This window comes from Natrix helvetica, assembly GCF_964273705.1.
Source record: "Natrix helvetica genome assembly, chromosome: 3".
Lineage (NCBI taxonomy): Eukaryota > Metazoa > Chordata > Lepidosauria > Squamata > Natricidae > Natrix > Natrix helvetica.
The window spans coordinates 133,640,796-133,702,208 of record NC_138549.1 but is presented as its reverse complement, the minus strand read 5'-3'; the positions used below and the strand labels follow the sequence as shown (position 1 = coordinate 133,702,208).

Here is a 61,413-nt window from a genome sequence, read left to right as displayed (position 1 = left end):
AATGTAAAGTTGGTTAGAATAGATATATTGTTATATCTGGTAACCTTTATGTAGACCAGGACTGCATGGCAAGATTTTAAGAATCTGTTTATAAATAAGAGATGAAATACAGAGAGAAGAGTTCATGTGTTTTTTTTAAAGAAAGGGTGGTATGTTACTAAAATTGTTTGAGCTTGTGATTAAAGGGAAAGTCATTTCATATATATATATATATATATATATATATATATATATATATATATATATATATATATATATATATATATATATATATATATATACATTTTTCTTTACTATATTGTTATTTTTCTTTCTTTTATGCACTTTGTTTTTTCTTTTTTGTTTGTATTAATTTTTATCTTTTTAATTGCAATGTTTAATTATAAAATATAGCAATTTTAAAATTGCAATTGCAGTTTAATAATATATTTTCATACAGCACATCATATTGTTATCTTAGCATCAGATACATATACATTTTTGCTAAGTAGCAGTTACATATAACTGAATCAAACCTATTTTGCATTCCAAATATAATTGGCATTCTGCTAAATATTTGATTTGGAACTTCTTGTTTTGAAAATCATTTGTATATTAAAATGTTTTCATAGCTGCTTTTTTTCTACAATAAATGGAATAGTTGCAATATTGTCTATTGTTTTACTAAATAGCCTTGTAAATAGGCCTACGTTACATAAGACCATTATGATAGCATACGTGAAAATGTGCACTTTTAAAATATCTACTTCCAACTTTTTCATGAAGCCAGTTTGTGAATGGCTTCAAATAAAAAACCAAATATAGATCAATTGAACTACCATCATGAACTTACCACTCTTTCGCCTCTCCTGTTTACTAAATTGTGTAGATATTAGAGCTACAAGCTGCCAAGAAACATAACCATTAGATGGTGGACAAGAGTTAAACAGTTTAAACGCTTTATAGCTAGTAAGTGTCTGGATTTTGCCAGCCCAGATCTAGTAGCTATAGTAGTTGTGAAGTCAAATGTTCAGAAATGCTCAAATTCATTAGTTCTCCAGCCTCTTCCAAGTTACAACATGGTTCAGACAACCATTTGTGTCTGAAATGGTATAGGGCCGGGATGGCGAACCTATGGCACGCCTGCCACAGGTGGCACATGGAACCATTTGTCAGGGCATGCGAGGCATTGCCCTGTCAGTTGGCCAGCTGAGTTAAGACTTTTTAAAAGCCATTTTCCACCCTCCCCAGGCTCCAGAGGCTTTATAGGAGCCTGGGGAGGGTGAAAATAGCCCCCTGCCCCCCCCAGAGACCCTCTGGAGGCTTCAGGAGCTTCCCTGAAGCCTCTGGAGTGCAAAAAACGGGCCCTATGGGCAAACCGGAAGTTTGGGAGCGGAGTTCCGGTTTGCTTGTAGGGCCATTTTTAGTCTTCCAGAGCTTTCAGGGACCTTCAGGCGGCTTCCCTGAAGTCTCCGGAGGACAAAAAATGACCCAACGAACAAACTGGAACTCAGGGGAGGGGCAGGGGAGGGCATCGGGAGGGGGGATAGGGGAGGCTGTTTTCACCCTCCCCAGATTCCTATAAAGCCTCTGGAGCCTGGGGAGGGCAAAAAAAGCATTCAAAAAATGGGGGGGGGGAGCAGCTGTCATGCACGCTGGGGAGGGGGTTAGCGCATTGCATTATGGGTGCAGCATGCCTAGACACGACCCCCCTGCACTCTCCCCGCTTATGGACGTGAGCCAAAAAAAGTTCGCCATCGCTGGTATAGCGGCTTCTGCATGAGCAGGAGGTTGGACTAGGAGACTTCCAAGTCCTTTCCACCTCTTGTTATTCTCTCCTCATATTAGAATTAGAATAAGATATAAGTCATAAGATAACCCCTTTTTAATGAGCAAAGAGAAACCACCATTTCAAGACTTTTCAAGCATCAGCCCTAGAGGGTAGAAGCGAATCACCAAAAGGCAAAAAGATGACTTATAGAATGGCATGAAACTGAGATACAAATGCAGTATGTACGGACAGGATTAGAAGCACGATTGCGCCACATTGCTGTGGATACCTTTACTACATCTGTTTCTGTAGAGCCTGCTGCTGTTATTCCAGGGTACTTGTACAAGTCAGGGCAAAATCAGCCCTTGGCACAACACTTGTCACTGGCAATACAGACGATACCTTTACTGGGGGACAAAATCTGCTGCTCCCTTCTTCCCCTGGTTTTTACATCAAGGGCAGGTGATAGAGAGATATGGAATAAATGTAAGATAACTTCGGTCTTGTGGCACTTATTTAAAGATTCAGGGCTGGCTTCTGCTGTTAGATATTTATGGATCAGAGCCTGCCTCAATGAAGGGCCAGCACTGGAAACATAAAATGGGACCAGAGGCTAAGAAATGCAGCGGGAAGTCACCACCTCGTCATACAAAAGACTCAGTTGGAATGAATGTGATTGAACAACTGATTCTTTGCAAATTGTGAGATGTTCAATTAATAAACAAAGTGGATCTTTTGCTATTTAAACATATTTTATTACTGGTTTTGCTTGGATTTTCTGATTCTATTTTGTAGCAACAGTATCTCCACCACTGCCTCTCTTATTTCTGTATTGTGTGGTATGTAACATGGAACGAGTTAGAACCAATGGTCCTCTCAGTATTTCTGAACTACATCTTTTCATTTAGCCCATGATAACAAGCTGGGACTGTGAGTGAAAGTGTGGCTGGCTGCCACGCGGCGACCTCGTCTGCATTGAGTGTGGACCCTTGCAAAGGTGAGCCAGAGCTAGGCATCAAAACCCCTGCAGAGGTGAGCCTGACTGAGCTCGGCTATGGGACCCCCGCTGGGGTGCGCCTAGGCTAGGCGGGTCTGATACTGCCAAGGAAGAACGGACTCCATGGTGTGTTGCAACGCACCAACCAGCTCAGCGAGATCAAAAGACCCCGGCTGGCCGATTGGGACGGTATTTATTGAAAACATACAAAAGGTTTCTATCTTACAGCATGTTATTGCATGATTGGTTAAAATACTTGTTACTGGGCAAGCTTTGTTCACTTGTTACGTATACTTGTTACTGGGCAAGCTTGTTCACTTGTTACAAAAAGATGTTACAGAAAAATGTTGCAGAGAAATGTTACAAAGCAGAACCTTGAGCAGGCTTTGTGCAGGCTCAGCAAGAATGTAATGCAGCTAGCAACTTTAAACATAATCACTACATGGGACTTATTACTCTGTAGTATCTGAATGGGCACAGATCCTTTATTCACGATTTACTCTTTCCAACAAGGGGGAAAGATTGGGTTTTTCATAGTCTTCATTTTAACAAAATTGGTGATGTGCACAATGGGGATATATAATTAATAGATATTAACTGCATGAATTATTATGCATCAGGTTTATGTGGTACCATTTAGCAATATAGGAATATATGACAGAATTAACTAAACAGTTTAAACAAAGACCAACAGACTAATATTTGTCTCAATGTAAGTTGAGAGGAAGAGCCAGTTTGATGTTAGAAGCTGTAAGTGTTAATCCTACCAGGAGGCTGTAAATACTACTCCCACCTTAGGTAGAAACATACCGTATTTTTCGGAGTATAAGACGTACCTTTCTCCCCCTAAAAGAGCGCGGAAATGTTGGTGCGTCTTATACACCAAATACAGCCATTTTTAGCCTCCCGAAGATCTGCCCCCGCATCCCATATTTGCAAAAAACCAGCCATTTATTTTGCAAAAACAGAGGTGTTTTTGCCTCCCCCAAGCCCCCAGAAGCATTCTGCAGGCTTCAGCAGGACTGGGGGAAGGCAAAAACACATCTGTTTTTGCAAAAAATGGCCCATTTTCTGCCGTTTTTCACAAAAACGAGAGCATTTTTGCCTTCCCCCAGCCCTGCTGAAGCCTGCAGAGTGCTCCTGTGGGCCGGGGAGGACAAAAACTTTTTTTCTTACTTACATCTTTGAAATCCTGGTGTGTCTTATACACCGGTGAATGTTATAGTCTAAAAAATATGGTAGCTGAGTGACCTTGAGCCACTCATAGCCTCTCAACCTTAACAAGAAAGCAATAGCAAACAACATATTGCCAAGAAATCTACAGGGGCTTCTCCAAGTAATTGTTAGGACTCAACAATTACCTGAAGGCATAAAGAAAAAATAGAGGAGAAAGCTGATTAAACAATCAGCTATTTGCCTCTCCAGTCCTTGAACATAGAAGCAACTTCATTAATTCTTACATGCTTTATATTTGCAGTCTAGTTTAAACCAGTCTAGTTTATGATTTTTGCTGTTGCAAGGCTAAACATTGGTTACTGTGAAAAAAATTCCACCTGATTACTTTGATTTGAATGAGGTATCACTTGTAGATGCAATATGAAGCTCATCTAGACTGCAGTAAAGGCTGAGCATCCATTTTCTTTTCTGAGAACCTTTTGGAACTTTTCTGTTTTCTTTGCTGAACTTGGTATGTATAATTCTGTATGACAGTCTTGTTTCAGGATGAATTACATGTATGTGAAACTTTCCATTGCTCCTTCCCCTCACATATCTTCCTCTTATTATTTCTTTCAGTTTAATTTATTGACTCATTTATAAAAATGAAACTGTATTGGTTATTTTTGTTACATCACCATGAACTGATGTTTTACTATTTCCTAAGGCCTGGCTGAAGAAGCACTGTCTAAAGCCAGTGGACAATTAAGTGTTCTTTTGGGAGTTCTTTAATAGAGTTGTCTGTCTAATGAATGACCTATGAATGGTGGAGCAATTGGCACAATTGCTCATTAAGGCAGCTCAACATCATCTTAGAACGGGAAAGAAGAAAATATGATCATCTTCAGCCTTCTTGAATGTAGCTGGGGAGCTACTGGCAGTAAAAGCTGGTTTGAAACCAGCTTTTTTGTATGATTACAATTCTGCTGGGACTTCTCAGATCCTGAACTATGTTCAGTATCTTACCCTTCAACTTACCTGTCAGCTGCATATTCTTAATTTAGCTGAAAATGTTCTAATAATAAACTTTGAGTTGATGTCTTTGTGTCTGGAGTCAGTCCTACTTAGCAATAATGTCTTCTTCATTGATGTTTCTGCTTTTAGACCCCACCCTACCTTTTCTAACCAAGAAAATGTGAACCTTATAAAAAAACCATCTGTCAGAGATATTGAATCATATTAAAGCATTAACAGAAGATACGTCCCAAACAATATCTTCAAGTGAACTCTTTCCGACTGAATGGAATCTCTGTACTCTATTTGGTGCATTGCTAGGGTATCCAGTGTCCTATAATTTTCCTAGTCAGAAGAGTTCTGATAATTGTCTTACACTAATTCCACTGAAAGTATTTACTGTTTGAGCCACATTTTGTATGGTAAACAGTGATTTCAGAGTTCAGTTTTATTCTTTCAGCATTACAGAACTCTTGAATCCAGACATGAACATGAACCTCAGCGCATGGTGTGAAAAACTCACGGATGCTTTTAAAGCTCAAAAAGAATTTGCTGATCTCTGCATTGCAAGTGAGGTGGTTGCTCTATCAGCAGTGGCCTTATAAATATGAATCCCGGTTTAGACACAGTTAACACGGCTTGTCCACAGTATTCTACTGATTTGTTTAAAAGCTTCAGAACAGGGGCAGTTTGGAAGCATAGTTCAAGCAATTATGTCAGTGTTCTAAACAAATACACAGTTTTCCTTTTAGCAGCATTCAGGATATCCTTCATACTTAAATTTCCAAGAATGTATTTCAAGTTAGCATACTTTTCCAGAAGATATTATTAGCTTATCTATTCTACATTCCAGACAAAAAGAATTCAGTGCTTTTCTTCAGCTAGAATAGGCAATGATTTTAATTCCAGCATGGTCCAGTAACACTTAAGTGAATTGAGGAACTTAAGATATTTGAAACTGTAAGAATGGCTATTGTGTCAGTGGTTATAGATATCAATGTCATATATGGATAGGCATACAAACAATACAGTATGGAGGGGCATACAAACAATATATGGATAGACACACAAACAATATTGTTTTGATTTTAATAATAATACAAAAACTAATTTAAGTAATATACAAAGCCAAACAGACAAACTCCTTCAGTACAATACACAATTTTTAATTTAACAAGACATTTTAAAATTGAAATACTCACCATTTGGAATAATTTAGATTGCTATCGTGCAATCAATAATAGGCAAATAAGACAAGTTACATTCAAGGTGTAAAGTTGCTTAAATAAGATATCAGAGCTGTTGCCATGATTACCATTAAGATAGGAATCCAATGATCATGATTTCTCTGAAAAAAGGAAAATGTTTTGAGCTAATAAATTGATTATAAATAAAGTACATAGTCAGAAAAAAAATACTCCTGGTCATGTAGTGACACTTCTATTCTGCTTTCAGATTGTTATTTTATTTCACAGAAGCTTCTACTTTTATTTGATTAAAATATATGTATCAGAAATAAAAGAGTTTTTGTTCCTCTACAATGGCAAAAACAAAAATAAAAAATATAGAGTTGATGCTGAAGATAGATGAATTAAGATTATAATCAATGTTATTCAGTGTGTTTTGGTAAAAAGATTGTCTTAAAAGCTACATTTCATAAAGATACTGCAGAGACACAAGGTTAATCTTTTGTGCATGGTTCTTAAGAAAATTACAAGTGTATAAAGGGACTTTATTTATTAATCTCATTTCTACACTACGCTCTCACCTAAGTGACTCTGGACAGGTTATAATAAACAAAAATATTTATGTCTAATTTAAAAATACCCAGTTTGTATATCCCAGGCTTTCTATGAAGGCCTACCATCCAGTCTCCTTAATAGTAATGTAACATCACCATATCTTTTTGTTGTTGTTGCATATATACGCATTTTTATTTTTGAAACATCCAAGTTCAAATCTATGAGCAGGGCATCAAAACAAGGAAGGTGGGCTACAACAATTTTGCCAACCAAGAACTGTTTGCATTGGTTAGGATTTCAACTTCTAAATATGCTAGCCACTGAGGGAAATTGTTGGATTTATGTAAATTCTGGGCATTTGACTCCCAATTTCGGTAGAATGCCAAGTTGATTGGAGAAAACTGTACTATATCTTTGATGATTAAGGTTGCAATAGGTGGCACAAATGGAAGTTCTTACCTGGGCTGGTTTGCTTTGAGAGTGCTTGAATTCATCATGACAATGCTGTAAATTCACAAGGCAACTGCTATATTCATTGTTCAGGATCTCTAGTTTATGACAGAGATCAGTGCACTGGACAAGAAAACAAAACCATGTTTAAAATGACTGTCCTATATTGCTTTAATTTAAAAAAGGTTTACGGAAGGGGTGGATCTCATGAATCCAAGAAGCTATCTGCCATTCCTCATTCCTATTTTTTGCAGACCCCAAAGTTTTCTAAGATCAAGCTGTTAAAATTCTGCAGTATGTGCAATTCCAGCTGATTTTACTGTAAACAAATAAATAAAAGCTTCTGCTAAGTTATTTTACTTTAAGCCTCCCAGTGTTTCTGAATTACTGTGAAGTTATGAACATAAACATCTGTTATTTAATATTTTATGTTCTAGTTTTGCTTCTTGGTTCTGCTTTATTTTCAGAAATTATAATTAAAAAATTTAAATTGTGTCTGTGCACCATCCTCTCACACTGGGAATTATACCTTACATCTGCCCCTGAATGAACCCTATCAATTTCTGTCTGCAAAGCAGTCTTGGCATTTTGTATACGGCCTGGTGAAAAAACTGGTTCCTGCTGATTATGGGGGAAAGATACTTTTTTTCTTCTTTGCGTCAAAGTTAGCTGCCATGCATTATATTAGAAAAGTCTTAAGTTTATGGCATTTTCTTTGAGGGCTTTAATGACACAGTCTCTACTGTGAGGCTTGCATTTCCCTGGGAAACCATATATATATGGACAATTCTGTAATATATATATATATATATATATATATATATATATATATATATATATATATATATATATATATATATATATATATATATATATATATATATATATATATATATATATATATATATATAAAAGAGGATTTAGAAGAGGCAACAAGCAGTGAAATTAAGAAATTGGGAACGATTTGAAAAATAAAATGGATACTATTGTGGAAGACCTTAAACAAGATGGTGTCACAGATCTATGTAAGTGTCTGCCCCTAATAGCAAAAGGAACAAAGGGATCAGGGATGTTAAATCTTGTCTTAATTTTAGTTTAAATTTAGGAAACTAGCTTAATTGGAAAACAGCACTTGAGAGGAATGTGACAACAGCAAAAGGTCTTATCAATATTGTTTAAAAGCATTCTATGTCGTTGTATGGCAATGCTTCCTGAGCTACTTTGAAGAGTTGACTCATTATATAAATTGCTTAGGTTTTAACTGAATCATGGAAAGCTACAAAGTCTACAAGCTGCTTGACAGATAATGAAAGACAGGATATTTACATACCCTCCTTGTCTACTTTGTATGTAACTAATTACGTATTGAAACACCACATGGATGAAATACGGTATTGAGTGAAATTTTCTTTTAGGAGAACGATTCATTTTATCAGCTCATCTAAGAATGGATGAAAAGATCTGGAACACATTTTTGGCAGTTATTTTTATGACATTCATGCTAATTTTCTTGCCCTTGATCCTAATTGATGGGATAGTACCAAGTCCAAATTTTAGTTTGCCAAATTACTGAAATAATATGGACTTGATTCACACATTTGATTTGTGATCAGGGAAAACATTAGCAGTTGTGTTAACATGTACTAAAACTGAGTTGATCTATTAGTGACTGGATGTGAGAAATCCAGTATGGGATCTGGATCAATTCCTCTGTTCCACGTCTTTGTATATGATGGGATTAAGGGTACATTATCATAGTCCAGTAATGATCAGCCTTGTCATACACAATAGGCATATATTATGAACTGAAAGAGAATCTGAATTTACTATCAGTGATAAGAAGTTGGGCATATATTTAGTGTAAAATAAATTTGAAATAATGTGTGTAAGAGATCAAATACAAGACACTAAGCTTGATGAGATACGAACTGATAATACACAATATTCATAGTTCCATTGTAAGATATTTACAAATTACAATCTCCTAATGAGATCCTTAAATCTTATTAGCTGCTTGAATCACCTCTTCACCTCTTTATTCTTAGCTGCAAGCTGGGATGTTCTTTTTTGCAGTTCTTCTCTCAGGCTGCTCTCTTTCTCTCCTTTTTGATCCTCTGGTTGGACATTCTGCTTAGTTGTTACCCAACTGAGGACTTCATTGGGCACTGGGACAATCTGGTCTATAAAAACAATGATATTAGAAAAACATTCTTGGATTCCTATAATACTGCAGGATGTTTGCCTTGCCCAATAAATGCATGAATTAAAACCTGTCCTTTATGGGTTATGTCATAAATATGTTAAAATGAGCTACACTTTTTTTGAAAGTTGTGATGTAATTATGAAAATATCATGTTGTTAAATCCGCAGGAAAGCATATAAGTTGATCAGCTGAGAAAGTTGGGTAGAAATGAAGGACCAAGGTTGTTTAAATTATAAATGAGCATAAAGGTAAAACAATAGAATAATCTTCACTGTGTTAGTCTCATCCGTACTGGATAACAGTTCCCATATATCCAACTGTATGAAACAATTAATACAGCTTACTAAAATCTCAGGTACTTCAAGACAGTTGATTTCAAAAAAATTAGAGCTTGTGAAGGATTCCTGGATAAGAATCCACAAGGGGAAAACAACCCAAGAAGCTTGGGCAACTTTGAAAAGGAGATTATAAAAACCCAGTCTAGCTCAATTCCAACGAAGAATAAAAATAAGAGATCTCAAAAGAAACCTGCATGGCTTCACAAAGAACTCTCTGATAAATTAAAAGATGAAAAAGATCTAGTATAAAAAGTGAAAAGAAGGACACATAACTAAGGCAGAACGTTAGGAAATAGCTTGAATCTGCAAAGATGAAGTCAGGAAAGCTAAGGCTTAAAATAAACTAAGGTTTGCGATAAAAGTAAAAAAGCTTCTTTTAACATGTAAAAGACAAAAAAACAAATGATTTTCCATTAATGGGAGAAAATGGTAAGAAAGTGATAAGCAGCAGGGAGAAAGCAGAACTGCTTAACTAAATTTTTGCATCTGTCTTTACACAAAAGGAAAAAACAGTGCACTCTATAAAATACTGTAAATTAAGAATGCAAGTCAAAATAAACAAGAAAATCTATCCACTTTAGATGAGTTCAAATCACCATGACCAGGTGGTTTATACCCCAAGGTTCTTAAAGAATTGGCAGATGTGATTTCAGAACCACTGAACCATACATTTCAAAGATCCTGGAGCACTGAGGAACTTTCAGATCATTGGAAAAGGGCTGATATAGTTCCCATCTTTTTTTTAAAGGGTGAATTCAGGAAACTACAACCTATCAGTCTGGGATACCTGGGAAGATTCTGGAAAAGATAATCGAGTAATGAATCTGTAAACATGTAAAGGCCAACAAAGCCATAATCAGAAGCCAAAAATAGATCATGCCAGACAAATTTTACTACATTCCTTGACAAAATGATAATATTAGTGGACCAGCGAAATGCTGTGGATATAATTTACTTGGACTTCAATAAGGCATTTGATGAGTGCCTTATTGACCACAACCAACTACTAGATAAGATAAAAAAATGTGGATTAATAAGAAACATCACCAGATGGATTCATAGCTGGCTGACCAACTGCACTCAACAGGTAGTGCTTAATGGAACTGAAAAAAAAAATAGCAATAGAACTAGAACTATAAATAGAATAGAATAGAACACAATAGAATATGAGTTGAAAGGGACCTTGGAGGTCTTATAGCCCAACCCCCTCCTCAGGCAGGAAACCTTATACCATTTCAGACAAATCCAATCTCTTCTTAAAAACTTCCAGTGTTGGAGAATTCATAAGTTCTGGAGGCAAGTTGTTCCATTGGTTAATTTTTCTAACTATCAGGAAATGGCTTCTTAGTTCTAAGTTCCTTCTCTCCTTGATTAGTTCCATTCATTGCTTCTTGTCCTGCCTTCAGGTACTTTGGAGAATAGCTTGACTCCCTCTTCTTTGTGGCAACTCCTGAGATATTGGAACACTGCTATCATGTCATCCCTAGTTCTTCTTTTCATTAAAGTAGATATACCCAATTCCAGCAACCATTCTTTATATGTTTTATCCTCCAGTTCTTTGTTGCTCTTCTCTTCACTCTTTCTAGAGTATCAACATTTTTTTTGCATCATGGCTACCAAAACTCTACATGGAGGGAAGTTTGCAGTGAGGTATACCAAGGTTCCGTCTTAGGGCCAGATAGGCAGTTTGTGTTTATAAGGAAACTATTTTTTAAAAGGCAATCTACTATATGTTTATTTAATTTATTATAGTTTTAATCACCAACAACAACAGTAATGTAGATTATGAAATGAATATCACAAAGATAGAATAATAGAATAACAGACTTGGAAGGGACCTTGGATGACTTCAAATCCAACCTCCTATTCAAGTAGGAAACCCTACACCATTTCAGACAAATGGTTGCCCAATCTCTTCTTAAAAGCTTCCAGTCTTAGAACACTAAATATTCCAGGATAGAGTATCAATCTTGTATTGATATGGTTAGTGTTGTGTTACTGCAACTACTATTATGAAGTACGATAATTATTAATGTAAAATTAACAAGAATATTATTGTTATTACTCCTATGACAAACACACTCATCTTGCTCTGGTCATATTTATGCTAACCAGATTAGTTCATTTTAGATCTCACTTATGCCCTGCTTGAAAGTTATTCCACATTCAAATGTTTTCAATGACAGAGAACATTTTTATCACACTTAAGAAATTACTACTACATTCAGTGATATAGCTCTACTATTACCACTCTGAATGCCCTAGTGTAAAATGCCCTAGTGTAAAAATTGGAATTTGCAGGATATTCCCAAGTGTTGATATTTGAGAAGAAACAAAAATAACAGCTTGAGGCTTTTAATTCACAATATTCTTATACCTATCTTATGTTGGTAGACCTCCAAGCTAATTATTCACCACTTTTCTCAAACAGTTTTACTTACTTTGAAGATGTTCAATTGTTGCCTCCAATATGAATTTTTGCTTTTCTTCAGTTCGCAGCTTGCCTGAAAACGGTAAGGAATGATGCATAATTTTCTGCTATTTTTCTTTTCTTTTGCCTGAGCAGAAGTGTTTGTATTGTAAGTGATAGATAGATTTAGGTCTAGCCTACAGAAATCCACACTGTATGATGTTTAAACACTGCATCCTTGACACTCTTTTTTTTCTAAAACCAAATGAAGCAGCATTGTTTATCACACTAAGCAGAACAGCACACTTGTCACTTGCTTAGTAATTTTTGAATACTGTGGTAGCTCAATAAGAAGTAAGCTGTACCTTTCGTTAAAAAAATAATAAGTTTAACTGATTATTGCAACTGTATTGTTTTTGTTTATCTGAGAAAGTCAGACTTCAGGACTATCTGGTAAATCTTTCATAAGACCAAGCTATTGCACAATGCATGAGGGAATTGTTTGCCTGAAAACATTTACATTTCTGTTTGTCCACAGCTAGCACTTCACAGCAATTTGCTATAAAGCGATTTTGATTTGTAGGGAAGAGAGGATCTTTCAAATAATCTTTCTTCAATATTCATTCTAAGCTTATTCAGTTATAAATTTATTCCCTTGTAAATGTATTCATTCTAAGGTTATTCAGTTATTATTCAATGTCTTAGTAGTCTTTGAAATCAATAGGGTACAATCCCAAAAACTGATAGTTAGTTTTAAAATGCTATACATAAAATACATGTGAGGGGGAAAACAATCTTAAACTTTACCCGACTCTCTCTTGCCCAAGATCCTGATAAACTGTGCAATTCTGTTTCAGTTCTGTTTCAGTTCAGTTCAATTTGTATAAATTGCATCACCTGGTTTTAATTATTAATGGTAATTTAAATTCATGAGATTTCTACATAAATTAAGTTTACCACGATCCAGCTTGTTCATGCTATTATTTCTTTACCTTCAACTTCACCAAGATACTCCATGAGGAGTATATTTTCTTCTTGCAGATTATCAATTCTTGAATAAAGATTTGCACACTCATTCTCCATGTCTTTTAGGGCTTGTTGAAGTTGAGAGTTCTGAGTGTCTGACCACTGCAAGCATGAAAAAGCACAATAAGAACAACCCAAAGAAAGAAAACTTGAGTTGCTTTTATAAATCATATGAAAGAGCATTCAAGTGTTGAACAGAAATAACAGGACAGCTGTTACACTGATTTATAGTGTAACATATAAATGAGATGCCTTGAAAGTTAACAACTAGGATTCTACCTCTGAAAACAAGTTTTTGGATGATAGTACTTTATATCTGTTGTGTTTGGGGAAATCTAGTGCTTAATTACATGAGATCCTTTCAGTAACTTTGCTTATTTGACTAATAAGTTTCTTTAAGGCATGATTCCCCCACTGTCAATTTTGACAGTTTCTTGGTTATTACCAATTTTATTTTAATGATGGTTGCATATGTTCTTGGCCATATGACCTTTTTAATATGTATAGTTGTTTCATTTAGTTTATATTAGTTCTTGATGTTTATTTACATCAAGTTTATTTGCATCATGTTTATTTACTGGTTTGGCTGCTAAGTTGTAAGCTAATTGTATTGGATAGAATTTTATAATTACTAATGACATTTGTCAAGGTGCATAAAACAATAACAGCAGCAGCTTTGTTTCTATGTGTTACAATGATATGCTACTGTCCTTAGCATAACAATTCACCATAAATGGATGTTTGAGCCATGCTTTCTTTCCAAGTTCTTTCACTAAAAACTGCTAATTTGACAAATGCTATTGTGAAATGAAAACATGGAATATACCTCACAAGGAGGTTACCTGCAGTTTATTCTCCAAGGCATGCAGCTTGCTTTTGACTTCAGAGTGATGGTCAGTTAATTGACTCCAATCTTTTTTTAAGTTGTCAAGTTGATCTTTCCAGAGGCTACAGTCATCCTCAGCAACAGTTAGAGCTCTCTAAGAGGAACAGGATCATTTATCCTTAGTAAAGTTGACAGACATATTTTCTGGACAGTATTGTTAAAAAGCAGAATAATGATAAGCTGTTCATTGCAAATGTGGCAATTTTATTGCAAGACTAATTTGATGTGATAGGACAGTGATGGCGAACCTATGGCACGCATGCCACAAGTGGCACGCGGAGCCATTTGTCAGGGCACGCGAGCCTTCGGAGCGCTAAAAACCACCCTCCGAGCAAGCCGGAAGTGACTTCCGGGTTGCTCGGAGGGTTGTTTTAACGTTCCGAAGGCTTCAGGGACCGTCTGCGGCTTCCCTGATGCCTTCGGAGCGCTTAAAACCACCCTCAGAGCAACCCGGAAGTGACTTCTGGTTTGCTTGGAGGGTGGTTTTAAGCACTCCGAAGGCTTCAGGGACGGTCCCTAAAGCCTCCGGGGGTTGGGGGAGGCTCTTTTCGCCCTCCCCAGGCTCCTATAAAGCCCCTGGAAAAAAGTATGTAAAAATGGGGGGGGCACGCGTTGTGCGTGCATGCGCACTGGGGGGGTCGCACATTGCATTATGGGTGCGGCACACCCGCACTCAACCCCCCTGTGCTCCCCCCACTTGTGGCACGCGAGCCAAAAAAGGTTCGTCATCACTGTGATAGGAGATCCGATTGAAGAAAATACCATACGTCAGAACGTGATAGGCATGCTTATGGTCTCCTGTTCTTGCAAAGTTGAAAATACTGTCAAAATGAACCAATATTTCTATTGATTAATGACATCCATTTTTAAATAGCCTTCTTCTTGTGAAGGGCTGTTCCCTGGGATCTGTGGCTGAAGAAGAGTAGCTGGCCCAAGATCTGAGCTAGAGTCTTTCTAATTTGCAATCATTTATATGCTTTATGTTGGTACATTATTCCTAACTCACATGCATTTCTAGATGTTCTATAGCACGGGTGTCAAACTTGATTGCGTTACATGACATCATGTGATGTATCACAATGTTTTTTGCCTTTGCGAAGCCGGGGTGGGCATAGCCTGTGCATGATGCATCCAGCTCGCAAGTTCTGTAGAATAGTTGCATTTCTCTGAGTTAATCAAAATGATCTTTCTACACATCAGGTAGAAAACAACATGCTTAAGACGAAAGAGCATTGTTCTACAAGTAATAGATGAAAATCCTTTCAATTTTTTGAGAAGAATTTTTCCCACAAGCAGAATGGTCCTCAATGAATCAAAGAGTTCCCTGACATCCTTGATGATCTAAAAACATCTCAGGATATTTAGAGTTTCAGTAATATATATATATGAATTTTCCTATAGGCCTCAGGCTAAAATCCTTGCCTACCTGGGCATTTTGAAATTGCTTTTGTGCCTGCGTTTTCTCCTCAAGCAGTTTCTGAAGAGATTCTTTTACTTTCTGCTCATAATTCTGCTTTTGATCTTCCATCTCAAGGAGAATCCTTTTTAAGCCTCGCTTTGAATAATTCTAAGAAAAAAGAAAAAGAAAAAGAAAAAAAAAAAAAAGAGAGAGAGAGAGAGAGAGAGAGAGAGAGAGAGAGAGAGAGAGAGAGAGAGAGAGAGAGAGATCAAAATTCTTTGTCTTAAAATTTGTGTCTGACTACTGTTTATCTATTTTTTTTATCTGATAAACTTTATCTCACTGGGATATATCAGTCATGACTAACATTGACTAAGACAGGATTTAATGTGGATCTAACCTTTTGAAACCCAAGAGATCCATAACTTGTCAAACTAAACTTGCTGTACTAGATAATTTTTTTGCAAGCAATAATATTCTAAAGAATGATATTTCTTAGAAAATGGTTTCTTTAGAAAGAAACTGTAAAAGACACTAGCATGTTAAACATTCTTGATTTAAGATTCCAGGCACAGCAAACAGACCAAAACTTTGAAATGTTAAGCAGCCTACATTGCATCCATTAAAATGTGAATCAAATTATTGTCACTTTTTTTTTAAAAAAACTGTATTTTAAAAAGTTAAAATACTCTCCAGGCATCTGCCGAAAATTCTTAGTAGTATTATACTTTCTTAGCAGTGTTACACTTTTATTATATATAAGGGAAAGAAGAAACATGTTGATCTCATGTAAATGTTTCTGTACTGCAATTTTATATGCACTCTATGTTGACAAATCTTTTAGCAATAACCAATAAATCTGAATATATATGAGACACAATCATAAAAAATAGTGGCAGGATAGTTTAACAGCAAAGTGCAAAAAAATCATGATGTTCAAGAAACAAATTATTGTTCAAAGAACAACAAAAACATTGTTTAGGTTTTGACGAAGGGTTATAATGAGTGTATTCTTTCAAATATATCAAATATTTGTATAATGTTAATATTATTAATGAATTAATATCTGGAGAACAAAACATATCCCCAAACTACAGAAAGTGACATTCTCCATGTACATAGTTTTAGTTTTAAAAATTTAGTCTCATTTTTTACATTTTAAATTTAAAAATTTTAAACTTTTCTTTTTTGAGCCAAATATATTACCTGTGTACATATTTGCAGTTGATTCTCCAGCACGTTCAGTCTGCATTTAAGTTTGTCTTCATTAAACTGACCCTAATGGAATTAAAAAGTTAAAAATTGTGAATACTTTTGCAAATAAGAATTTTTTAACTCTCTAATACCATGTACCTTGCTTTATTCATATTATTTATACGTTTCATTTAACATTAAGCATCAGATCCTTCACAAAAAAAGCATATTGGAATCTATGGCTTTCAGGAACAGAACAGAAAATATAACCATTCATATAACTTATTCTTATAACTATCCTAATTACCAAAATGTCAATGCTAATTGTTTATTTTAAAATTCTAGATAGTTTGCAATTATAAGTGATCCATCAGTAGAGCTTTCCAAGAAAAGATTGGGCAACCATTTGTCTGGGATGGTGTAAGGACTCCTGCCTTGGGCAGAGTGTTGGACTAGAACAGCGGTTCTCAAATAGTGGGGCGCGCCCCCCCAGGGGGGCGCGAGGCTCCGTAAAGGGGGGCGCGAAGGCTCCCTTTCCATCTGGGTGCAACGGCGGCGAAGGCGTGGGCGAGGCATAATATATGCCGCCTGGAAGTGGCAGCACTTCGGACTGTGGATTTTCATTGGAGCCGCGGGCTGGAGCTGTGCAAGAAGCCTGCTCGGGCGGGGGTGGGAGGGAGGGAAGCATGGGACCGCCCGTCTTCGCCACCGCGTAGCTCGCCTCCCCGCCAGCATTCCGTCTGGAAGCTCCACCGCAACAGCCGCTGTTGGGGAAGGGACAAAGGGGCGGCGGTCGCCCGATCTTGCCACCGCCACCCCTTCGCCCCTGGTAACGGCAACTGTTGTGCTGCTGCTTCCAGCTGGGATGCTGGAGGAGCTGCTGGCAGGGAGGGAGGGAAGAAGGGCAGAAGGGAGGTGGAAGGAAGGAAAGAAAATAATAATAATAATAATAATAATAATAAATTTAGATTTATTAGCCGCTCCCTTTCCAAGTAGGACTCGGGGCGGCGTACAATGGAGCATATAACATGAAACATATATAACAACACCAAACGTACATACACACACAACACACATACATACACGGAGGAGGAAGCAAATTACATCAATAGACAGTTAAAAATCTGCTTTAAAATACCCCAATTGTAAAAACCCAATAAAATTAATATTTAAGAACAATTTAAAAAAAAAAAAAACAGTTTGGAGGAATGGGAAAATTACGATTGCGATTGAGCCAGGCCGGATAATTGAAAGAGGTGGGTCTTCAGCTGTACACGGAAGGAGCAGAGATCGGAAATCATCCTGATGTCACGGGGGAGGTCATTCCATAGGGCTGGGCCCATCACAGAGAAGGCTCTGCTCCTGGGTGTCGCCCCCCGGCACTGTTTGGCGGACGGCACCCGGAGAAGTCCCTCTCTGTGTGAGCGAATTGGTCGTAGGGATGTGTGGGGCAGGATGCGATCCTGCATATAACTAGGCCCTGTGCCATGGAGCGCTTTAAAGATCATAATCAAAACCTTGAAACGCACTCGGTAGACCACAGGCAGCCAGTGCAGCTCGCGCAGGAGAGGTGTTACAGGGGAGTATCTAGTCCTCCCCATAATCACCCGCGCGGCCGCGTTCTGGACCAATTGTAGTCTCCGAGTGCATCTCAAGGGAAGCCCCATGTAGAGAGCATTGCAGTAATCCAGGCGAGACGTCACTAGCGCATGGGTGACTGTGCGTAGGGCATCCCGGTCCAATAAGGGGCGCAATTGGCGCATCAGGCGAACCTGATGGAACGCCCCCCTTGTCACGGCTGTTACATGGTTATCCATGGACAGCCGGGTATCCAGGAGGACGCCCAAATTGCGCACCTGTTCCATGGGGGCTAGTTGGACGCCCCCGATGGCCAGAGATGGAAGCACCTGGTTGAACCGGGAGGCCGGAAGCCACAGCCACTCCGTCTTGGAAGGGTTGAGTTTTAGTCGGTTGCCATCCATCCAGACCCGTACGGCCTCCAGACACCGGGACATCATTTCGACGGCCTCATTGGGGTGGTTCGGAGTGGAAATGTATAGCTGAGTATCATCAGCATACAGATGATATCCCACTCCAAAACCACGGATGATCTCGCCCAGCGGTTTCATATATGTGTTGAACAGGAGAGGCGAGAGCACCGATCCCTGTGGCACTCCACATGTGAGTGGCCTCCGGGTCGAACTCTGCTCCCCTGTCAACACACGTTGCGTCCGACCAGAGAGGTAGGAGCCAAACCACCGTAAAACGGTGCCTCTGACTCCTAGCCCCTCTAGCCGGTGCAACAGGATACCATGGTCGATGGTATCGAACGCCGCCGAGAGATCTAATAGGACCAGGATAGAGGAACAACCCCTATCTCTGGCCCTCCAGAGATCATCAACCAATGCGACCAAGGCCGTCTCCGTGCTGTGCCCGGGTCGGAAGCCGGACTGGCGCGGGTCTAGATAATCATTTTCCTCCAGGTGACGTGGGAACTGCTGTGCTACCACACTCTCTACAACCTTCGCTAAAAAAGGAAGGTTGGAGACTGGACGATAATTGACTAGGTCCGTTGGGTCCAGGGAAGGCTTCTTGAGCAGGGGCCTCACCACCGCCTCTTTCAAGGCGGCCGGTAGAGACCCCTCACCCAGCGAGGCGTTCACCAGGCCCAGGAGCCAGTCACGCGTGACCTCCCAGGATGCCAGTACAAGCCAGGAGGGACACGGGTCCAATAAACATGTGGTGGGTCGCAGACGTCCACGCAACCTGTCCAAATCCTCGATGGCAACCGAGTCAAACTCCTCCCAAAGCGGTCCCTCAAGACTCGCAACGGGCGTCTCTACTGAACCACTGAAAGGGGTCCATCCCATCCGGATTTGAGCGACTTTGTCCTGTAGATAATTCCCAAACTCCTCTGCTCTACCCTGTAAAGGGGCTTCCCGTGGTCTCTCAAACAAGAGGGAACGGGTCACCCGAAACAGGGCGGCAGGGCGGTTATCTGCAGACGCAATAAGAGCAGCGCAATGTTGACGTTTGGCCGCTCTTAGTGCCACAAGGTACGTCTTCAAATATGCTCGTGCCTGTGCTCGGTCAAATTCGGAACGGGAGGATCTCCAACGACTCTCTAGGCGTCTCTTGTGGCGTTTCATCACCCTTAGCTCCTCGGTAAACCAAGGTGCCAGGGTGGTTCTTCGCCGCAGGAGAGGCCGCAAAGGCGCCACCCGGTCTAGGGCCCCGGCAGCCGCACTATTCCATGCGACTACCAGGTCCTCTACTCGGGGGCGGGTCAGGTCCACAGGAGGTGGCCCAAGTTCCGTCTGGAACCTATCCGGTTCCATCAGGCGCTTGGGGCGGAACCATCTAATACCTTCCAGTTCCGCCTCCTCGCGGCGGGGGGTAGCACCAGGGAAGTCCAGCCGGAGAAGTGAGTGATCCGACCATGACAGGGGAATAGTGTCTAGATCCCCTATTCCCAGATCACTCGTCCACTGGCCAGAGACAAAAACAAGGTCCAGGGTGTGGCCTCCCTCGTGAGTAGGGCCCTGAATTAACTGGGTCAGGTCCATGGCTGTCATGGAAGCCATGAACTCCCGAACCCCCTCAGACGCTTCTCCCATCGACGGCAGATTAAAATCCCCCATCACTAAAAGTTTGGGGGTCTCAACCGCCACCGATGAGATCAGCTCAAGGAGTTCGGGCAGGGCCGCTGAAGTATAGCGAGGAGCCAGGTATACTATCAGCAGGCCCAACTGCCTCCCTGGGCCCCATCTCACGACGAGGGACTCACACCCGGATGTCTGCGGCACAGTGAACTCTCTCGGCTCTAAGTCTTCCCGGATAATCACTGCTACCCCACCGCCCCTTCCCTGGGCCCGAGGCTGGTGAAATGCTCGATAACCTGGAGGGCACATTTCCACAAGGGGTAGACCTCCCTCGTGGCCCAACCAGGTCTCGGTTATTCCGGCGAGGTCCGGGTCCCCCTCCAAAATTAGATCGTGGATGAGGGGGGCCTTATTAACAACGGACCTCGCATTGCATAACAGCAGTCTCAGGCCTTGGGTCTGTAGATCCTGACCACCTAGTATGCAGGGATTGGTACAAACGACCGGGAATGACCAAAAACCCCGGTCTCCCAACCGACTACGTGCTCTTAAACTGTCCTCGCACCTGCCCCTCCCTACGACCGTTGGTATTAAGGTGCCCTGCATAGGAATGCATAGGAATGCAGCATAGGAATGCAGACACGCCGGAGGGAAAGAGGAAAGAAGGCAAGGAGGCAGGAAGGAGGCAGAAGGAAGGAGGGAAGAATGGAACTGGAAGGGAGGCAGGGAAGGAGGGAGGGAGAAAGGAAGGATAGGAGGATAAGGAAAGAGGAAAGAAGGCAGGCAGGCAGAAGGGAGGGAGGTGCAAGGAAGGAAGGAAGCATAGATAAGCAGGAGGGAAAGAAGGCAGGCAGGCAGGAGGAAAGAGGAAGGAGGGAACTGGAAGGGAGGCAGGGAAGGAGGGAGGGAGAAAGGAAGGATAGGAGGATAGGGAAAGAGGAAAGAAGGCAGGCAGGCAGAAGGGAGGGAGGTGCAAGGAAGGAAGGAAGCATAGATAAGCAGGAGGGAAAGAAGGCAGGCAGGCAGGAGGAAAGAGGAAGGAGGGAGCTGGAAGGGAGGCAGGGAAGGAGGGAGGGAGAAAGGAAGGATAGGAGGATAGGGAAAGAGGAAAGAAGGCAGGCAGGCAGAAGGGAGGGAGGTGCAAGGAAGGAAGGAAGCATAGATAAGCAGGAGGGAAAGAAGGCAGGCAGGCAGGAGGAAAGAGGAAGGAGGGAACTGGAAGGGAGGCAGGGAAGGAGGAAGGGAGGGTGGAAGGAAGGATAGACAAGTAAGAGGGAAAGAGGAAAGAAAACATGTGACTACGGTGGGAGACGAGGAAAGACCGGTGTGCTATGTTATGCAGAGGTGTACTTATAACAATTTTATAGACAAATGATACTATTTACAGTCGCGCGGGGGGGGGGAAATGTTTTCTTCTTCCTAGGGGGGGCATGACAGAAAATAATTGAGAAGCACTGGACTAGAAGATCTCTAAGGTCCCTTCCAGTCCTATGATTCTATGACTTAATTCTCATCCTTAAACTCCAAAGTCATTGCACTGAAATCAGCCAAAGTTAATGTAATGAGCTCAGGTTGTTTTTGTTTTCTTAATTCATAAGCTTCAACTGGAGGTTGATTTGGAAGGTTTGGCAAGGCCTTTGCTTCCAAATAACTTGTTCTATTTATTGAAATGCAACACTGGTTCTACTATGCTTTGTTTTTAAAAAGATATTATCATTTAAAAGCAAAACCTTGCAAAGCAAAACAGGAGATCGTCAATGGATAAGGACAAAACTTTGTAGATTTCTGCTACTTTTGTTGGGAACTGTAAGCTTTAAAGCACTTTAAAGAGGCCTTTATATTTCAGCTAAAATTTGCATCTCTTACTCCATTTATCATTGGCAAATCTGAAAATTTCAGCTCTGTATTCATTTGGAAATCCCAGAAGTGGTCTGTTGCTTTTATGAATAGCAAATGGAAACATGGGCTACTCTGGAAACTTATACAGAAAACAAATGAAACAGTACACACCCACCTGTTGCTAAGCTGAGGTTCAGAGGTTTAATTACCACTTCCTGTCAGTAAAAATGTTAAACTATTCCCATTCTGCTATTCTGGATGTTAACAGCAGTGTTTCAGAGAGGAAGTACAAACCACAATGGTATCAAGCAGTAAATGTCGACACTTCTTTTCTAAGAGATCTTGCAGTGAGCTTAGATTGAAAATTTGACTGAACTGCAATTTTTCTGGACCAAGCAATTTGGGGTACTTCTTTGGCATCAGTTCTACTTAGCTGAAGCACAATTCCATGGAAAGCAGATATGTGTTCTCCCCCACCCTCCCCAACAGGGTCAAATATAATATATTATCAAATGTAAATCTGAGTTTGATTGTATAATTTTATTTATCTAAAGCTTTGTCCTTCCAGATGTGCCACTCAAAGATGTAACCTTCATTCACTATTAATAGATGCCTGGAAAGGACATCTTGACAGCAAACACACTTGTCATTACAGAATAATATTGTGGGGAGAAAAACTGTCTCTGCTTGAAATTCTGTTGGATGAATAAGCTAACTATCAATAATACAGGATCTATCTTAGTTTTCTGGTTCATCATTATTTTGAATGATATGTAGACAATATATAGAGCAGTGGTGGGATTCATTTTTTTTTACTACTGGTTCTGTGGGCGTGGCTTGGTGAGTGTGGCATGGCTTGGTGGGCGTGGCAAGGGAAGGATACTATAAAATCTCCATTCCTTCCCCACTTCAGGGGAAGGTTACTGCAAAAAAACCATTTCCTCCAGATCAGCTGGGACTTTGGAAGCCGAGAATAGATGGGACGGGGCCAGACAGAGGTGGTATTTACTACTTCTCTGAACTATTCAAAATTTCCACTACCGGTTCTCCAGAACTAGTCAGAATCTGCTGAATACCACCTCTGATATAGAGTAACACATAAGTATGATAGTAATGATCTTAGTATGACCATTTGATACCTTCCAAGATTTTTCTGCTGCTTCTAACAACATGGCTAGAAGCTCTTGTAAAACCACCATTTTCTGCTTCAATACTAGTTCTCGATGTAGTGCCTCCTAAAAAGAAGAAATCAAAGTCACAACATGTTCAAATGATATCCCAAGCATGCTCTGAATTTGTTGTCCTAGTTCTACGATTAGTGAGGATTCTCTTTCTCAAACTTATTTTTCAAAGGAAGCATGGAGAAATTTGACTATAGCAACTGGACTTTTTCAAAGAGAATACAGGCCCTTTCATCTACTCAGTTTGTCTGATCTGACTATAAAGTCCAACTTACCTAAGTCTCATACCAATTTGCATTTGTCAGTCATATCTCATATCCTTTTAAAACTTAAATTATACTTTTAAAACTCTAAAATCATAAGTCTTGTATCCTTTTTCAGTCTTTCAGTTTCTGCACACTAGTACTGGAAATTAATGCCAATTAATATGTTCTACAGTTTCCATTCTTGTTAGTGCAGATTGACATTCCTGTATGAGGATTTAATCAATACATCTAACTGGTAACTTCTTCTGATCATAAGTCATTGTCCATATTTATTTATGTCACATTAAACATGTACTCTGGGCAGATTTCTCTGAATAAAAGCAAGATTAAAATATCATAGGAAAAACAGTAAATAAATACAGGAACTGAGATTAAAAGTGACAGTCAACATAACCAAGATATGGGCGTAGCCACACAACCTGGTAAGAAAATCCAGTTTTGTTATGGAAAATCATTATGGGGGCATTTCTAATCTTTGGGAGATAATGTTCCAGAGGGCAGATGCCAAAGAGAAAAGGCTCTCTTTGGGACATCTACCAAATGGCACTCTTTAACAAGTGGAACCTGGAGCACTTCTACTGCTGGATCTCACAGGATGGGTAGATACAACTGAGAGACAGACCCACAACAGTGCGTTCAAGGAAACAGTTTTGTATAGGTACAAAATTGTACTGTAAATATTACTCTAAAAAATTAGTTTATGTCCCTTTTTCTTAGGTAATTACTTAGCTATAGAACTGGCTTGTCTGTTATGTAGTGAAAAAAAAGTATTTATTTTTAAATGAATGTAAACAATATATAAAACTTGATACCTGATTATTAGTGTTCTTTAAAAAATTGTCTGGAAGATTTTAAATTGTTTCCTAGAAAGTAAGGCTTTGAGTATAAAAAAAATCTAAAAAGTATATCTTATGAAGCAGTGGTGGGTTTCAAATTTTTTTAGAACCTCTTCTGTAGGTGTGGCCTGCTTTGTGGGAGTGGCTTGCTGGCCATGTGACTGGGTGGGAGTGGCTTGTCAATCATGTGACTGGGTGGGCGTGGCCAACTTGTAAAATGTGGTGAAACTCACTTAACAACTTTCTTGCTTAGCAACTAAAATGTTGGCTCAGAAACTCTAGCATTTGAAGCACACAAGTCTTAAAGCTGTCAAGTTACAAGATCCTTGCACCCCTAACCCTTTAGAAAAAAAAACCCAGGGGTATTCAAACTTGACAGCTTTAAGGCTTGTGGACTTCAACTCCCAGAATTCCTCCTCTCGCTCTTCATCTTGATGATGTGTGGAGGGGTGAGGGGAGGAAGCTGGAACCGGTTCTAAACGGCACTGTAGATTTGTGGAACCTCTTTTATAGAAGAGGTTAGAACTGGCAGAAACTCATCCCTGTTATGAAGGGATCTTTCCTCAAATGATCTGAAGTTAATATTGATTACTCACGTTGAGGTAGTTGGAAAGTTGAGTAATTTCCTGAAATACAAATAAATGTATTTATAATCCAATTGACTTGGCAAAGAAATATAACCTGCACTATTTGTCAGCCTTTGAATCACAAAATTCACAAAACTTCTAGTATACTTGAAGAAGGGCAGTTTTTACTACTGTTAATAATAATTAATTATTTAGTTACTGTCAAAATATATTTAGTCAGAAAAGAAATGGATACACGGTTACATATAGAGTTGTACAGAAATAACAGTGTTCTGTCCCCCCCCCCCCTTTCTGATACTCAGCAACTTTATGATCAAAATCCGATTATTTAAAATCTGGTGAAACTTTACTAATTCAGACATGATTTTCTTATCTAAAACATCACAACTATAACAACTTGCCTGATTAAGGCTATTATGTACAGGAAGGCTAGGCTTGCATACACAAACGAGAAAAATGCCAAATACTAAATACCATTTGCTCCACATTTGCATTTCTTTATTTCTTAAAGAAAGAGGAATCTCATTACTCCCTGTTTTCCTTAAAAAAATTCCCTCTGGATTTTACTCCACTAGTTATTGTCAACTATAGAGGTGTGCTCATCTCCATTTCAAGGCTGTTGAGCCGCCCATCTGAAAACATTTCCATGGTCATGTGGCCAGCATGACAACAGGAGCGCTGTTACCTTCCCATTGAAGTGTTACTTATTTATTTACTCATGTTCACATTTTCCATACCTTATCTAAAACTGCTGTTCCACAACTAAAAACAAAAGAGAAAAGAATTATCAAGGAGACAGTTGCAGTGTGATACAAGAGGAAGAAGGTAAAACATTATCCATATAGAATTGCCCATATGAAAATGTAAGACCTGAACAAAAACTCCTGAAAAAGTCACTGAATCAATTTTTTTAAAAAAAATTCTAGAATAATCAAGCAGTGCTAGGTAGTCTAATGGAGTTTTCCACTTGACACCATGAGTCTTTTTCTGCCAGCTGAACTGTCACTATGATGTGGTACCCAAGAACCTTCATACTATCTATTCATTCATTACTGTACATATGAAGATTTGCAAATGATCTTTGCATTTATGCAAGCAATCATTTGCACTATGAAATGGTATATCTGTACTCGTGGTTACCACTCGGCTTTTAATGAAGAGGAACTTGTATATATATATATTTCCTGACACTGCATGGCCAAGATAACTGAGGCAGCTTATAAACAGAGTGGTGAAAAATTCCAATAATAACTTCACTGGTGATGCATAACTGACCATTGATAGCATGGGGGGGGGGGGGGGAACAATTGAAGGCTGCAACAAGGGCCTGGAAGATTTCTGGTAATCATAGGTCAGGCTCTGAATTGTTGAAGACAGAGTGACATGATAACATTTTTATATGCTCAAAAATGCTTTCCCAGAGGTAGATCTGCTGCCTGTGCATAGAAGACCCTGTGTCAGTGGGACTTTTTATAATCACTGTTATATGTTATATAACTTCAAGAGGATTTTATATGTGGTTTATGAAGTTATGGAACACTATTCCTTAATGTTCTGCAAACAAGAATATTCTGGATTTTTGATAATTTTGGGTGACTAACCAAGGAATCTTGAATCTAAAAAAAATAAAATCTAAAACTAAGACTCAAACTTTAATTATTTTATGGATTGAAAACATCTGATTATCTTTACAAAAACAATACCCCATATTCAGTGTAAAATGCCTAGTATCCAATTTTAAAGATACTAGTTCAAAAGGAGGAAAAAAGCTTGAATAATCTTTCTACTTACTCTGTTTGCTGAAAGGAGTTTTTCTTTTCATAGCTTAGTTCTTTTGTGGTTTGTGTACCTATATAAATAAATATAAAACGGAAAATATAAATTTCATTTCAATACTTTTAACAATTGACAGTGAAACACTACTGTTTTTATCTGTAAAGAGATGCATTCATAAGGCAACACATGTTTCTAAAATTATGTAAAATTACATAGTTACATTTAATTTTTTTGCATTTCAGACTCTCTCTCTCTCTCTCTCTCTCTCTCTCTATCTATCTATCTATCTATCTATCTATCTATATATATATGTTTTCGTAGATTTTCACGGGTGTAGGTATGCTGGTTTTGTTGTATTCGGGCCTTTTCCAGTGTAAGGTTGAGATTGTCTTTGCAACGTTTCGGCAGGATCTCACCTGCCATCTTCAAGTGTGGGCTTAAAATGGGAACGAAGTTGCCGTCTTTCTGTAAGTCTTGGTGGGAGGGGATGGGGTGCTGGCTTTGTTTCAGTAAGTGGAATGATTGGTTGTGTGGTTGTATCATGATTGGTAGATTGGTGCTGATTGGTGCAGGCTGTGTGTGCATTGTTGTTTTGTATTGTAACGGCTTGGGTGGTGGGTGGTGTTCGTTTGTTGGCTAGGGCTGGTTTCCAGATGTTTGGTAGGTGGGAGGTATCATCATGTTTGTTCATGCTGTGGGGGTGTTTCTCTATTTCAATGGCTTCCATGATTATTCTCTTGTGGAGGTGTTCTGTTTTGGAGATTAACCTGGCTCCTTCAAAGTTGATTTCATGTCCTGTAGCTTTAAGGTGCTGGAAAAGGGAAGAAGTTTTTTCTTTTTTTCTTACTGCATTCTTGTGTTCTGTGATGCGTGCATTTATCCTCCTGTTTGTTTGTCCTATGTATATTGCTGGGCAGATTTTGCATGGTATTTTGTAGACTCCTTGGTTTTCAAGCTGGATTTTATCTTTGGGGTTTCTTAAGATGTTGGCTATTTTTTGATCAGTGGTGAAGGCTGTCCTGATATTGTGCTTGTGGAGAATTTTGCTGATTTTATCTGTGGTGCCTTTGATGTAAGGGAGGAGGGCAATGCCATTGTCCTGTTCTGTGTCTTGGTTTTTTGGGGGAGTCTCCTTTTGGATTAGGTTGGTGATTGTTTTTCTTTGGAATCCATTGGAGATTAATACATTCGTGAGTTTGTGTAATTCAGTTTTCAGGTGGTCTTTGTCCGCTAGGCGTTTGGTTCTGGAGATGAGGGTCTTGGCTACAGAGTTGATCTGTGCAGGGTGGTGATGGGATTGTGCATTTAAGTAGCGGTTGGTGTGTGTTTTTTTCTGGTAGATGGTGTGTCCTAGAGAGCCATTGAGTTTTTTGTAGATTAGGACATCCAGAAAGGGAAGTTGGTTGTTTGCTTCTATTTCCATGGTGAATTGTATTTTGGGGTGTAGGCTGTTGAGATGTGCGAGGAAGTTGTCCAGTTTTTCTTTTCCGTGTGGCCAAATCACGAAAGTGTCATCAACATATCTAAGCCAGAGTTTGGGTTTGTGTTCAGATTTGTCTAAGGTATTGGTTTCAAAATGTTCCATGAATAAGTTTGCAATGACAGGTGAGAGGGGTGATCCCATGGATGCTCCTTCTATCTCTTTGTATCTTTGTCCATTATGGATGAAGTAAGTGTTGGTTAGGCAGTGGTTGGTCAGGTCCAGGATGTGTTCAGGGGGGTTGTGTTTTTTCTGGATGGCTGTCAAGGCTTCTTTTATGGGCACTTGGGTGAAGAGGGATATGACATCAAAACTCACAAGTAGGTCGCTGGGTTGTAAGTTTTGTTTCTTTATTGTTTCTATGAAGTGGAAGTTTCCCGCCTACCAAACATCTGGAAACCAGCCCTAGCCAACAAATGAACACCACCCACCACCCAAGCCGTTACAATACAAAACAACAATGCACACACAGCCTGCACCAATCAGCACCAATCTACCAATCATGATACAACCACACAACCAATCATTCCACTTACTGAAACAAAGCCAGCACCCCATTCCCTCCCACCAAGACTTACAGAAAGACGGCAACTCCGTTCCCATTTTAAGCCCACGCTTGAAGATGGCAGGTGAGATCCTGCCAAAACGTTGCAGAGACAATCTCAATCTTACATGGGAAAAGACCCGAATACAACAAAACACATACAATGTGTGTGTGTGTGTGTGTACATACATACAAACATACATACATACATACACACACACAGTATACACATACATACATATGTACATGCATATCTATCTATCTATCTATCTATCTATCTATCTATCTATCTATCTATCATCTATCTATCTATCATCTATCTATCTATCTATCTATCTATCTATCTATCTATCTATCTATCTATCTGAAAAACAACAAAATAATTAAAATTAGTCATGGATAGCAAAAAAAAGAGTCAAGTTTATACTATTTATGCATTCTTCTGCTGGAAACGTCAAGGTTGATTTTATAGATTGTCACTTACCTTTACAGTTTTTGGGAACATTCACAACGACTGTGGCTTCAGATGATTTGCTAAGAAGGAAAATATTACTGAAGTTATGCTGTATGGATTTGGTATGAGGCTGAAAGATAAAAACAACAATATTTCATATTTCCTTTTTCCAGAGAAAATAAGACAGTACACCAATATCCAACACTTCCCAAAATTGTTGGGATTACTACCGTATCTTTTTGGAACAGATACTCTAAATTGTTCTGATACATTTTTTTCTTACTTTTAGTAAGTAGCATTGTTTAGTTACTTGGTTGCTAAATAGTAAATTCTTAGCAATCAGTAAAGAAAGAAGAAAAACGTTTTTTGAAGTTTTTCCTCTACCTGACATTAATATTTTAGAAACATTATTCAACCAGTTCATAAACAATAAAACAAAATTTCTAAAAATCTTGTGAGATTTTGGCAACTTCAAGCAAGATTTGGTTAATTGCAAGCAATATATGACAACAAACACATACACACACACATTAAAACTTTATGGTGTTCATGACTGATCTAACCCAGTTCAACAGAAGATGTGGAAATCTAAATTCAACAGATAGATTTCCCAACTAATCATTTTGGGATAATCATTAAATATTACCTGGATATTTGACAAATAGTTCAAATAGGTCTGAGGTGGTATTCCCCCTAGATTGCCAGAACAGTTTACAGGAAATAAAGACCTCTTGCCAGGAGGCAACATCATTTTTCTCCCTCCAAGCTCTTCAGTTGTTAAATTCCTTCTTCGGAAGAATTCTTTTTGTCGAGGGCTTTGAGCTGGTTCCTTGGCTTCTTTGCTTTGCCATTTGCCTGTGAGACGACATGTGGTCCTGTTGTTTCTTCTGAGCAGACGTTCGTGCTTTTCACACCGGCGCTCATATTTTTCTTCATAGCTCTCATGCTGGGGGCCTTGCTGGCCAGGAGATTTGGAAAATCCAGTGATCATCCTAGCAACAACACTTTCCTAATATAGTGGAGACTCAGCTCCCTAGAAAAATCAAGAGAAAACAGTCAGGACCATGGAGTTTTTTATACAAAACTATGCAATTTTTTTTCTATATTTCTTTGAGATATGTGCTGCTATTGTGAGATATCAAAGCCCAGTGTAAAGTACTGCTGTTAAAGTCCTTTGAAAACATTTCCCTCTCTAAAAAACTGCCCACATATTAAAATGTTCAGGGAAAAATTTTTTCAGGCTTCCTTTTCCAGGGTAAACTTGTTGAGGACAATCCAGGCATATGGCCTTTTCTCTTATGAAGCTCCATCTCTAGAATGTTCATGTAATTTGGATTAGCATCCATTCTGCTACTATGTTGGTATAAGATTAAAATTTATTTGCCTAAGTGTGTTTCAAAACACAGATTTGTTTTAAAGCATACTCTATACTCTGCTTTTTGTAATATGGATCTGTTTATATTATTATACCACATTTATATCACTGTTTGATTCCTGCATTTTTGCTTATTTATTTACTACTCTGATATTTTAGAATATAAGGTGGCTTGAAAACTTATAATAAATAGATAATATAATATAGCCAACTTCAAAGGTACTGCTATAACATTATGTTATGAACTGCTAGAAGACAAAGTATTCCAAACAGCAGTTGTACGGAAGCTTTACTCTATCAATTAGCAGGGCCAGTTTAAAAAGACAAATGTTACCATTCTCCTATTCAGATTTTTATTACAGTGGATATTGGATATTCCGATCACCATCAACTTAACTCTCTAATTTCTTTTCTTTTCTTTTTTGGCAGATGTTTAGCCATGCTTGTTAAATTATTTCTGCATTTAAATTTTACGTCTAAAAACAGAGCATAATAATCAACTTCTGAATAATCTTTTTTTAAAAAATCCTTTTCACTTTTTACCTACCCTTTAGCACTACAGTCAACAGACATTGCATACTTATGGCTGAGATCAGAAAATGAACAAACAAGTGATTTTTGCTATCTCTTCAAAAATTTAGTGTGTAGTAATTTCTGATGACAAAATTTTCAGAAACAAATTGTTAAGTAATTAAGCTCCCCGTTAGAAGAGCGAGTATGAAGAGAAGCTTAATGAGAGTGATATGGAATAACACACACAAACCAGCATACAGAGACACTGAATAGTATAAAAATATAGTAGTTTACTATGTAGAAATATAGAGGTATTCAGAGTCTAGTACAGTCCAAGTCATACACGGTTCAGTAATTCAGTTATCAATATTCTCAGTACACACAAAGTATAGCTAAACAGTAGCAAACCACAATACCTCAGTATACACCAACCAGCTTCTAACAAAACAGAGAGAGATCTAACAACCATTCTGGCTCCCTCTTATGGCTGCTTATGGCTGCTTGAGGTTACAAGCCAATTACATTTCTCTAATATTTAAAGTAACAGTAACATTTGTAACAGTCATAGCTTATATACATTGTCAAGCCAAGCCTAGGGTTACATCCCTAACACAAATGCTACAATGAAAAGATAAAACACAGTTTTCAACTGACCATTACTTCACACTATAGATTTATTTTTTTGTATCCCCCACTTTTTAAAATCTACTTGATTAAACATGGTAGAATCATTCCAAAGTGTTCTACATTTATATACAGTATACCAGTGGTGGGATTCAAATAATTTCACAAATAGTTCTCTGCCCTAATGATTTCTTCCAACAACCAGTTCACTAAACTGCACAGAAAGTTAACAACCGGATCTCCCAAAGTGATGCAAACTGGCTGAATCTCACCACTGCAGTATGCTTATGCTTTGAAGAAAGCATAGCATACATATCTGAACTCTAAAAGCTGTTGCTAAAGTTATAAAATCTGAACTCTAAAAACTGCCACTAATCTGAAAGCGCATTTATTTTTTTACTTACTATTTTACTCTATGTTTACAGTACAGTTGAGTGTCATAGATAGATTGCAACACAATTAATTCAAAAGAAAAAGTGCCTTTGTTGTGGCATTACCTCACTGGTCTGTGTGTTCAAATGAAAAGTAGTTTTTTTTTTAAGTTCCTCTTTTTTCATTAAAATTCAACACCATTTGAAAAACATCCTCTCTGCCGTACTATTTCTATTCACCTCCAACTATTCACCTATAAGATATTCCTGGCCTTGGACTAAGCAGGCAGTCTTTGTGGAAATTCTAAGAATGGCGATTGGAAAAACAGAATGTGAACAGCCTGTACATTCACAAAATTTTAATGGGCCTTTTTTGTATTTTAATGAATAACAGCATTTAACGTAGAATAAGCATTTAGAGTAAGCATAAGTAAATATATTTATTTACCATATTTGCCATAACCTTATTTATGATATAGGGTTTTCTGCTTGAAAAGAGGGTTGGACTACAACAGCTAGAAGGATTTAAATTATTTAAAAGAAATAGACCAAATAAAAGAGGAGGTGGAGTTGCACTATATATAAGAAATAACTTACATATCTACAGAAATAGAGCACAACAATGATGAGAACTATCTTGAATGCATTTGGGTCAATATTAAAGGTTGGGGAGGAAATGACATTGCCATAGGTCTATACTACAGGCCACCCAACCAAGCAGAGGAAGTAGATGAACTTTTTGCTAGTCAGCTAACTAAGGTATGTAGGAAGCACACCACAATAGTAATGGGTGATTTTAACAACCCTGACATCAACTGGGAAACAAACTCTGCACCAAGTGGAAGATCCAACAGGTTCCTAACGAACCTAGCAGACAACTTTGTTTCCCAAAAACAAGGAAGATACACATGAATAGTAATTGAAATATCAACAATTTAAACATCTAATTAATTTATTTTAAAAAATCAAGATTGTATTGATTCTTAGCACCTATATAGATGGATTTTCTCCATGACAAACTGTCCCTAGCATGGTCTTATGGATCTTCTAATGGTGCTCTCATCAGCACTGCAATTGATTTCATCACCTTGCTTCTAGTCACATTCTCTTTCCTTTCCTTTCCTTTCACCTTTTCAAGACTTACAGCCTTCTCTAGGAAGCTATGTCTTTTCATAGTATGTCCAAAGAGCATGTCATTAAGATGCTTACATTTAAACATCATTTTTAAAAAATGCATCTTTGGAAATACTTATTTTTTTCAATCTTGCTTCATCATTTGAATTATTGCTCACATTGATGAAAGATAGATATAGATAGATAGATAGATAGATAGATAGATAGATAGATAGATAGATATGTTGTTTTGGATTTTAAACAATATTGTTTAAAAAATGGATTTGAAATGGTATTGAAAGCTACTTTTTGGAAAATATTTTGAAAAAGAAGGCCATTAATGCTATAAATAAACATACTGTATACAGGGCAGAACTGGTATGACACAGAAAGGCAGCAGTGAAATTAAGAGTAAATATGTGCCATTTTTTCTGCACACCGAAATTTATGCAACAAAGGAACAGAGGGATCTCATCTGGTACAAGCTATACACATGTTTAGCTACAGCTCTCATCATCTGCATAATAGAGACAGCTAAAGGAACAATGGCACAAAGGAAGAAAATGGAAGAGAAGAAGATGAAACATAACAACAAATGTACTTATGTGACATATCACAATGAAAAAGAAGGAATAGTCAGAAAAGGGAGTAAAGAACAATCAGTATTTGATTCAGAGCCATCTACAGAATTCAAAAATTAGATCCAGTGGGTTCTATATGATACAGACAAGTTTTGCCTTCCAGAAAACATTTTTTTTAAAAAAAATGAAGCTTCACATCTACGTAGATTTGACAGTGTGCAAGATAATTTCTTTGTCTTGAAGAGGCTTTGCCTATTGGGAATTAAGCAAATCACTACAAAATGCATGTGGAGGACAATGATTGATGATTGAAACATTCATATTATCTAATCATAATTCAATGCAGATGCAAAAATACATAATATATACTTGAAAGCAAAGGATTAAATTTTCCATGTGAGCACTAAACATATTTTCTCCCCCACAATGCTTTTAAAAATTGAACAGCATTTTAAAAGCAGCTGGTGATTTACAGAAGAAAATCCTCTCTTCACTGAAAAGTAAAATATTCCATGGAACCGGTGAAATAACTGTTGCATGAACTTCATTTGCTGTTTGGCTTTTAAATTAAGGTGCCCCCCCCCCCCAAAGCACCATGCAGTCAGAAGTTTAATGGGCCTGATTTGGCTTACCCTCTCTTTTACTTTCGATCGATTCGGACTCACTAACCCCCAAACCGTCTATTTGTTAAAAAGAAATAAGACACAGGATGCAGAACTATTGTAAATAATATGAATAACATTGCATGCAGTTTGACTTTCATATTGAATAGATTACATTAAACATTACAGAAGACCACAGGCATTTTAAATATAGGTTTTAGCAGGTTTCATTCTGTTAATTTCAGATTTCACTTTATGGCAAACCTTCCCTCCTCTCCCTCTCCTTCCTTCTCCTTTTGGATTCATTCATTTGCACAACACTGTAGTGTAGGTGTTTGGTATTATAAAATCTGAATTCAGAAAAACATAATCTGATTTGCTCCATTTTTAGTATATGCCCATTAGTATTTTTGCATACTACCGCAAAAATATGCACAACTTTGTACCTTGAAAAGGCTTAAAAAGCAGGAGGGTGGTGATGGAAGACAATGCATGGTTATTTCAAGCACAGCCTATGTCCAGCTAGACATTGTCCTGAGGCTTCAACATTCTGGGTTGACAATTTCTGCCTTGATTTCAGACCAAGTGGCTTAGGCTCTGGGCTGCTTCCTAGGCTCTTGCACAAAGTTCATTTCCGCAGATCAATAGCCACAACTCGCTTTGCTGTAATATTTCCAGTTATGTTCTCCCTTTCCCTGCCCTTATTGCTTGATGTTTCTCAATGTGGGGGAAGAATCAATGTTGTGACACCATTTCACACTCTGAAATGGTACAAGCCATTCTACAAGTGTGGGACTCTGTTTCCATCTTCTTCAGTACTGTATCTATAGAGCAGAGTTGAATTATTGCCCACTTTGAATATAAATTCCACTTTGAGTAAGAAGCAAGAACTTCCTGTCAGTTCCGCAGAGCAGGAAAACCACTTACTTCTCTGCTATCCTTCATTTCACATCACAGCAGCCACCAAACCAAACAAAACTATTTACAATATTGTACATCTGCATCCGGTCTACAGGCTACATGCCTTTCACCTCTAACTTTAGAGTAAGCTGTTCTGTTTTTTGTGATTAGTGCACATTTTTGTGATTAGTGCAAAGATATAAGAAGCTGTGAGATATATGTCCCAAAGGATCTATCGGTTGTGAACACAATATCCTCTGCAAAAACTGTAAGACTAAATATAGTCTTTCCTCAAACCAGGTCCCTGATTCTGGCAATTTAATTTTGCAAGCCCCTTGCTCTGTTTAGATTACTTTATCTTCTTCCACTTAAATTCCTCCCATATTTTTCATCACTTTTCCTGTCTTATTTGTTTCCATCAATGTGTGTTTGTGTTTGTGTGTGCATGTGTGTGTGTGTATGTGAGTGTGTGTGCACGCGCCTGCCTATCTATCTATCTATCTATCTATCTATCTATCTATCTATCTATCTATCTATCTATCCATCCATCCATCCATCCATCCATCCATCCATCCATCCATCCATCCATCCATCCATCCATCCATCCATCCATCCATCCATCCATCTATCTATCTATCTATCTATCTATCTATCTATCTATCTATCTATCTATCTATCTATTATCTATCTACCAGCATCATCTAAATCTATCATCTAATCTCAGTGATTGGGGAAATAGTTCAATTCTTCTGACTTGACTTGTAGGAGTTATATATCCAAGGACATGCATGGAATGTATTGAGGCTGAAATCATAAAATGACCAATATAAATTCTACTGTTTCTCTCTTGCAGCATTCCCTAATTTTGAGTTTGCCATTGCAATGCTATATTAACAATATATGCAGTTAGGTATGGATATCTAAAAAGGAAACATGGCATCAGTTCCCATGTCTGTCAAAAGATCATGTTGAAAATGATTCCAAAAGAATAGAGGATAGACATGTGAGCAATAAAAAAATTCGACCAAACAGTGCTGTCAAAGACACATGCCTGTTTTGTGATAAAACTGCCAGAAAAAGTAAATATTTAGCAACACCCAAACACAGTTGCAGTGTGATATATCTGTCAAGAGGAAGAAGGTAAAGCATTATGCATATAGAATTGCCCATATAAAAATTTAAGACCTGAACAAAAACTATGTTTCCCTCCTCATTCCCCTTGTTTGATTAGAACTTGTTGTCTTCCACAATTATATTTAGTTTGATTTATGTTATAAGCTGTAGAAAATTTTAGTTACAATTCTTTATTTCACTCATAACCAATATACTGTACCTAATTCCTTGCTATATGAAACAATATTTTTTAGTGCAGGAAGTATAAACTTGTGGCCCCAGGATGCATTATTTTTCTTTTATTATAATATTTTTCAAAAATATTTTAAATTGATTTCTAGCTGGTACCTAAAACCTTTTTTATTTTTAAACTTCCTCCAATTTATTGTGGCAGCATACTTTTTCATCTAAAATTCCTGATGTTTGGATAAAAGTTAAATAAACTACTCATATTCAGCTAAAATGTAATTGCTTAGAACTATTATGGTTGTTTGTGATGTGTCATTTTATTCCTGTAGGAATTCATGTCCTATTTCATATTACTAGGAAAGCAATTAGGGGCAGAAATTAGTTAAGATTTCATTTCTTACTTTCAATATTATATTGTATTTGATTACTTAATCTTCTCCACCTCTGATCTTTAATGATTCTGTGTTTTCTATAAGTGGGATACACTAATATACCCACCCTAGAAACTCTTGTTATATTATGATATTGAATCTGAAGAAATCTGGTAGCACTTTTTATGATTAATAATTTTGAATGCAAGAAAATTAAAGAAAAACTTATATATATATGCTGGTTTTGTTGTATTCGGGTCTTTTCCCGTGTAAGATTGAGATTGTCTTTGGAAGACAATCTCAATCTTACACGGGAAAAGACCCGAATACAATAAAACCAGCGTACCGACACCCGTGAAAATCTACGAAAACAAACAAATATGTATGTATGTATGTATGTATGTGTGTGTGTGTGTGTATGTATGTATGTATATATATATATATATATATATATATATATATATATATATATATATATATATATATATATATATATATATATATATATATATATATATATTGTATTTGTGCTGATAAATAAATATATATATTTATATATATTCTGATGAGATGGGTTCTATATTTTGATCCAGTCTGTAGGTAGAAACTGAAGACCAAATTAATCACAATAGCTATTGGAAATAGCATTCTGGGACATAAATGGCAATGGAATTGTCCTAGATGGAAAGTATCATGGAATGCCTCTTTCACCAGGCTTTGCATCCTAGGGATTTTGTTCTTTTAAAAAAAGAAAGATCGCCATCACTGTTCTTTTTTTTTCTTTTCATTTTGCTGGTTTGAAAATGCAGTTTTGCATTAAATTTTAGGCTAAAATGGAAAAGTGTCTAGAGTTTACCTATGGCATTTGTAATAATAAAAAAAATCGATTTGTTTATACAAAATTGATCTGCAGAGTCTATAGTTGAGGCAAATTTAAAGATGAGTTTTTAAGTATTTTATGTGTGTAACTGACATTTAAATGATTAGGTACCCCAGAAGTGAATTAACTGGCACTCTTCTCAGAGCACCCAATAACAGCTTACCTTGTTCAGATGCCATGCTGTCAATGTCATTATAATGCAGCTAATTGAAAAGTTCCTTTAAGTAATTCTGAACAACGAAGAGGAGATATATTACTCCAGTTACAGTACTTAACTCACTGACCTGGCAAACTTTTGAGGTTTAATTATCAGATTATGGGATTCCTTCCTTTCTAGACCAATAAGTTTTTCTCTAATGAGCACAAATGTCCTTTATTTTTCTGCACAGGCATTGTTGCCAGGGAATGCCAGAATGCTGATCGGTTTTAGAATGAATGTGCTTTCTCTCTCTTCACTTAGAAATTAAAACTGAAGTCATTACTAAGGAGAAGTCCTTACCTTTGCTTCTCACTGGTAGGCCTGATTGAAGTTCATCAAGATCCAAAGCATTACCTTAGTTATCCACTGTTAGCTTGCTGTAAGCGACAAGAATTCACCATTCCTTTTTCAAAGAACTGGAAATGCTCTGAGCTCAGGACTGATATTGCACCTATTTGCTCTCTCTCTCTCTCTCTCTCTCTCTCTCTCTCTCGCTCTCTCTCTCTCTCTCTCTCTCTCTCTCTCTCTCTCCCGCCCTCCCTCCCGCCCTCCCTCCCCCTCTCTCTCCCTCTCCTTCCCTCCCACCCTCTCTCTTTCTCTATCTCTCTAAAACAATAAGGAACTCTAGCCTTCTATAAGCAGTTTTGTAGTAATTCAACTTCTTCTTCTCCTTTCTTTTAAGCAAACAGACCTACATTTCTTTCAACATTGGGTAAGACTTCCACATCTGAGCTGCCAAAATCTAGATAGCGCAGTGATGGTAATTCTTCATTGCCATCTCCTGGCTAAACACATTTTTGCAGTCCACATCTCCATTACAGCAACAACTCCTTGCTGCAGTTATCAGTTTGGCACCTTGAGCTTGCCCTTGCTTGCAAGAAGCTGTGACTAGCACCATAAAATCACACTGTTAGATTGGGTAATGGATAGGCACACCCAGGCTTAACGGTAACAACAGCTCTTTATTAAGTACAACAAGTGAGAACAATCCAGCAAAGGTTGAGTCTGACAGAAGCCCTTTTATAGGGAGCTGTCAGACCCCTTGACCAATAGGATTAAACCTCTGTTCCCACCGGAACAGAGGACCTTGGTGGAAACCATTGTAGTTAGAACAAGTATCTAACACCCCTCCCCTCTTGGATGGAATAATCCTACTTGTTACGTAGTCACGCAGGTAGGTGGGCTTTTGGGTAGCTCTGCCAGACCTGCGCAATTCAGTAGGAGGGGTTTCCTTGGACAGGTTGGACGGACCTGTTTATTCCACAGCTCCACTTGATGGAAACTCCTGGAACCTTTCACAGGCCACAGCTGGAGCTTCTAGAGCCAGTTCTCTCAGAGCTTGGTGCAGGCCTGCAACATAACCAGATAAGTTCCCCAGTACCCTCGGGCTTGAGCTGGCCGTGGAATGAGTGAGTGTTTGCTCCATTTGGGTAGGGCTTTGGCTAACTTATACAGGAGTTACCTCTGGTTGTCTAAGAGTGGAGTTGGGGAGGCAGCCACAGAGTTGGTCAATGTGCCTTCTCCAATTCCAACCATCCTCAAGCTCTAAGAGGAAAGAGCGAGGGCTGATGATGCCTACCACTGTGGCAGGAATCCACAGTTCCCCTGGTGTAGTTGTGGACATATACCAAATGCCCTATACTAAAGGTGCTTGAGGTCGCTTCCACTCCTCAGTGGGCACCTCTGGAGGAGCTGGTGTGGACTCCTGGCATGGTGTGCAGGTAGCCACCCATTCTTCGATCTCCCTGTCCATGTTAGGCCATCACACGTAACTCCTAGCCAAAGACTCCATCCTGACAATTCCAGGATGCCCTATGTGTAAAGCCTCTAATACTGCAATGCACAGTTTGGGTGGAACAACGACCCAGTCCCCCCACAGTAAACAGCCATTTACAACTGATAACTCATTGCGTTTGGTAAAATACATTTTGAAATCAGCCCCAACAGGCCCCTTGGCCCACCCCCTCTACACCCAGTTCAAAATTTGTTTCATGGTGGAGTCCTTCACAGAGTGACGGGCAACGTCACTGGATGAGACAGGCCTAGTTTCAAGGCGTTCAATGAGGAGGACTGGCGTCTCGGGGGTAGGGTCAGCGAGAAGTTCAGGCAGCGGGCAATGGCTTAAAGCATCAGCATGCCCCAAAGTGGAGTCTGGTCGGTGGATGAGACGGTAGAAGTAGACAGCTAGGAAGATAAAGATAAAGACACTGGGATAGGTTGGTCCCCAGCCAGTAAGCCCAACAACAGCTTATGGTCCATAAATCAGTTTGAAGTCATGGCCATATAGCTATTCATGGAACCTCTTTACTCCGGCCACTGCAGCCAAAGCCTCACAGTCCAGCTGGCTGTAGTTCTGCTCTGCAGCAGACAAGGTCCTGGAGTAAAAAGCAATGGGGGCCTCGGTTCCATTGGGCATACAGTGGCTGAAGACAGCGCCGATGCCAAACAGGGAAGCGTCGCAGGTCAGCACCAAAGGCAGGGTCTGGCTGTATTGTACCAGAAAGGAGTCTGCCGACAGGAATCGTTTTACCATGGCAAATGCGGCAGCCTCGGCTCTGCCCCAGGACCACTTCACATTCTTAGCCAGGAGACGGTGTAAGGGCTCAGCAACGGTGGCTTTCTGTTTAAGAAAGATGCTATAGAAATTAAGGAGCCCGAGGAACGCCTGCAGCTCAGTTTGATTGCGAGGTGTGGGGCATCCTGGATTGCCTGAATTTTTGGGGTGGTTAGGTGAACCAGAGCCATCGATTAGGTACCCTAAGAATTCAACCCTTGGCACGTTAATTTGGCATTTTTCCTTCTTGAGACCGAGGCCTTTGTCTTGAGCTAAAACAGTTCATACATGTTTGAAAAGTAGCACTTCATTTGCAGACGATACCAAGATGTCGTCAAAATAGGGGAAGACTCCTAGAATCCCCTGCAAAAGCCATTCTATGACGCTTTGGAACAGTGCAGGGGCGATACTAACGCCAAATTGCAGGCGGAGACATTTGAATGCAACCCTGTGCGTCACAATGGTTTGGGCCTCCACCGTAGTGCCATCTACAGGCAATTGTTGGTATGCCTGCACTATGTCCAATTTTGCGAAAATGTTTCTGGAGCCTAAGGAATGAAGTAGGTGCTGTACAATGGATAAAGGGTAAGCACTTTGTTGTAGCACTTTATTTATTGTGCACTTGTAGTCCATGCAGATGCAGACAGACCTGTCAGATTTGACAGGTGTCACTATAGGGGTCTCCCAGCGTGCGTGATTGACCTGCTCTAGGATTCCCTGGCCTACAAGCTTGTCAATTTCCCTGTCAATTTTGGGGCACAGAGCAGAAGGGTCTCTCCTGGGTTTTAGCCTTATTGGGGCTATGTTGGGGTCCAAACTAAAGGAAATCGAGTCCCCACATACTTACCCAGACCGGTGCCGAAGACATCCTCGAACTCCTTAAAGATGGCTTTGGCACCGTCGTCTTTCAAGGCGTTGATACCGGTCACTTCTAGGCCCAGGGCTTGGAACCAATCTAGCCCCAGGAGGCTCTGCAGGTTGCCGCTGACCACTATCACTGGGAGTTGGCCACTGAACTGCTTGAATTTCACCTGGAAAGTGCATTGGCCCACAATGGGGACCCGGTTTCTCTGGTAATTGCATAGGCAGATGTCAGGGGTGCGTAGATGCTGCTTCTTCAGGCTACGAATAGCCTGCTTTAGGGTAGACCATGGCATGATGGTCAGTGATTACCCGGTGTCAACCTCCATCTCGCATGGAGAGTCCTCGATGAGAACTGTGACCTTCAGCTTTTTGGGCCGCCTGGTACAGACTTGGCGATTGATGTATGGTAGGTGTCTCTATTGTCGCCCTATGAGTGCCATGATGGCTTCTGCCAGGCCCCTTGGGTGGGCCTCTGTTGGCGGTTTGGTGCACTTCTAGGCTGCCAGGTAGTGGCAGGGAATTTGCTCGGGCACACCTTGGTGATGTTCCCCTTTCGCTCGCAGTGCTGGCAGGTCGCGTCGTGGAAATGGCAAGCCGATCTGGCTTGGTCTCCTCTGCAGCTAGCGCAAGGTGGGAGATGTGGTTTGAATTTGCGCGCCAGCTGGGTGCGGCTACTGCGCATGCAGCAGCTGTCATCTTCCTCACCTTCTGAGCTCTCGGGCTCTGCAGCCTCACAGTGTACACGTGTACTCTTTTGTGTGTCTTGTGGAGCGCTTTGGCGCTGCAGAGTTTCAGTAGATTTGATGGCTAATTTGGATGCCCTGTCTTCCTCCAAGGCAATCTGCAGTGTGATTAGATTTAGCAAGTAACCTCCTCTGTAGGTTAATGTCCCGTACGCCGCAAATTATGCAGTCCAGAATCAGCTCATCCAGGTCTCAGAACTCGCAGTACCCTACGGTCTTTCGAAGTGCCGCAATGTACTCATTGATCGATTCGCCCTCTTTCTGGTTCCTGATGTTAAACTCATGCCGGCGAATGTGCTTGGACGGCTTGGGGGCATAGTGGGTCATCAGCGTCTGCTGGAGCACAGACCAGGCAACTGATTGTAGCGGTGTCGGCTCAGAGGAGTCTTTCGTCATCTCAAACACTTCCTGGCCACAGTATCCTAGGCACACACAGGCTTAACGGTAACAACAGCTCTTTATTAAGTACAATAAGTGAGAACAATCCAGCAAAGGTTGAGTCTGGCAGAAGCCCTTTTATAGGGAGCTGTCAGACCCTTCGACCAATAGGATTAAACCTCTGTCCCCACTTGAACAGAGGACTTTGGTGGAAACCATTATAGTTAGAACAAGTATCTAACACACACTAGTCTAAAATAATTGTGAGAACAACTTAAATTGACAAAGTATATTCTGCCTAATGGAAAATGAGTGGACTTTATTCATTTGTCAGGATTACATAACTTGTATTTCTTTTCTTTAAAAAAAAAAACAAGCTCCCTTTCTTCCATGTTATTTCTTACAGGAAATGAAAGTGGAAAAATATGTTGATATTTATCCCTGGAAATTATTTTGACAAAACTCATTATAATCCAGTATCTGAAAGATGGTCCCAAGTGGTATGTTATGTCTTTTGCATGAATGGGCTCATTGCAGGGCATTTTCTTTCAACCTCAAATTACCTTGCTAGTAACAGCAACATTAATGCTTGATGCATCTTATTAAAATATTCTTTTTTTAAAAAAGTAAATGTATGTGCTGAAAAACACAATTTATTTGTTTGCAATATAAGGTGATGGGCCAGACCAAAGGCTTACCTAGTTCAAAATTATTTTCATACATTTCCCATCCAGGTACTATTACAAACTCAAAAGATTGATATTAACCCAATATTGCCCAGCAAGCAGTGCTGCATAGAGAATCATGTTGTTTATAGTTTTGGAATAAATATACCACCAAATTATCTACTATTAATTTTGTTTCCTTATTCTGTCTTTTCCTCAGGATTTCCAGATAATATTCACAGCTCTCTCTCCTCCGGGTGTTATTTTTACCAAGCAATTCTGTGATCCAGATAAATCTAAAAAAAATTGACTTTTCCAATATCACCCAATGAATTTCATTCTTGCAGGTAAAACTATATCTATTGGCTCAAGGGCTACATCAATTATATATAACTCAAAGTGGTAAACATATTTAATACTCCCATCTATCTTCCTCACAGCAACAACCCAGCCAATTTTCATGCCTGAGGTGGAAATTGAACTAACATTTTTTAAAAAATAATCATAATAGATTTAGTAGATTGAAAAGTCTGGGATCTATAACTTGATGGCCTGTTGGTCTTTTGTCCTTGACAATAGTTAAAAACAAAACAAATTTAAAAAATAAAAATGTGAGGAAATCAGAATGAAAGCAAGTATAATGAGCAGCTCAAATAACTAAATGCATATGGAAGGAAGTTGTGTGATGGTGAACTATATGGTATGGAAATATTTTTTCCTATTTACAATTAGATCCCCTTGAGTAATAAACTATAAAGTATTTATTTCTTAATTGCATCTTTTGTTCAGAACACAATTAAGTTTCAAAAGTTACATTATACTTCCAGGTCAACTCACTGATACAGTTCAAACATGTTAGTTGTCAGTGACGTGCGGTGAGGTTAATGGCTGGGGAGCCTGGTGACGTCATCAGGAAGGCGGGGAATGGGACCACGTGTGCTGGAGGCACACATTTCTGCCTCCGCCCTCCGCAGCTCCTGGGCGCGCACGCAAGGAGGTAGGCAGAATGTCGCCGATCCGATCCGGCGGGCGAGCGACCGAGGATTGGGCTGCCTCGCTCGCTCTTTCATCCGCCCGGATCGCCTCGGTGTCGCTGTGGCTACCTCTGTCCGTGCGCGCCCGGGAGCTGCGGAGGGCGGAGGCAGAAATGTTGTCGGCGCTCCCGGATGATGTCATCCGGAAACGCCGACATTTCTGCCTCCGCCCTCTGCAGCTCCCGGGCGCGCATGGACGGAGGTAGCCACAGAGACACCGAGGCGATCCGGGCGGACGAAAGAGCGAGCGAGGCAGCCCAATCCTTGGTTGCTCGCCTGCCGGATCGGCTCGGTGCCATTCTGCCTACCTCCGTCCGTACGCGCCCAGGAGCTGCGGAGGCAGAAATGTCAGTGTTTCCGGATGACGAAGGCACAAAAGCGACTGTCGACTGTCGCTTTCGTGCCTTCGTCATCCGAGAGCGCCGACAACATTTCTGTCTCCGCCCTCCGCAGCTCCTGGGCGCGCACGGATGGATGTATAATATTATAATATTATATATATAGTATATAATATTATATACTATTATTTCATGAAGAGAGGTGAGGCTCTGCCTCCCTTGCCTCCCCTGACCGCATATCACTGTTAGTTGTAAATTTAATCACCAGCAGTGGTAAATATTGGATGCACAAAATCCTTTTTAAAAAGAATTGTTAATATCAAACTTTCATGTAAACCTTTACATGTAAGAACGTTCGGAAATTTCTTGTTAATTGCTTTTCAATTATTTGAAACCTTTGTACTAACAAGTTTGATAGCACTGGATGAGTTTTCCTTCAATCCTTAGCAAAAGAAAGTTTTAATACAAGTTTAAGAACTTAAAAAATGGAGAATAAATAGAAAAGAGGTGATTAAAACTTTGATTTTAGAAAAGTACAGACTAACAATTATAAAGAATCCTACCCATTAGAAAACTGTCTTAGTGTTAAATTTACGTAAATATATAAAAGATTTTTTAAAAATGGACACTAGAGGGAACTAAAGATTACAATTAAACAAGAACACATAAACTGGACATACAATTACAGAATGGAGCAAAATATTCTAACATTGGACATATTGAAGAATATTTTTGAAAAATGGAAACAAAAGTTAGCGTTAATAGTGTCAACAGAGACATATGTTTCTATGGAGAGATTGTGTCTAAATGATGGAAAGAAAAGGAAGAGGAGCAAATTTTACCTGACAAGACTGAGTTGTAAATGGATTTACAAATGACAGGCTACAAGATTGACATGGAAAAAGATGGACATACAAAAGAAACTTGATGATGTTTTAATAACTAAAAATAACATACAAACAATAAATCAAGAAAGCAATTTGAATATTTTAGAATATTCAAATGAATATTAGATTTGCAAAAGTGGTTTCTCAAAGTTTTGAAGAACGTATGCGAAGAATGAGAAGACAAAGAAACAATGAAAAAATCAAGTTCTATTACATTATTTGAATGGACTAAAGATTAAGATGATTAGAAGTAAAAAAAAGCAATATTACATTAGTTTATTTGATGAAGATTAAAAGACACTTTATATATTTCTTTCCTTTTTCTTTACTCATATTCTTTTATATTTCTATTTTCCTTTTTCTGTACCTTCTATTCTTTTTGTTATTTAGTTTGCATTAATTATAATTAAAATTGTAATTAATATCTTTAATAAAATTACTATAAACATTTCCAACTAATTTTTTGAAATAATTTTAAAACTTTGAACATTTTTAAAAATGTACTTTTTATGCCAAATGTTTAATTCTAGATTTGTCAAGTGCCTCCTATCAGTCCAAGCCAGAGGGTATCTTGCACTTATTCCTCTCTATGTGAGAAATCTACGTAAGGAATTTATTCAAAACTATGAAACTCAGCACTGTGTTACAACCTTTTTCTCTCTAATTTTCGCTTTATGTCATGTTTTGTTCTGAATGTAGATTAAGGGAAACAATCATCTGGATGCAGTTTAAGAGCATACAAAATATTTATCATTAACCTGAGTTTTTCTAAGATATCCACATTTACCTATGTTCTACTGTTCCAGAATATAAATATCTACATAGCAATAATTGACAGTCTTAAATCCCAAGACACAGAACTGGATTTGGGGTCTATATATAACAGCATAGTGAATCTCAAGATCAGTTTGATAATAAAATGTCTGCAAGGAAATAAACAAGTTCAGAGAGCACCAAGTACCCAGCACCCTACACTTCAAACCTGAACTATAAATATTCTCGTCTATAGGTTGAATTAATGTTTTTTTCCAAACTTGGTAAATTTAAGTTCTGAAGACTTCAATTCCCACACAGTTGCCAAGTTTGAAAACTCTAACTCACATTTCAGAAAAGAAAAACGTAGAGGCAGTGAACAGACAGATTGTGATTAATCTTGGTTTAGATTGTCACATTAAAAGATTTCCGAATGAAATAATCCATGAGTTCTGGAGCCCAGTCTCGGAAAAGTGTAGGGATCTTTGTAAACATATATTTATAATAAATCTCCCGCTGACGCAGGATGCCTCCTTTAATGATTTCTAATGCACATTCTTCTTTTGGAGCAGGTGTAGTATTGTATATACCAGATACTGCTTTCATGGCAGATTCTAAGAGGAGAAAAATGTTAGTTAGAAAGTATTCACTGCTGAGGAACCAGATCACTCCAAATCATCTTGTACTGAATTGTTCTAACATCCCCCACCTCAATTTAATAAGACATTCTCAAATGTACTCTACCTCGAGTAAACAGATAAGAAATTATAATTTTGGTAATCCAATAAATGCATTCCCCAGCCCCCATTGAGATTCCTTGTTTTTTCCAAATAATGTTTCATGAATTTTGTGGGCTATGCCAGGTGGGTTCCAGATTCTTTTACTGCCGGTTCGCTCAGGGATGCACTTGATGTGTGCTACATGTGCATGCACAGTATTTTAAAAAATGCTCCTGTGCAGAAGCAAAAAAACAACATGGCGCCGCCTATGGCGCCACCAATAAAACCAGTTCGGATGCGTGAGTGGCCAAGTTACTACCTACTCAGCTGAACTGGTCCGAACCAATAGGAACCCAGCTCCGGGTTATAATCTAATATATTCTTCCACTTCCTGCAAAACAAGCCCAAGCAACAGCAGTCCTATGAAGAGTTGTGCAAATGTTATCTAAGTATTGGACTTTCAAAGTTCAGAACAGGATTTCTAGAGTGCTAGAAATGATGGAAGAAGAAAAACACATGTTTATTTTCTGCTTGATAATTATCAATTCAAATTTGCATGCATCTGTGTGAGAGAATAAAAAGTTAATTGTGAATTAGTAATGATTTCACACTATATATGTTGCATGCAGTAAAATGTGAAATGCAATGAATTATACTGGTCCATTTTGAATGATCTTTAGTCACCAATATAATTCACAATAGAAATATGTCATGCTTATAATCAAGGTTGAAAACATGATCTTAAAAATTGTCCTCCCCCCCCACCCCCAGTACTCACTCACTGAACTGATTTAAACATTGTGTTTAGGGCTCTACAGTATTATTAGCCCAGTAATTACCATCCTTGATCAATGTGCTGAAGATTCATTATTTGGAAACGTAAGGGAGGGAATTTTCATTTCAAATATTTCTTTTATGAAATTCCCAGCCTGTTCACTATGATTGATAGCAAGTTATGTGAACTACAGCCATCAGCTCTAAGCACTTCTCAAAGTTACCTGTCATTTTTGTACAATATCCACATAGTATATTTCTAGGTTTTAATTATATAATCTTGTATGCTTTGTTAATATGGGTTGTTAGATTCTTAGGATTATTTTTTTAAATAAAAAAGCAGACAAGGAAGGAAGGGAGGGAGGGAAGATGTGGATTTCTGTAGCAATTATTAAAACAGATACAGGCACCTCAACTTATGACCACAATTGAGCCTAAAATTTATGTTGCTAAGCAAGACAGTTGTTAAGTAAATTTGCCTGATTTTAATACCTTTCTTGCCACAATTGTTAAGCAAATCACTGCAGTTTTTAAGGTTGTTAAGTGAGTCTGGCTTCCCCATTGACTTTTGATCCCCACAAAAGGGGATCACACGACCCCAGGATACTGTAACTGTCAGAAATATGAGTCAGTTGCCAATTTTGTCAGTTGAATTTTGATTATATGACCATGGATATGCTACAATGGCTGTAAGTGTGAAAATGGTTATGTCACTTTTTTCACTGCTGTTGTAATTTTGAACAGTCACTAGATGAATGAAGTCAAGAGGTTTGACTGTACCTACACAACAGTTACAGTATGGAAATCTATAAATCATTTAAGACAGGGGTGTCCAAACTTGGCAACTTTAAAACTTGTGGACTTCAACTCCCAGAATTCCCCAGCCAGCTCTGCTGGCTGGGGAATTCTGTGAGTTGAAGTCCACAAGTCTTAAAGTTGCCAAGTTTGGACACCCCTGATTTAAGAGAATCATTTATAAAAGATGTATCTAAGGGAGAAAAGTTTAGGAATGCTTGCATATAAACATGCCTAGAAAGTTATGAATGATAAATAAATGTAATTTTTGTTAATGTTAAAAAAAATGTTGGAAGAGCCAAATGGGCTGAAATAATCACTACTGCAGATACCTATATGGATTTATATATTATGTATTGTTAAATATTGGATTTATACTGTACATTCTTCAATTTAACATAACTGGAAGTCTCAGGCTACAGAAAAACTAGATTCTGATATCCAGAAAAAGCAAAGGAGGTTGTATTATATTTGACTGATAAAGCTAACTGTTTTTGCTAAAATGATTCTTCATCATTAAAATGAAAGCTTATGTGTTCCTTTCTTAATCAGTCAACAGACCGTATTTATTAGGCCTTCCAACATATGATATACTTTTGTAATGGGACTAATCCTTATTTGGGAGCTAAGGGAACATTTAAAAAAAATGAATTTATATTTAATGACTTTATAATCTATGATGATTTGCCAACGTTGCGCTCTTCATGATGCCTAAGGTATTGGGAGTTCTAGTGTCAATGGGTTTATAGGGGGTCAGTTAGTACTTTAAGATTAATTCATAATGATTTTGAATTCTAAGAAATGTTAAGCAAATAACTCGTCTAAGCTTGGGCAGCATCAGCCTGACAAGTCCAGGACCTAAAAAAAAAATCCGATGTGGAAATGAGAATTGTACCTGTGTTGATGAGTCCAAGGATGCAGAGTGTGATGGAAACATTGATGTTCTGCATAACAAATTCTTGCCTCAAAGAGTTGAAAAATCCCTCTAGTGCAAACTTTGTTGCAGAATAAGGAACAATCAATGGGAAGCCAATTTTGCCTAGAAATCCCACAATTAGAATCATAAATTTAATTTACACTATGCCATGAAGAATAACATTAATGATGTATGAGACATATTTTTCTCCTCCCTGATACTATTTATGAACTCAACATTTATCAACTGCTTCCAAAAACTCTAATTGCAGCCTCAACTATCAAAAGAATGAATTTTGGCTCTAGCAGTGGGCCTCCCCATATACATCAACACCATCATTAACTCTGCTATGGCCTTCAAGTCTTATCCACAGAATAAATTGAATGCAGCCCTTGGCCATCCAAATGCTACTCAGTTTATTTGTCATTAAAGAAACTCCTCCTAAATTGTGAGAAGTGGCCATTATTAAAACATTTCAGCACACAGAGAGGACATTTCTTCTATATAAATATTGGTTGATTGTTTTCATTCTTTGTTTATCTCATAATTTCAAGCTTCCAAAAATATTTTTAAATCACTGTATTTGATCGTAAATGCTTCATGATGAGATTATATAAAAAGTATATTCCCATTATAATAAATATGTCAATATTTTAAAATAGAATATAACACAAACAAGAAGTTTCCAGAAGTTTTTTTTTTTAAATGTAGAGTTTTGTAATTCATCTGACATGTTTGTAGCTCAGAAACCCTGCTGGGCTCTTAGGAGCCAAATACTTAAATGTCCTTATTGGTTGGGAGTCAATAATACTGAACTCTGTCACAACGTGGCGTAGTTCATTTGAATATAGTAAAATATAGTATATTTTACTTAGCAATGGTAACAATTGACACAAAGACAGTGGAAGCTTTTATGCTTGCCACTATATTTGGTGAAGTTATTTACAACAGGTATTTAGAAAAGAAATATGCACATCATAATCCTGGTATTTACTCCATGCAGGTTTCCTGCTAAGTCTCCTCCCAGTTCTACTTTCCTCCATCTTTCACTTTGCCTCCCCTTACCCACATTTTTAGGTTTATGGAAAGGAAATGCAAAGAGATTGGTGGGCTGGAATTACTGTATTATGCTCAGCATGGATTGACTTTCTCCTGGATCTGCTCTGCTGATCCTGAACACATGAACATTTACTGCTTCTCTGTTTGGGGAAGAACATCTGTCAGGGTCTTCTTCTCAGTTCTTCCTCAGAGATCAGGGCTTCCCCAGACCAATTTCCTCCTTGCATGAAGATGCCATATCCCTTGCCCCCAAGTTTTCCCTTGCCTTCTTCCAAGGAAGCCACCTATGGGCATTTCTTCTCCTTCTTGGGCCAGGAACTACCAATAGCACTGGATGCTAATATAGCTTGAACTTTTCTATTGAACTTTTCTACTGAACTATCCACTGTTTTGCAGTCTTTTTCTTTCCTTCCTTTTCTCTTCTTTCTTCATTGTTTAATCAGACTAGCAGCACATTCTCCAGATGGTGTCTTTTCCCAGAGCTCTACTTCCCAGCACCTATATACAAGGTTGGATTAATAAAACATCTGTCTCTGCATCTTCCCGCAACAGCCTTGGCTAGCAACCTTGTGATAGCTACCATTCAAACCCTGAATTGTGTTTCTTATCTTTGATCACCCCACAGGATAATTATGCATATTAGAAAAGGAAGGTTGGATACACTTAAGCTGTAGTCATTTAAGCTTGCAGACATATGAGTATAACAGTCAAATCATAAGTAATTCTGATAACAGGAAAATCAATAACATTTGTAATAGTTTTAAGATTCCGAGATCGCTGTACATTTATGAATTAATGCTGACCTGCCAAAGATGAAACAACTACTATGCTTCCTCCACTGTTCTTAAGCATGGGAAGAGCTGAAACTGACATCGTTGCATAGCTTAGGAAATTGGTGTTCAGAAGTTTTTGCACATGTTCAATGTCCCTATTGAAATAATGGAAGTAAGACTTGCCAATATGATTCAGAATCAGCATATCTAGACCTCCTGTAAAGGAAAGATAAAATATCTGGTTATACTAGGTTGGTAGATAAAGGCAAAATATCATTGTGATCAAATATTTTGGCTGCAGTATTGGGCAACCACATACTTTGATCTGGTCTTTACTTTATATTAGAAGATTTCAGGACAAAGTCCCAGTTACTTTTCTGCAATTATATTACTTATTTGGTAATTCTAAATGTATTGTGATATTTATTTATAAAGCAGTTCTTGAGCATATGCTATACAAAAAACAAAGGGATAGTGAACATTCCTTAAAACAGGGGTCCTTAACCTCCAGTCCATGGATCGGAATTAGTCCATGGCATGCCAGCAACTGGGACACACAAACAAGTGAAGCCCCTTTCGTGGGATGTAGGCAGCATGCAAAACCATACCCGCTCAGTCTGAGGAAAAACTTTTCTGAATGGAACCGGTTCCTGGTACCCAAAAGCTTGGTGGCCCCTGTCTTAAAATAATATATGAATCACACAAATACATAGTTGAGAGGTCCTATTAGAATGGAAATAAACCAATACATGAATGGTTCATCTAACAACATTTGAAACTCACCTGAGGGTCACCAGGGAAAATAAAATATTCAAGTAGTAGAGGGGAAAGCAAAACATTTTCCTTCTAAGAAGCTGTGAAAGATTAAGGCTGAGAACAAATTTGGAGGATTGTTTTCTCAGATTTAGTATGAAAAAGGACTTATCAATATTTATACAAGTTTCCTTATGACATAGTGGGAATCCCAGTATAACATTAGTAGAATTTAGACCACACATTTTGTCCATGGGAGCGTAGGAAAGCAGTTGCAGCTGTTAGATTTTTTTATTTTCTATTTCTGACAATGTAATGATTTTCAAGATTGTTATTGCACTAAATCTAGTTTCTCTACTCTATCTTAGCGTAATGATAGTGTACTAGAATTCAACAATGCTCAAGATGAGATGTTAATTTATGAACTTTGTATCATTGAAAAAGGGAAAGCTGTGATTGGGGGCAAAGACAAGGAAAATAAATTAAATTGAGATTGCTTCTAGCTAGGAAGGTCCATGGTTCAGGTGAGTCTGTCAGCCAAAGCAGGAGTTACCAAATCACAAAAGCTTCTGTGAAATTAATTGTACATATTAGCAACTGAGGGCACTCAGGTTTATTTAATGCTAGAAAGATTGAAGGTCTTATTTCAAGCTTTGCTGAGAAACAAAAGCAAATGTATGTTATATTTTAATATAATAACTAAAATGAAATGTAAATTTAACAAACCTAGCAAACTAGAAAGCAAAAATCTGCCCTAGTGGTGTTAATTTTTAAGAAAAAACATTCCATGCTTATCTCAAATATCTTTCCCTCCAAAAGATCCAAAGCTTCAAGAAATGACATGATCTATAATAAAGGGTTGGGATCAATAAAAGTCTGGTGATAATTGGTCAATTATTTTATTTCCCATTCGTATAGTAAGATGTACTGTTGACAACAGTTTTAAAATTAGTTAAGGCTTAAAATGCTAAAAGAAACTGCAACTTAAGCATGCATGATGTAAATAAATATGTGTAAATTTTTACTTCTGGGGTGGGCAAAGTAAGATATTTTGGGGAAATAAAGCTCCCCACTATTTCTCTCATTATATTAAAATCTGATATTCAAATCCATTTAAGGGCAGATAAAGGGTAATACTTGTTAACACACATAATTATTATTTTTTCTTCTTATGACCCTGTAATCCCTTAATTCAAGGTAAAGTTGGGTGTCTGAATGGGACTGAACATATATTGGCTTTATGCTCTTCCTGACACCCTACACAGAGTTTGCAGCTGATATTTTCTCTTTGCACCCTGTGAGAGAAACATCTGCCTCCATCTAGGATTGAACTCTCAACCTTCTGAGTGGGAAGAAAGTGTCTTCACCACTAGGCCACCTCACTGCTCTACTAACACACTAATTATTAACTTATATAATTCCCAAGACACATAGCTGCATTGTTCCAAGTGCTTTAAAAGAATTTTGCCAGTCTACTGATACCTTTAGATATTGAGAAGATGAGAAAGAGAAGAGAAAGTTCCTAGCAACTTTGAAAGAAATATGCTGCCCTGCCTCTGAGATAGTGTAGAAAGAGAACAGGAGTACACACACATCCCTTCCCAAGCCCATGGGCCAGGAATTAAGAGCAGAAGAACTTAAGCCATGTGTTTGTGATAAAAAGTGCAGAGCTGCAATCTAAAAACAACAGTGCTGTTATGTAGTTATACAATATGCTGGGCAGTGTAGCTCTAAATTTGAAATAAGGAAGTATTGAACAAGGCATTAAAGGGGGTTGGGAGTTGCTGAAAAGATTACACAATCCTGAAAAAGAGAAAAGTGTGAGAAGGAAACTCAGAATATATCTGGGTTGGTTTTTTGGGGGGGGAACAGAGAAACAGGCTTTCAAGATGCTGTTACTCTACTTTAATACAATAAAGAACATTCGGGGAATCCTGGCTATGCCAGCTTCTTCACCTGACCCACCTTAAGTTTCGAAAGCCTGTCCAAATTTATCTCACCCTTATGGTTATCATAAAAAAAGATTTTATTTTACAACTTAGAACAGACTTAATTTCATCTGTTAATTGGACATATACTTATGTTTTGGATTTGATCGTGTCAATTCCTATTTCTAGCTAGAATACTGATGCTTACTTAGCTGGAATATACTAGGGTTTTGGAGTTGGAGGGAGCACTGAAAAGACAAAGGCAAGGAGGATAGCTCACTCAATAGTTATTAACCATGATGGTTATATGATGAATCCCTGAACCACTAAATATAAATTACAGAAGGCCACTGTCTTCACATTCTAATCCCTAGCTCTGGGCTTCTGGAAGCATCTAATTAGTTAGAAATAGGATGCTGGAACCATCTCATGTTCTAATAAGGTCAACATACCCCATAATTCCTCTGCTTTCTTCACCACTGCTTGAGCAAAGTTCATATCTTCCATACTGCCATTAATGTACCTGGCAGATGCTGCACCCAACTCTAAACAATGAGCAACCACCTAAAGCAAACAGAAAAGTAAAATTAGTAGATATTCCTTGATCTTTGAAACTCTTTGCACTCAAATTTATTAAATAAAATACCAGTATCTGCAAAGAAGCAACTGAACAATACAATTTATGAGAATATTTTAACAGCACATTTTAAATGTACTTATTGGATCAACATTATCAGTGGGGAATTTCCACTGGAAAAACCACCTCATTGACAATTTCAGCTGAAAGCATTTTCAGCTTTTTGATGTACAGTCCCATTCTCCCACCAAAAAAACACATTAAAAACATTTTAAATATTGGGTTTGCAGCACTTCCTTCGGTAGTCATGCTAGATTTATAATTCTAAAAAAGTCATTTGAAACCATGGAACATTACTCCAGTAACCATATTCTGTAATTATCCGACATATTTTTCCCTTAAATTCAGGTACAATAAAAAAAATAAACTAGTATATGTAATATTGAATTGATGATGTATTGATCTTTGTTGCAAAGAGGTTGATATTCCAAAATAAACTGTTATTGGCTAAATATACTAAAGATTTGAACTTAGTGACTAATTTCAAAGTCTCATCTGGAAATGTTCCACTTTTCATTGACACAGTGACACATTCCTTAGAAAGCCCAGCAAAACCTGTGCATTTTCTGATAGACATGGAGAAGGATTGGATAGATTTCATCTGAAAGTCTGCTTGCATTGCTTTAACTAAAGCCAATAGTTAACAGTGAGTTGAAGGAAAATATTTTTTCTTTAGATGTTCAGATTCTCTCTCTCTCTCTCTCTTTCTTTTTGTCTCTTTGTCTCAGTCTCTCTATGTGTCTGTGTCTATCTACTGAGATCAGCAGTGATCATGCAAGGGAGAGACAATATGCTTTCCATTAAGCGATCTCCTCCTACTACTTCTGTCTTCACTATAACTTTATTAAGACTCATATATCTTTGCCAGAAAGTCTTTATTTCTCAGTGCTGTTACTTTCACCCACCCTATTCAGTCATGCTTTTAAAATCTCAGCCTTCCCCAAGTTCATGTACTCTCAATGGATTGACTGGGAATTATGGAATTTCAAATACAACAGATTGGATGGAGGAGAGAGAGAGAGATCTCCATCCAATGTGTTGGATTTGAACTTCCATAATTCCCAGTCAATCCATTGAGAGTACATGAACTTGGGGGAGGCTAAGAAAATATGACTGAATAGGGTGAGCGAAAGTAATAGCACTGAGAAATAAAGAATTTCTGGCAAAGATATACAAGTCTTAATAAAGCTATAGTAAGTATGTATGTATGCATGTATGTATGTATGTATGTATGTATGTATATGGAACAAGAATATTTGCAAAGGGTTGAGAAGTCTTGAATGAATATCTACTACATGTTCAAAAATCTATTCAGGTCCTTTCTTTGTGCCAAAATAAAGTGCCATACAATCTAGTCCTGAATCAATGGAAAAGGATAGCAACTTTACTATCCTTTACAACTTTACTGAAATTTACTGGCCTCTTTGCCACTCACTATGCAGCTTCTATGGCTCTGATTCACATCCTGCCCTGCCCTGTACAAAGATATGCAACAAATGATAAGCAAAGAGACAGGCTGAATTCTCTGACTTCCATTGGTCTCCTTCTTCAGCATGTCACTAACTGGAAGCATATCTACCTATCATAGTAGGAATACTGCCATAGGAATAGGATAGGTTTAACTGTTTGAGTCATCAATCACGTCTAGCCACTTTCCTGTGCCTCATCTGCTATATCTCATTTTTAAAGTTAAATACAAGTTCATAAATAAATGAATAAAGTTAAAAACAAGACAGATCTGAATCATGAAGTAATATGAATCACAAGCAGTACTTTGGACTATGATGTATCTTCCATCCTTTCCTTTCTTCATAAAGTAACAAATGCCAACTTCTAGATTTCATGGGAAAGTCGTGGTTACAGCTGGAAAAATGTTGATAGAACATGTTCATCTCAAAAATATGTATACGTAAGGACACAGGCTAATTCTAAACATGCTCCAACTTATCTTAGTTGATGCTGCAACCTCTCTCTGTCTCTAGAGGGCAATGGCAAAAAACACATGCTTTGCAAAATATTGTGTGTAGATGTGTATACTCAGTCTAGGATCTCAAATCAAATATATGGTAACAGTTTTAGAGATAGCCTGGGCTTGTAGTTCTGAACTTAATTTTGAGTTTGCCTTCAGGTATACTTTTTTTAGATATTCTGGTCAGTTTTTTTTTCTTCCAGATAGGCAGATAAGCAGTATGCTGTCCAGATAGGCAGTATTCATATATATGGAACGAGAATGTTTGCAAAGCATTGGGAAGTTTTGACTGAATATCTATTCCATGTTCAAAAACTAATTCAGTCCCTTCTTTGTACCAAAAACTAATTCAGGTCCCTTCTTTGTACCAAAATAAAGTGTTGTCCACCTAATCTTGAATCAGTGGAAAAGGATACATTTTTCAGAAGATATCCACTGCATTTTCATCAGGTGCATGGCTGGAGATACAATCACACAGACACACATACTTAAAGATGTGCAAACATACTCACATGCTGCTGATTATAAACTATAAAACCAGGGATCCACAATTTAAAAATTTAAATCTCTCCCAAATCTTAAAATTTAATCATCCTCCCTCCCTCCCTTCCTATGATTATGCTTCTCTTCCTCTCTCTCTCTCTCTCTCTCTCTCCCCCTCCCCCCCTCTCTGATATGTTTGTGACTTTATCCATTGGACCAGCCCATTGGACTATGCTGTCATACCTGCTTTCCAAAGTCATAGGACGAGATCAAATGGCATTTCACCATAGGCAGAGAAGGAATTGCACCAGAGATCTTGCTCTGACTCTCCATATTAGATGAAGCAATCTTTCCTTATCCCTGGGATTTGAAGGTGTAATACAGTCTGACTCCATTAATCAGCCAAAGAAGGAAAAATGTCATTAAGAGTTACCTATGAATGGTGGTAGTTATCTCCTTGCTTTTTTCTGGCTTTGAAGAATTAATTTTCATTCTCAATTTGAGGGAGAGTGTTCTTTGTCTCTCTCTTAACCCTTTCAGTGTATGAGAGTTTGTGAGTGTAATTATATAGTGAAATAAATGAATATTTAATATTTACTTGCTGGAGCTGGGCTTCTGTCCGTGCAGTAATCAGGAGATGAGAACCCATCTGTGCTAGGTGGTATGCTATCTGCTCACCAATTCCAGTGCTAGCCCCGGTAACAATCACTCTCTTCCCTTTCAACATTTCTAGAGAATAAGATGCAAGAATCACATTTTATAAAGCTGACATTAAATAGGTTCCCATTCCCCCAAATAAACGCCTAACAGTAAAGATCATAAGAGGATAACCAGCAATTCTAGCCTTCATCAGTGATTAGTCATAGCAGTACAATTCACAAGAAAGCAGCAGAAACAAGAATTACTAGCATTCCAAAGGAGCATAAAATAACACCAAAATAATTTTTACTCTTCCACTCTGTCTTTCTTTCTTTCCCGCAATATAATTAGGCATTAGTTTTAACCCATTTCACCCATTTCCAATTCACAAGAAAGCAGCAGAAACAAGAATTACTAGCATTCCAAAGGAGCATAAAGAGCGTAAAATAACACCAAAATAATTTTACTCCCCCACTCTGTCTTTCTCTTTCCCGCAATATAATTAGGCATTAGTTTTAACCCATTTTGTGCATTCCAGGTACAAAAGCTTTTAGAACAATCATACCAGTATTTTCCCCCCTGTTTTTCAGGAACTTTTCACAAGCAAAAATCCCGTTTGAACAGATAGAATATCAAAAGCCTTCAAAGAACAAAAACAACCCACCCACCCCCAGATATTTCCCATCTTACCTGCTTGCTGAGAAAAAAAATCTACTTGCCTATGGCAAGTATGGCTTGTAAAAGCTTCCAAGTAAAGCCATGACCAGGGCAAGATTCATTTTAGGCTCTGAACCAGTTTGTGTGTTTTTAAAAGCAAGGCTCCTTTCTTTTCTCCTGCCTCTCTTTTAAGTCAAAAATACCTTTACTTCAAATAACTTACCAGGTTTAAACTCTTCTTTTCCTGAATAAAAATAAATGGCCAAGACCATTCCTACCAAAGGAATCAAAATCTTTTGCCGCAGATTCATCCCACTGTAGTCAGAAAGTAATCATGCGTGAGAAGCAGAGGGTTAAAAAAAAGGAAAAAGAACAGGAACAATGTTAATGCTGCAAAAAACTGCTAGTGTGGAGACAGTAACTTTCCTAACAATCCAGCTTTCAGACAATTTCAGGGCATTAAGGCCAATGATTCCATCATTGCAAGCCTCCTAATTTTTTGTCAAGAACTGATAAACTGACTAAATGACAGCATCACTATGGATTCTGGCTGTCTCATTTTATATTTCCTGTCCTTTAGTTTGAAATAGAGAATTTTGCATAACACCCTAAAAGAGGTGTGTCTTTACTGAAAAGCTTCAAATTTCAACTCAGAGACAACCTTAAGCTGCCAATTCCAGGTGGGCTCCTGTTTTGCCTTTCTTTGTTTCTTAAAATAATTTCTTTTTGAGACACAAACTCCACTTGAAGCAGGAGGTTCTCGTACAACCAGATTATGTCCGTTGCTCCCCAATTTTGCAGAATACTTACAACACAGAAGCTGAGCATAATACAGGAAGAATATACAACAGTTTGATGGAAATGAGTTGAGACATGTGCTGCTTTTTGAATTTAGATCAGTTTCGAATATCTGTGCCAAGTTGTTCTACCTAGAGTACTTGGCAATGAGTATCTAAAAATGCTACCTACCTACCATATTTGCCTACCATATTTAGCATGTTCCATAGTCTTTCTAATATGCTTGTTTTGTTTGTTTCCATTAACTAATAAGGATTTAACTGCTAAACTGCTTTTGCTTATGGAAAATTTTAAGACAGAGCTAATATGGTACGACATGGTACTCATGGCAGAGTGCTAGAGAAATCAATTCGAAACAAGGACATCCACAGTAAAACAGGCATTGGCTTCAAAATTGTGAAGCCTATCTCTTTTTAATATGAGTCACATGTACTGAATGCAGGTGAAAAAGACTGGGGCTTTGATTGCCCGGCTATATCTTCAAAGACCATCACTACAGATGTCTCTGATCCAAAATGCCACAAATGAATGCAACCACAACGTTTACATCTTTTTCTATTGCTAAATCAAAGTGCCAAGTATTTTCACTTGAGCTGGCAGAAAATTATACTAACATGACATTTGCTGACCTCCCTTTGCCGATCCCTATCATGCCTTGCCTGACTTCTTCTAAGGAAATGCCTGGAAAGGCTTGATGGGTTTTATAACTCTCACTGGATGGTATCAAAACTGTTTTAAAACCAGTTCAGTCAAGCACAACTTTAAATTGTTTCTGTCGATGGTTGAGGAAGAGATGGAGATTACACCATGGAATCACAGCAGAAAGAAAGTGGCTGCCAAGGCTTGATGGGGCTGTGGTTACATACAATTGGAGATATGCCTATAGTTGAGAGAAATGGCTGGTTTGGTTATGAGTAACCACTGAAGGGAAGAAAATATTCCTTTATTATTTAAAACTTAACCAAGCTACAGAACCTGCTACAAGATGTATTAAAAAAAAAGATGTATTTCGCCTGGCAATTACAGTCATAACTTGTGACGGTGGTAATGTGGATCACCATGTGATCTGAACCGTTTTTCTGACCTTTTTTTGCAGTGGTCATTAAGTGACTACCCTGTCACTGACTGTGACAGAGAATGCCACAGTAGTTAAGCAACTGCCATGATTGTTAAGCGAACCCATTGTTCACTCTTGCCAGTTTTTGGCAGAAACTGGAGATAAGTGCCAGTTGCTGGCAAAACCGTAAATCACAGACATGTGACTGCAGCGTTAAATGCGACTGGTTGCTGAGTGTTCAAAATGCAGTCATGTGGCCATGGGGGGGGGGGTGTGTGCGACATCAGAACTTCAAAACCAGGTCTAAGTCCCCTTTGTGGGTCTACTGTAAGTCAAGAGCTACTTGTAGTATCAAAGATCTCTGAATGCAAAGTGCTAATGAAGACAATACTATTTTTCTGTGGCAAATGTTTTCTTAAATTTCCCACAGCCTAGATTTAATTCTTCCTCGACAGCATCAGAGATTAGAGTAAGTCTCATTATAAGTCATTGAGACACAACTCCACAATGGTGCTAGAGAAGACTTGGCCCTAGCCTTTCGGGAGAGGGGGCGGTCTATAAATATGAATAATAAATAAATAAAAAAATAAATAAGACTCACTTTCAGAATTTTGGAGAAATAACACAGAATTAAAATCAGTATTTTGAAGTAAAAACAATGTTGCCAGGAGTTTAAGCATATAAAGGTGTCTAGTGTAAAATCCATCTTTCCACAGTTTACTCTTCCTCTGTGGAATTCTGTCTGCCAAAATCAACTTAAAAAGTATTTAAGAAAGGAGGAGCATATGTTGCTGCATTTGGAGTAATGAACTGGTGAAAAATTAACACCAAAAGAGCTGTTCTCTGCACAGATTCCCAATGGGCATGAACAGAGAGATACAGGTCTGATAATAATTCCAAAACAAAAAATTGTAAACTTGAAATCTCACATTAATTATTAAGTCATTTCTATGTGCAGTGCTGCCAAAGATGGCTGTGCTTAATGGTCTCTAGCTGCTGTTCTTGGATCATTTTTGTATGATTTATGCCAAGGACTGACAATAAAAATTAGCCAAAAATTAAACAATATTATTATCAAGCAATGGAAAATTTTAAATGTTTAACCCCCGTTATAACAGCTTGACTAATTCTGTACTGCATTAGTTTGGATATTTCTCCCTGGGAGAAAATCTGTAGAACTATGCAGGGGTGGGGTTGAAGCAATCAGTAAATCAGACAGAGTCAACATTGGATGAGGTCTCCCTTTTTCCTTCCTGGAAATTTCCCAAGCAGCTCCTATG

General features: G+C 38.4%; 3 protein-coding genes across 8 annotated transcripts; 1 reads left to right on the top strand and 2 right to left on the bottom strand.

Annotated features, from left to right (window-relative positions):
• Window positions 1-4,725: 4,725 nt before the first annotated feature.
• On the top strand, window positions 4,726-5,521 carry LOC309388754 (UPF0739 protein C1orf74 homolog; the record flags this gene model as incomplete). The annotated part of the gene is given in 4 exon segments (XM_081946351.1): window positions 4,726-4,797; window positions 4,801-5,109; window positions 5,111-5,320; window positions 5,324-5,521. Coding segments are annotated over 4 exon segments (789 nt in total).
• A 530-nt stretch (window positions 5,522-6,051) lies between these two features.
• Window positions 6,052-38,428, bottom strand: TRAF3IP3 (TRAF3 interacting protein 3). Of its 5 annotated transcripts, none has more exons than XM_081946347.1 (15): window positions 38,261-38,428; window positions 29,776-30,162; window positions 29,160-29,259; window positions 26,667-26,724; window positions 25,613-25,637; window positions 24,885-24,914; window positions 23,145-23,240; window positions 16,577-16,648; window positions 15,398-15,538; window positions 13,928-14,065; window positions 13,052-13,187; window positions 12,091-12,153; window positions 9,140-9,288; window positions 7,118-7,231; window positions 6,052-6,264 (listed from the first exon to the last, which is right to left on the bottom strand). In XM_081946347.1, exons 2-15 carry the CDS (start codon window positions 30,118-30,120, stop codon window positions 6,181-6,183), a joined length of 1,551 nt encoding a protein of 516 aa, XP_081802473.1. In that variant the 5' UTR covers window positions 30,121-30,162; window positions 38,261-38,428; the 3' UTR covers window positions 6,052-6,180. The 5 variants fall into 5 exon arrangements, 4 of the variants coding, with proteins under 4 accessions (XP_081802473.1, XP_081802476.1, XP_081802474.1 ...); XM_081946350.1 differs by having other exon boundaries at window positions 38,315-38,369; XM_081946348.1 differs by lacking the exon at window positions 38,261-38,428 and adding an exon at window positions 37,925-38,054.
• A 7,270-nt stretch (window positions 38,429-45,698) lies between these two features.
• HSD11B1 (hydroxysteroid 11-beta dehydrogenase 1) lies at window positions 45,699-59,107 on the bottom strand. 2 transcript variants are annotated; one of them, XM_081949397.1, is made up of 7 exons: window positions 59,089-59,107; window positions 58,502-58,593; window positions 57,581-57,711; window positions 54,346-54,457; window positions 51,243-51,428; window positions 49,360-49,503; window positions 45,699-46,790 (listed from the first exon to the last, which is right to left on the bottom strand). In XM_081949397.1, the coding sequence occupies exons 2-7, from the start codon at window positions 58,587-58,589 to the stop codon at window positions 46,582-46,584; spliced, it is 870 nt and encodes a 289-aa protein (XP_081805523.1). In that variant the 5' UTR covers window positions 58,590-58,593; window positions 59,089-59,107; the 3' UTR covers window positions 45,699-46,581. The 2 variants fall into 2 exon arrangements, with proteins under 2 accessions (XP_081805523.1, XP_081805522.1); XM_081949396.1 differs by lacking the exon at window positions 59,089-59,107 and adding an exon at window positions 58,940-59,057.
• Window positions 59,108-61,413: the final 2,306 nt, after the last annotated feature.

Bases quoted from the DNA above. Each gene is read 5' to 3' on its own strand.
- TRAF3IP3 (XM_081946347.1), bottom strand. From the start codon at position 30,120: ATGATCACTGGATTTTCCAAATCTCCTGGCCAGCAAGGCCCCCAGCAT. The intron at 25,638-26,666 runs GTAAGTAGAAAG...TTTTGTTTTTAG, and splicing joins AACTCCTTTCAGCAAACAGA to TTGTGGAACAGCAGTTTTAG. The intron at 23,241-24,884 runs GTGAGTAATCAA...TCTTCTTTTTAG, and splicing joins AACTTTCCAACTACCTCAAC to GAGGCACTACATCGAGAACT.
- HSD11B1 (XM_081949397.1), bottom strand. From the start codon at position 58,589: ATGAATCTGCGGCAAAAGATTTTGATTCCTTTGGTAGGAATGGTCTTG. The intron at 49,504-51,242 runs GTCAGCATTAAT...TGGGATTTCTAG, and splicing joins AGTTGTTTCATCTTTGGCAG to GCAAAATTGGCTTCCCATTG. The intron at 46,791-49,359 runs GTACAATTCTCA...TTCTCCTCTTAG, and splicing joins CCTTGGACTCATCAACACAG to AATCTGCCATGAAAGCAGTA.